This window comes from Leiobunum rupestre, chromosome 8, assembly GCF_980474605.1.
Source record: "Leiobunum rupestre chromosome 8, qqLeiRupe1.1.hap1, whole genome shotgun sequence".
Lineage (NCBI taxonomy): Eukaryota > Metazoa > Arthropoda > Arachnida > Opiliones > Sclerosomatidae > Leiobunum > Leiobunum rupestre.
In genome coordinates this window covers 1,938,661-2,010,749 of record NC_143391.1, presented here as the reverse complement: position 1 = coordinate 2,010,749, position 72,089 = coordinate 1,938,661, and the positions used below count along the sequence as shown (strand labels likewise).

Sequence of the window (72,089 nt, the reverse complement as noted above, 5' to 3'; positions counted from 1 at the left end):
CTATCTGCATTGTAACGATGCCACCCGAGTTCAATTCCTGAACACGATCAAATAAATTAAAATACTCAGATATTTAATTAAATATAATATTAATATAATTTATAAATATTTAATTAAATATAAGATTAATATAATTTATTAATATTTAATTAAATATAAGATTAATATAATTTATTAATATTTAATTAAATATAAGATTAATATAATTTATTAATATTTAATTAAATATAAGATTAATATAATTTATTAATATTTAATTAAATATAAGATTAATATAATTTATAAATATTTAAAATGATGTAGAATAAATTATAGTACCTACATGTAACGTTATAACTTTGTAAATGACATTCGCCAAAGCTGAAAAACACCGTAACTCAACAAGAGTTGGTGGCTGAGTGGTTAGAGAAAATCTCTAGCACGAGGCAGACCCGGGTTCGATTCCCAGCCGGCGCCAATAATTCGCAAATTGATACTAAGACGAATACCGTGAACAATTGGTGGAAACCCTGCCATTGGACGTTGAGAGGTAGCATTACACTCAGCACTCGGTCCGTCCCAAAGCCATTAAGAATAAGTTGGAGAGAAAACGCCCATACAAACACAATAGACTCAACATCCACAACCATCATAACACAGACACCCCACAATCTCTACACCCACAACCGACATAACACGAACTCAACATGCAAAACCATTAAAACACAAACACGACAAACTCAACACTCACAACCGTCATAACACGAACTCAACATTCACAACCTACGCATAAACATTACAAAAACCTAATACACCAAACCGCAAATGAATCCGTTAACTCGGTGGTTTTGCCAACCCTTCGAGAAGCTGCGAACGCAGAGATTTTGAGAAATTGCGTACGCAATGATTAACCTTTGCACGGAAAATGCGAACGAGTTCGCAGGACAGACCCACAGACGGACACGGAGATTGTAATACCCCTTGAAATATTTTTGCGCGCGTATTTAGTAAAAATAGTAGAAAAAACTAAAATTATGTTTAAAATAGATACTTTTAATGTTAGTAAGAGATTAAAATGCGGATAAATACAGCTCTATGGGTAGAGGGTCGTCCCAATGCTTTTTGGCTTTCCACAACTCTTGAAGGAGAATCTTTGCTCGGACTGTGAACGGAGAAAGGAATCCCACAGGGTCAAAGATTCTTCCGATCGTTTGTAAAATCCCTCTTTTCGTTGTTTTGGAAGTTTCGATGAAGTTTATCAAGTCTTGTATCTCAAATCTGAAAATGTCTTCCTGATGGTTCCAAGAAATGCCTAATACGTTCAAGGTAGAAGGAGCGATAATGGATTTGCCTTCGGTCGCTTCGCCTCCATTCCAATTTTCGTTATCCCATCGTTGTCTTAATTCGGGGGAATTTGTCTGCCATTTACGTAAGGGCATACCTCCCTCTTTAAGAATAATTTTTGCTTCATTTGCATGTTGGTATGCTGATTCCTTGTCTTTTCCTCCCGAAAGAAAGTCGTCTACGTATAACGAGTCGTCCAATTTCTTGCAAGTTTCAGGATATGTTTCTCTATACTTTTTCGTGTGAAATCTTACCGTTGCGGCGAGTAAAAAAGAACCACACGTCAGTCCAAATAATACTCTAGCCATTTGGTAACATTTGATCGTGAGGTCACCTTTAAGATTTTTTTCGTCATTTTCGTCTACCCAGAGAAAGCGTGCGTAATTTCGGTCTTCTTCAGCTAATGAAAGTTGCAAGAATGCTTGCTGTATGTCGGATGTAAAAGCAACCTTGAAATTTCTAAATTTGATCAGTATGTCCAGTAAGTCTGGATTCAAGTTGGGACCAGACTGAAGACAGTCGTTTAAGGAATTTGCTCCTTTAGTGCGCGATGAACCATCAAATACGATTCGTACTTTTGTCGTAGATCTATTTTCTCGAATCACAGGCTGATGTGGCAAGTAAAATTGTCCGTCTTTGTTCTCTTCGATAGAAGGGACCTCCTTGATTATACCGTCTCGATCATAGTCTTGGAAGATTTCTTTGTACGTTGCGAAGAGATGTGGCTCTCGTTTGAATCTTTTAAACATGGAGCGTAATCTTCCGTTGGCGTTATTGTAGTTACTTGGAAGGTTTCGTATTTCGTTCTTCCATGGTAGCTTAACTTCGTATCGGTTGTTATTGAATTTGATTTCGCTTTCGAAAAAGTTGACAATCGACTCTTCAGAATTTGATAGCGATAATCCGTCTGCGTCTTTTATGCCCACATTTTCCAATTCCCAAAAACTTCTTAACTGTTTTGAGATATCATTCATATCGTCTCTAGGCGTTTCGTTTGTTTCTTGGATGGCCACGTGTTTCACCGTTGTGAATTTCATTCCCAAATGCATTCATGAAATTGCCGATCCTGATGTGAATCCGGAAAGTACCCATCCTAGTAATGTTTCCATGAGCATCAGATCCTCGTTTATTCTCTTGGTTTTTCCAGTTGCGATCCGCCAATAAAATTCCACGCCGATGAGGATTACCACTTCGTTGTTGTCGTTGGTGGTCTCCTTCGTAATCTCGTCAGCGAGATGCAGCCCGTTGAGATTTAAATTGTCTTTAAAGTTGCGCCCAGGACTTCTCAAATTTGCGGAGCTTACGGTTTCGGTTTCCAAGGCTTCGATCGCGATTTGATTGCCGTTAATGGGATTTTTCAGGGAGAGTTTCACTCTGTCGAACGTTATTACTTCTGGTGAGTTTTTCCCAAATACGTATACTTGGTGAGTCTCCTCTCCAATCTTTTCTAGATCTACGGATCTAGCTACGTCTTGACGTATAAAGGTGACTTCGCTTCCACTGTCAAGGAAACAACGAACTGGTGTTTCTAGACCGTCTTTTCCTAGTAGAGTTGCTCGGGCTGTTTGTAGCAGTACTTCTTTATGTTCGTTGTCTCCTGAAGTCGATACAGGAGTAACGTTCTTAACGGAAGTTTCCTTGGATTTTGCAAATTTAGCGTAGTCTTCGTGCATGACTTCGTGATGCCATCTACCGCATTTCGCGCATTTCACGTCGTTTGGACAATTTCTCGATCGGTGCGTACCAACTAGACATTTAAAACATTTGTTTTTCTTACGTAAAATGTCTTTTCTCGCTTCTAATTCCTTTATTTCGGGACAGTCGATATGTTTATGGTTTTTATCACAGAATACGCAAGAATCTGATACTGCTACTGTTAAGGTTGATGATGAACTGTTGTATCGTTTCGACGGTTGTCTGTTACTCGAGTTGCTAGCGTGGTTCGGATGACTCTTCGAGTCTCGTGAATCCCGTTTATCTTTTTCTTTCCGTTTTGAATATATAAGGGCTCGTTCGCGGCTCTCTATATCCTTTCTGAGGAATCGCGAGAGTTTTAATACCTCCCAATCTTCTTCGTCGTCTTTCAAACGGCTGAATGCTAAGGTTAAATCATCCGGCAGCATGCGCAAGATAATTGGAATTAAAATGGCATCGTATCTGTCCGGTCCCCATCCTAAGTTATCGAGGAATCTGGTTTCTACTTCGCATTTATCGTAGAATTTTCGCAAAGCTACGACGTCGCTAGACGATTCCACGGGTGTCAAGGCCAAAACTAAAAGATTATTCATGTGGGCGTCGATAATGTCGTCCTTTCTTCCGAAACGTTTCTTGAGCAAACTCACGGCCGATTCGTAGTTTTCCGCGGTATTGCTAAGTCCTGCGACCACAGGCGCGGCGTTTCCTCCCAATAAAGATTTCAGATAGGCAAACTTGATTGGTGCGTCTAAGTTCGTATTTTCTATGGATGTTTCGAATTGTCCCCAAAAATCTTCCCATTTCGATTTATCACCGTTAAAATGTCCGATAGTGATTTTTGGTAAATGCATAGCCGCGGCGTTATTTCCGCTTACGTTTTCTCCGGTTGGAAAATTAAGATTTCGGTTCGGTGGTAATCTATCCAGTGGCCTTAATCTAACATTAGCTCTTTCTTTACATTCGAAAATCTTATCGAACGTTATTTCGTTATCTTCTATTTCCGCATTCATTTCGTCTTGGTTCGTTATGAATAAGTGTACGTTACGGTTATACTCTTTCAACGTCTCTGTTATCTAGTCAAGTTTTCGTAACTCGAGAGTGAGCGTCGGTATGTTTATACCTAACGGATCATTCAACATTCCGTCTATTATGTTTACGGCCCTTGTTATCACTCCTTTATAACTTGACTGCTTTCGTATTACGGAGTCTTTCGTTTCCGCTGGTAAGGCTGCTTCGCCCCCTTCTTCGTTTGGCATTTTCGTTTCGTTACGTAATTCCACTAACCTTTAAACTTGATGTTCGTAATTGAGACCGTCGATTGATCTGTTGAATTTCGTTGCGTTATCAATCTAAGGTCCCGGGTTTCGGCACCATGAAATATTTTTGCGCGCGTATTTAGTTAAAATAGTAGAAAAAACTAAAATTATGTTTAAAATAGATACTTTTAATGTTAGTAAGAGATTAAATAGCGGATAAATACAGAATTGAATTAGGGTTACGGAGAGATAAAAATATATTTCTTTTTGACGGTTGCTAGTACGTTTTTTTATTATTTTTTGCGCGTGCACACCTTTTTTTAAAACCACTGTCAGCGCGTGCTCATTATCTTCAATCTTTTTCACGTGACGCAGACAAAACAGTATGTATTTTCTAATTCTTTTTTTTTAGGTTACGTTTGCAGTATTAAAATTACGTTAAATAAGCTAAATTTACAATACGGACAGAGTCAAATTTAGTAACAACTTAAAACAACTTTAAGTCTATTTTTAATTTTTGGGGAATATATTTTTACACCCCTCCAGGGTACAAAGTCACCTCGGAGAGGTAAAAATGACGCTGGCTATGGCGACCTGCTGTTACGACGAACGTCGGTTTCGTGCCGACTTTAACTTCATTGAACAGTTTGACGCTACTCTTGGCTTCGGGCTCTGATGTCACGACATTCCATCTCTTTCTAACCAATTAGATAACGACGGGATATTAATAATTTTTCAAATTGCAAATAAAGCACCATGCGAGGAATCATGTGGAAATTCATTTATTTTGTTATATTTTATAAACCAGAAAAAAACGGTTATTAAATATAAATTAATTATAAAATTAGTAATCGAAGTTTTTTATCGATTTTAAAAGTATTATTTTTATTATTATTTTGAAAAAGTATATTTGGCTTATCCAAGTATCCCAATAATCATTTAATAATTAAAAATGATAATTGTTTAAAATGAATTTTGAGTAATAGGCAATTTAAGTCACGGCAATCAAAACAAACGAATGCGCGCGCATCCTACGTTGTCCCGGCTTCCGGTAGTAGCGAACGCATAGTGTGCAATAGCCAAAACTTAAGCTAATATCAACGTCAGCTTCTATTGGCGATGACGGTGAAAATCTAATTAAGATTAAAAATTAATAACCGTCGACAGCGTCAACTCGAAGAAATGTTTTGTAAGTGTGCGACAGGCTTAAGACATAGCTCATTAATCCACTAAAATTTGGTGTGATGTTATGTTTTTCCTTTATATCACAGAAAATTAAAATTGAATTGTTATTTGTCACACAACTTATATACAGCAAAAAATTCAAAAAAGGTAAAATATTACACGAATTATTAAAAAACTAAGATATTTGAATCAAGCACCATGTGATTTAATAAATAAGCTGTTAAATTTTCCAAACTAATTGAATTATTTTGTAACTCAGTTCATATAAATAAATTTTCAAATATGATAAATTTTTATGGGAATGGGTGCTTCCTCAAATCAACCATTTAAGCGCAATCTCACCTGGTCCGTTTAATTTCTATACATTGCGTATAGAAAACTGAATTTGTGGCCGCTGAAAAAGTGTCGAAGTAAAAGCACGCCTTCGCCCCTTATTTGCAAATTTGCGAAATCCATCTTTCCTGGAAATATCTCTCCTGTTTTGACAAGGATAGGCCCTCAAGGGGTCGGAGTGTGCAATAACTGGTGGCTTTACCGGGGAGTCGGGGTCCGGCTCTTGTAACCCGTAAGGGCGGTGGCGCACTGGGAGATGTTAGCTCCGTCCAAAGGGTCCTATCTCCGACCTCCGACTTCGGTCAGGTGTGGGCTGGATACTGGGCTTCGGCCCAGGCTAATGGAGAGGGGCCGGGCAAACTGGCCGCCTCGGCGGATTGAGTAGCCTGCTGTGGGGCTGCGGGCCTCCGTATGAGGGCACGGCGGACCCATCTCCCGGCCTTTTGGGCTCCCACCGGGATCTCCGGTGCCAGCTGTGCCGGGTTATGCGGGCTGCTGTGTGCCCGCCGTTCCCCTTTAGGAGCTCTCTCCAAAGGGCTTGGCTCCCTGCCTTTGTAGGTGGGGTGTCGGCCGGAGTTGCTAGAGCATCCGTTCTCTATCCCACTGCTGTGTGCGAAGTGGCGGGCTGGTCGTCCCATTGTTGCACCTTCTGCTGGGTTGAGCGGCTTGCGTCGAGGGTGCGACCATCAGTAGTGGGGTTCTGCTACCCATGCTGGTTTTGTCACCTGTCCGGGCTGGCGTAGGGCATTCTGATGATAGGCCTCCGGTGGTGTGGTTCTCTTTACCGGTACACCGGGCTATAAATTCTGACAACATGTTTTGACAAGGATAGCTCGCGTATCTAAAAATAATTCCTGGCTAGAAACTTTGTTTCGTCCACGCGGTTCCACGCATAGATTAAATACCCTTTTTTCCCTCGAGAGATTCCTGAGCGGATATTTCACGTGAAATTGCGAATATTTTCTGATTAATAACGTTGTTACATTATGATAGCGTTCCCAGACTAATTTGTTCTAATTTCTTTTCTAACAAAGACACCCTCTAGCTGCTTGACTAGTTGTAGTTCTATTTTAGTTCAAAAGAAAACTTACCATATTTGTGGTACAGAAATGCTTAAAGATAAATTATGAAAGAACTGAACTGTGTGCTTCGCAAAAACCACTTTTGGGAATCTAGGCAACATTCACTCCGATACGAGGACATACCAATTATCGGGATTATATCTCAATACCGCTTCCTTCAAATTTCTATTAAATGTCTCATTTTATCTATTTGTCATTTTATTGAATTCGCCTACAGTTATTATATTCTTAAAAGGATAGTGAATTCAAAAATTCGATAGGCCGATTCTTTTCAAACGTCCGACTAGGAAAGATCAACGGAGAAAACGTTTTTTTTTTGGGAATTTCCTATTTCACTTATTGTAATTAATTGGGCTCTGTTGCGATGACACATTTCCTCAACAATGGCCCGTTAATCCGTTGTAGGCAATCGAAAACTAAACCTTAATTTTGGCACCCTCCTCAAAGCGCCGGATGCCATTTTTGAAAAATATAGCTGATTCTGAGTTCAATTGAACAATTCAAACTGTATGGAAATCAAAAACTCTAAAATTGATAATAAAATGAATTATTCCTAAGCAGAAAATTAAAAAATCTTAAGGTGATAGTGGCAAAAATATTTAGGAAATAGTGATTAAAATAATTTTGGACATTGTGAAAACCGAATGGTTTAAAGTTATGCCAAACTCCAAATTTAAATCATTTAGAGTGTTTTAATTAATTCATATATTGACATCGAATTGAAAACATTTTAAAGAGATAGTGCAGGAAATATATTAAAAGGTATAGTTAACCAAAAATATGGAATAAACTAATACCTCAAATATTCTTAACGGGATAGCGTCTAAAACATTCTTAGAGGGATAGTGAACTCATAAGCTCATAAATGGAAAATAAACCCAAAATTTTAATATGAAAAACAATTTTATTTCCAAATGCATCCAAATACGCAACTTCGATTAAAGCAGTGAAGGTAGTGAAATTAAAAATTTAAAGTTAAAACATTACGAAGTAAAATCATGTGTAACATATTAGATTAGGTATGACATTCCTGATTCTTCAAACGCCATTTTTGTGGAATTTACATATATTACATTCACGTACCATGTAAAGTGATACTCAAGTTCTCACGATTTGTCTCGAACCGTTTGTGACATGTCGTTTATCAATTAATTGTGGGATTTGAATTTCGTACCAATATAAAAACGAGTAAAAATCTGGTATTGGGACAAGCTGGGAGAGCGGAGATACATGGCGCAATCGATAATTCGGCACCTCAAAACTCCGCTAGGGTTTTGAGGTAGATAGAGAGAGTAGTTCGTTTTCTGATCGTAGGATGGCGCCTTCAAGTGGCGAAAGATTTAAATCAATACTTCTCTCTAGCAAAATAGAAGCGATTCGTTAAAGACTTTGAAAGAAATAGTTTCTTTTGAAAAATTACCGTTTAATTTAGATATATCAGATCTTTCTATTGGTTTAAGGTTTTTTAATGTGTAAATAAAACGACGATGATCACTTTCGATCTAGTTTGACTTGGCAGCTCCTGGTATTACTTCTGTGAGCGCCACTTTCGGACGAGGCGATTTCTGCCTGTCTTGCAGAGAAAACCAACGCTCTATCGGTCATGGCTAGAAACCTCCAACAGGTGTCGGCTCATCATGGGTTCTTCCTGCTTAAGAACTCCTTGGCTATACCGAAGCTCTCCCACCTACTGCGTAGTTCTCCGGTGTGGCGAGGCGCCTACGATCTTCACTATTTCGATGAGACCCTCCGGGTTGCTCTTCAAGAAGTTACCAATATTTTAATGGATGAAGGTCCATGGGTACAGTCGTCACTTCCCATATCCAAAGGAGGCCTTGGCATTCGTCACGCGTACCAGCTCGCCCTGCCCGCCTTTCTTTCATCGCAGTCTAGAGCGGCGGATTTAGTCCGTCAAATCCCCCCCCCCTTCCATAGCCGCATCTGGGGACCAGGTTTATCGCGACGCTCTTCAGCAATGGGAGCTTCTCTCGGAATCCACTTTCCCCCCTCAAGATCACTGGCGGCACCAGAGCGCTTGGGAAACACCTTTTTTCGACTTGAACACCAAGCTATTGTCTGAAGGAGCCTCGTCAGATCGTGATAAAGCGCGTCTTCTCGCAGTTTCTTCGGCTGAGTCCGGTGCGTGGGTAAATGTTCTTCCGTCCCCTTCTCTTGGAACCCATCTCTCTGATGATTCCTTTCACGTAGCCGTCGGCCTTCGGTTGGGAGCTACAATTTGTGTGCCGCACTCCTGCGTTTGTGGTAGCCTGGTTGACTCCTTCGGTTCTCATGGCCTCAGCTGCAAAAAGAGTTCGGGCAGTCGCTCCCGCCACAGTGCCGTCAACGATATTTTGAAACGGGCACTCGCGTCCATGGGTGTTCCATCTATTTTGGAGCCGTCTGGCCTGTCTCGGGACGACAGAAAAAGGCCAGATTGTTTGTCTTTAATCCCGTGGACCGGAGGGAAATCCTTGGTATGGGATTTTACATGTACCGATCCTCTCGCTCCTTCGTATTTGAGTTCTTCTTCAACAGCCCCTCTCTGGGCCGCTACCCAGGCTGAAACGAAGAAGAGCTCCAAATACTCGGCGCTTGCGCACCGCTATATGTTTAAACCGGTGGCCATTGAAACCCTTGGCTCCTTCGGCCGCGAGGGTTTGGCGCTGATCCACGCCATAGGCCGTAGGATTCGTTCCGTCACTGGTGAACCGCGCTCCATCCGCCTCTAGTTTTTTTTTGTTTTTTTTTTCCTTTTTTTGTAAATATCAATTAAACAAGAAATAAATAGACACAATACATATGTAAGTACCCAAATAGTGTAACTCCCAAAATTACTAGGATGAATAAAAAGAATAAATATAAAGAGCTATAACCATGATAAGTTTGTTTTGTACAATATGCATTTACATGGTGTTTTGGATTGGCATGTCGTGAATTTCTTTGGTTCCAGACGAGTCATGAACGTGGGTCCTACAGTGCTTTGTTTTCGAGATATGGGCCCCCAAAAAAGTACCATCTAAAAAATAAAATCATTCAAATGAACAAACGATATTCTGCCTTTAACCAAATGGTCCTAATAAAGTTTTTCGCCTTGAAGGCCTATCGGCCGAATTACCGCATATTTTTCCCCAATAAAGCTTAGTTTTCTCCCCCACTTCTTGGTCTCTTTACTTGTTCGCGTTTTTACTCTTCTCTCTAGACCATTGGTGGTTCTCGTGTTTTTGCTCTTGCATTAAATAAGCTTTGGTTTTTTATTGATGAAACGATCATTTTTTTAACCAAAAGTTGATTAGTGAACTGTTAGAAGTATTTTTTGTTTAATAATGCTTTTAGTAATGCCAACATCATTTAAATGACTCGATACCATTCAAAAATCAAGTTTTTAATTTTATTTTTCCAAACCTTCATATTGTGCTAATTTCATTAAATGGATTTTAAGATACAATTAACAGTAATTACAGAAATTGTTCAAAATGACCACCGCCGGCTCGAATGCATGCATAGGCCCGTTGAATGCTTCACCAAATCTGGAAAACATTTCTGACGTGTTTCGAATAGTCTCGAAAGATGTGAGCCGGCAAATTTACTGGTAATGATCAAACTACGGTTAATGAACCGAGTGGTTTTTCTGGCTAATTTACCAAATCTTTTATAAAGCAAGAACCACCCAAAAATATTTTGTAAAACTTCAAATAACAGAAGAAACAATTATATTATGCATTCGACCAGAAAACCAAATCATTTTCCTGTTAAATACTCCGAATATCCAGCACCGTTATAAACATTTACAAGTATTACTAAGGGGTTATCTAGGAGGGTTTTCAAAGTTTTATGTAACCTTGGGCTAGGGTAAAATAAAAACACCATTTTAATAATTATTGTGACATCAAACCATTATTTTTTTAAATAAAAATATCAATGTTAAATTTACCGTTTTTATGTTTACCGGGAAATTCCGCTAATAGCCTCACACCAAGAACTTTATATAAAATATAAAAAATATAAAAAACAACAACAGAGAACGACCAGAAATTTCTGCGAACAAAGGTTGAAGTGCTGGTGGTATATAATGTCGTGTAGTTCAATTTGTAAAGTTAGTCTCTGAGGATGAAATGCAGCAAGAGGAGCCGGGTTCGATCCCAACTTGTGGCACTGGGTGAAAACTCGGAACAACTCCTTTTGCGTTGAGTTTGCAAGTTCTCTCCCCACTGGTTTAAGGGGTTTTCCCCCGAGTTCTTCGGTTTCCCCTTCCATAAAACCTTGTTGAGGTTAACGGTAATAGTTAGTGTAGGGAGCTGTTGGCTCGATCGCGTGGCATGCAGGGCTTGCCACCACCCTAATACGCATTGTAACCCGGCCACCTGAATTAAAGGCTTCAAAAGTCGCTTGACGACTTAGGCCTAAGGTGGTGCCTTGGGTATTAGCCTAGCTGATTATTAAAAAAAAGCGTTTCGAAACCGGTTAGACACATCATTGTAAATAAACATTGATCTTTTTAAATATGCAAATTTAACGAAGTTAATCATAATTTTTACTTATATTATAAACCTCGATGACAACGATCTTTCCTTTCATAATCCCGCTTAACTTTTTAACGTTAACAGATATGCCCAAGACATTTATTTATATTTTCTCGTATAAAATACGGTGACCGCGATTATAATATATCGTAAACCTATATGAACGAAATGTAATAAATCGTAAACTATGATAACCACGATGTTTTCTGTCGAAAATCGATGTTTTACTCAGAAAAATCTTAGGTCAACAATGGTGTTACGAAAATCTCAAAGTACGCGATGTTTTATCTTGGAAAACAGGATCGCATTGACATTTTCAAAGGTAAGTTGAGTCAAATACCATCTGAAGAGCAAACAGGGACGCATCTCAAACGTAAAAAGAATGAATTGATATAAACTCCGCTCCCAAGACCCTTCGAATTCATCAATTAGAATTTGGATCAGCGAAGTATTTTCTTCCACCGCCATTATCGCCATGCCAAAACACCCCTTGTCTGCCTTCAATTATAGCGTAATCTAACGTCCAGGACTAAAGCAGAGTATCGTAGATTCTATGTCACTGATACGTGGATCATAGACTTTACGCAAAGGAACAAATTCAGTCAACGTTCCGGCTAATTAATCAAATCCGTTCAAGCTCAGTTTCATATACAATAATCCCATTCGTAAAACGAGTAAGAAATCAAAATCCGTAACTATCCCAACAATCAATTTATTCGGATATAAAAGTCCACATTCCTACAAATTCAGTTGTCTTTATCTTCGGAATGGATAGTTCGAATTGTATTTATTACATCTTAAACCCTTACGGATTGCATCCGAAGTGAATGGAAAACCGAATACGTCCAGAGCCGGAATTATCCAATCAATATCCAATCCGTATATGCTTAAGAGGTTTAAATCTGTAACCGTCCAATTATTCGGATACATTCATCAGATATCCTACGGATTGGATGATATCCGAAACGCGGTCTGGCACTTCCTCAACACGTGGAAAAGTTCTTAAAATAGCTTTCCCATTTTTGGCGGTCTCCCTCGCATACTCGCTGTCAGAGGATCTGCCGATATCACGCCGATGTTTTCTCCTCCTTAAGCTTGCTGATTCTCTCCGGTTGAAGCTTGCTCCCCTGTATTACTCTACGTGGTGAAATGACTCCCTCCGCTTTTACTATATGGGGAGTGCTCCCCATAGATTTAACATGGGGAGCAAAGCTCCCCTGCGAGTGTTTGTTAACTCTTATTTTTATACTATTTTGAAAACAAATAATTAATTCGTCAGAATAAGCTCTAATAAATGTGAGACACTTTAGGTAAATAAATAAAGAAATTAAATGTTTTTTTCTTAAATAAAAGTGGAAAGTGACATAGAATCTCATCAATGTCAAATGTATGTCTCAGTGAGACCTATACAATGGTTTTATTTGAATTAAGCAATGCTGTCCTTATCGTTTGTAAAGATAAGTCTCACTTTCTAATTTAGTTAAAAAAATTAAATTTTAATTCAAGAAATAATTATGAGCCTATACATTACCTATACATGTATACACTACAAGAGGAACAAAGCAAGATGTTTTAAAATCGGTTTTTTAAAGACGGTTTTAAGTCACATATAAAAACACCACTTGTTCCGAGCACTGACGATGAAGAAAATACTCTATTCAGACACTGCAGTTTTGCATTAAAATTTTATGAGGAATGTAATTCTACTATTAAACCATATTATTTATTTGCTCTTTGGGTTCATTTAATTATTCAGAGGTATAATTTGGGCACATATGGTTATGTTAAACGTTTCGCTAATCAAATTTCTTTATTTTTTTCAGGAAATTTTCATTTTTTCCCCAATTTAAAGTAAACTGTTTATTTTTACCCTCGACTCCTGCCTTCTTCAATCCCTCACTTCTTCAATTCCTCCCTTCCACAACGCAAACTGTTCCGAATTGCATGGCTGTGGTCTAGGCTGGAACCGTAAGCCCGAAATTTCGAACAGAAAATCAGAATATTATAACATTTTCTTGTTACATTTATATCTCTATCTTATTTGTCCTTGGCGAAATATGACCCCACCACTGAATTGCTGAGGTCGCAGACAAGTGCCTTTAAATTTAATTAGGTTTAATTTTAAGTGCACAATCATTGATTTAAACTAATTCGAATATTTTTCAGGGCTATCATAAAATTCGACGTTTCGGCGTATGGCTTAGAAGGGGAAAGAAAACAGGGTTGGGGAGCCGTTAATAGAGAGGAAAGAGAAGGGCTTTGACTGGCCCTAAACTGGTCAGTGTGTAATAACTGCTGGATTTACCGGGGAGTCGGGGTCCGGCTCTTGTAACCCATAAGGGCGGTGGTGCACTGGGATATGTTAGTTCTGATCAAATGGTCCTATCTCCACCTCCGACTTCGGTCAGATATGAGTTGGATGATGAGCTTCAGCTCAGACTAAAGGAGAAGCTTCAGGAATACTTGCTGCTTCTGGGGATTTAGTTTACTACTGTGGGGGAGAGGTCCCATTTCCAAACCTTTTGGAGTCCACCGGGATCTCCGGTGCCAGCTGTGCCGGGTTATGCAGACCGCTGTGTGCCAGTTGTTCCCCTTAATACCCTCTTTCTGAAGGGTATGACTCTCTACCTACGTAGGGAGGGTGTCCGCTGGAGTTGCTAGAGCCTCCGCTCTTATTCCCACTGCTGTGTGCGAAGTGAGGGGTTGGTCTTCCCATTGTTATATACATGTTATATGCGGTATACATGTAATTAAAATTTAATAAAACATTTGTTTTTTTAATGTTTGATTACATTTTAATTTTTGTTTACATTTTTGAAAGTTTGATTACCTTTTTTATGTTTGATTACATTTTATTGCATGTCTTTATTGACACATATTAGGCACCCATAATAAATTGATGCTATTTATAGTTATTATATTTACGAGCTATGATATATAAAATTTCGTTAACGCCCAAGGTTAAGAAACATTAAAATGCTAAGTTAGTTAATATACTTTATTAATTTCAATGCCTCTGTTTAACCTTTAGTGTTAGAGAAAGTGCTTTAAAATGAATATATTTTATTCGCAACTAAATAAAAATAACTTCATTTAAATGAATTATGATATCGATTTCTGAAAAACGAACGAAAATTATACAAAAACCAGTTTTGTGAACTGAAAAAACCGTGGTTATTCTTGTTATTGTTACATTCTCGTAGAACAACCTCTAAGTGGAAGCGATTGTGAGTGAACTGAAAACGGAAACGTGATTTTCGACTCGGGATCTCCTCTTGTCTACGTCACTCTCAGCCGAAGTCGGACCAGGAAAAAATAAATTATTTCGGCCCATTCTTTTAGTTCTTCTTCGGCTGAGAGTGACTTTTTCTACGGTCAGTTTTTGGAGAGACAGACTTCTGAAGCCGTTGGTTGAAACTAGTCAGCCATGAGCAGCGTTACGTCAAACCGGAAATTCTAAACGCATTCAATACGAATCCGGTGTCAGCGATTAGAACTTTTGAACCTTCTGCTAGTTTCTAATATAGCTATAACAGCGATACCCGTCGTTAGTTTTGTAGATAATTTTTTATTCTTTTTTTTAAATAATTCCGTTTAATTACACAAAATCAGCGGAATTATCATCAAATTGTCACTAAGCTCATCCGTGTTTTCTTAAATACCGGATTCTAACCAATGACTGTTACTGAAAGTAGCCCTCACCCGCTTATCTCCGTCCAAGTCACCTTCCTTCTACCTGCTCCCTTCGTCGAACTGTGCCTTTTTCGCAGGATCGTGAAACCGCGTAAATAAACAATTTAAAACTAAATGTAAAATATGATGAAACATCAGTTGTAAAAATATTAGTTTTAGTAAATGTTTTTCTAGAAAATAAGTGAGAGTGGCATGTAGGAATTAAACTACAAGTTAATTCTCAAATTTTCAAAAATATTGTAAATAGATTTGGTTAATTAAAAGTGAACAGCCTAATTTAATAATTTAACCATTTTGCGCTATTCCTCTATGTTTGCATATTGCAAACAAAAGAAACTAAACCTGGTTAACACTTTATATTTTTTAGTAAATCTTTTAGAAGTAATATTTACATTAATAGTTAGTTATTTTATAATTTTTCATTAGAAACAATATCTACGCGCATTGATTTACTTTTGATTCAAATCTTTCGCTACTCTGTCTCTCTATCTACCTCAAAACTCTAGCGGGGTTTCGAATCAGCGAATGATCAACTGCACCATGTCTCTTCGCTCTCGCAGCTTGTCCCAATATCAGCTTTTCCCTCGTTATTTTACTGGTACAAAATTCAACTACCACAATAGCGTTGTTGTGGTAACTACCAACTGGCTTTAAATCTTAAAAACTATTTCTTTATGTAAACATAGGGAGAAATCACCCGAAAACACTAAATTGGTCAATTTATCATTTTCTTAGGCTTGGATTTGAAAATTTAAATTGGAGCAGCGATACAAATGACTAGTGATGGAAACAAGACTTGCCACAAACGGTTCGAGCCAAATCGTGAGAACTTGAGTATCGCCTACATCGTACGCGAATGTAAATACCACATAAATTGCTTTTGAAGAATCAGAAATGTTATACTTAATCTAATATGTTACATTAGATTTTAATTTGTAATGTTTGAAATATAAATTTTTAATTTCACTCCCATTAATGGTGTTTCTGTATGCTTTTTGAGTTTATTTTCCATTTAAGAACTTATGAGTACACTTTTCCTTAAAGAATGTTTAGAGACTATCCCGTTAAGAATATTTGAGATATTATTTCATTCATATTTTATAAAAACACTCAATGGTTGAAATTTGGAGTTTACCATAGTTAAATATTTTGGTCACTATTACTTTAATATTTTTTTAAATCATCTTTTTAGGAATGATTGATTTTAATATCAATTTAAGAGTTTCTGATTTCCATTATACAGATTTATATGTTCAATTGAACTCAGAATATATAGACCTATTAAAAAACTTTATTTTTCCAAAATGACATCTGACCCTTTGAGGGGGGTGCCAAAATTTAGGTCTGATTTTCTATTGCCTACAAAGGATTAACGGGCCACCGTTGAGGAAAAGTGTCACCGCAACCGAGCCCAATATTTCACAATAATTGAAAGAGGAAATTACCAAAAGAAAAGAAAGTTGACTCCGTTGAGCTTTTCTAGTCGGACGTTTGAATCAGCCCATCGAATTTTTGAACTCACTATCCCTTTAAGAATAGAAAACTTCTAGGTGAATTCGAAAAAATGGCCAATACAGAATAAATTAAAATTATAATAGAAATTTAAAGGAAGCGGTATTGAGATATAATAGCGATAATTGGTAGGTTGCCTAGATTCTAACAAGTGGTTTTTGCGAGGCACGCAGTTCATTTATTTCATAATTTATCTTCAAGCGGTTATTTATCACAAATATGGTTAAGTATTCTTTGGAACTAAAATAGATTTTCAACTAGCCTAACATTTTGAGAGTGTCTTTGTTAGAACAAGAAATTCGGAAAAAAGAGCCTGGGAACGCTATCATATTGTAAAAAAAATATTCGCAATTTCGCGTCAAATATTCGCTAATTAGGAATCTCTCGAGGTAAAAGGTTATTTAATCTTCGCGTGGAAGCGCACGGACGAAACAAAGTCTCTAGCGCGAAAGCTTTTTTAGATACGCGAGCTATTCTCGTCAAAACCGTATCGGTTGTTCTAGGAAAGGTGGATTTAATGGCTGCCAGAGGCGATTGATTAAAATATCCTAGGTTGTTGATAATTCGTGTAATACTCAAAATTCCAACAACGTTACTTGGTGGTTTCCAGGAATTTGGAAATAATATCCATTCACTAATTGCTGTCTCTGATTTCGTTAAAAACATCATGTTAACAAAAGTATATTTGTTCATTCTTAGCTTCAATTGTCCTATTTTGTATTTGCGTCCTTCTCGAATTTATTTAAATTTATGTTTGGGTTATGTTTCCAGTAACGGTCAAATATCGTAAATATTGATTAAATCTTGATCGATACGCGAAGGATAGATGCTCCAATAAAGGGGGCCTGCGATTGTTCTAGGAAATGAGTTCAGCCCTTCGACTTGTCTATTCGGTTCAGCTTCTACCTCTCAACAAGTTTTTCATACAAAATTGTGTTTGGATGTCATCTGGGTTAAGTGGGTGGTATCACTGACCCTTATGAAATTAGACAAATAGGCGATCAGACTTTTCTGATTGGCTTGGGTCCTCCGAAAAATATAAATATGCTAGAGCTTTTAACTAAAAACAAATCTTTGTCAGTATAAAGAAAATATTAGAAAAAATTGCACCATGTGTGTGAGATCTCGGAACAAATCCTTTGAAAATTTTTCCATACTAGTAAATTGTTTTTCCGCGAGTTCTTCGCCTTCCCCTTACCGTAAACGGAAGGAGAAAGTGTTGGGAGCTGTTTCCGTACGTGGCTGGAAGGGCCCGCAATCAACCTCCTGCGCATTGTAACCCAGCGCATTAGAATAATGGCATTAAACGTCGCTCGATGACTTGGGTCTAAGGTGCGTGCCTTGGGTATTAGCCAAACTGGTGTACAGTTTTAGTGGCACACACTCATTGTGGGAGAGCTTAAATACTGGACCCCGTCCGATTACCGACTGAAAAATAACCGAGGGGTTTGAGGGAACCTGAATTACTTGGAAGAATGAATTAATTTAAAATTAGTAATCTTTACGCTAAGACTAAATTCTTCACCAGTCTGTTTCAAACGGATTTATTTTAAAAAACTAACTGTTTTATTTTTACACGCGCCACGCTAGCGCGTTTCTCGCATTTTTAAAGAATTGGGAATTTATTCGAAAATACTGCTATATGGATTTCACGTTAAAGGGCAGCAGTTAACTTCGCGTTTTTTAATGAAAATAGAGGGACCGTTTCGGTCGGAGTAATTCATAATCTAAGGAATGTTATAGGAACTACTAAAAGACTAAATGTCTACCATTGAAAAAACACATCTACGTCATGAAATTGGATCAAATATTGCAACCTGTGGTCAGGAGATAGGTTCCCCCTTCACACGTACATCTAAAGGGACGCGGGAATTGGCGTCAGGAATACGCTTGTCCCATACTGGACAAAAGGTTCCCCTTAAAAAGAGGGGTGACTCGAGGAGAGGGTGTGAAGGGAGACCACTGAACACAGGCGCGGGCAAAGGAATACATTCTTTCCAGGAACAACACAACAAATAAAAGAAATGTGGTCTACAAATATTTACAATATTTCACACTCCCCCCCTTGAGCTATGCTCAAGACAGGGTTAATCGGTAATTTCTCAATTGTACAATAATTTAATGGCCCTTTTGATTTTGGTCCCATTGGCTAATCTGATCATGCACGATCTTACAATTCTATCACTTGGATTCCTAAATAGTTCGTCAACGACAGCTATCTTCCAACATAAACGGGGCATTCTGGGCTCCTCTACTAAAACTACATCTCCAACCTTAAGTTCAGGGGTTGGATTTGATTTACTTAAATGATGAGCAGTTTTCAGTTCTAACAAGTACTCTTTCTTCCATCTCGTCCAAAGTCTTTCTAACAGAGCTTGTTGATGCTTATATCTTATTCTTATATCTCGTCTAGAATCATGTGGAATGTCCTTTTCATTGAATTTTCTGGATGGCAATACGGTTAATCTACCACCCACAAGAAAATGAGCTGGAGTCAAAGGGGTGGGATCCCCTACTTCTTGCGAAACGAAGGTTATCGGCCTTGAATTTATTGTGGCTTCAACTTCGGTTAAAATTGTAGCTAATTCTACATTTGTCAAACTTGCGGGTCCCAAAGTTTGTCTCAAAGCGTTTTTGACGGAGCGCACTAATCTTTCGTAAAAACCGCCGACCCAAGGTGCGCGGTCAACAATAAAACGCCAAGTAATTTTCAGATCAGAAAAGTAATTAACAATTTCGGGACTGCGTTGGTTATCGAAAATTTCTTTCAAATCTACATAAGCTCGTTTAAAAGTCCTTGCATTATCGGAATATATTATGGATGGAATTCCACGACGGGCGGCGAAACGACGAAACGCGAGTAAAAAACATTCGGTGGACATATCTTTCGCGAATTCGAGATGGATGGCGCGGGTGACTGCGCATGTAAATAAAACGATGTAACACTTCTGTCCCTTTTGGTTGTACAGAGGTCCGGCGTAATCCAAACCAGTAACGCTGAATGGAGGCGCGGGAGTGGTTCGGGCTTCGGGAAGAGGAGCCATCTTCGCGGCACACGGCTTGGCGCGGAAACGCCTACACACGATGCAACTGGAAACGACCTTTTTGACAAGTTGGCGTGCGCGTGTAATCCAATAGTTTTCACGTAATTCAACGAGCACGTTATTTACCCCGGCGTGATACAAACGCGTGTGACATTGTTGAACGAGTAGTTCGGAAAATCGGTGATTATTCGGTAGAATCCAGGGATGGGTCTCTTTGTACGTCAGGGAATTGGTTCTTAATCTCCCGCCGACTACAACTAGGCCATTTTCGTCTAATTGAGGGTCTAGAGATAGAATTGATGACTCTCTGTCAATTTCCTTTTTGGCCTGTAGTCTAGTAACTTCGGACGGAAACGCTTCTCTTTGGACCATTTTCACCCAGATTTGCTCGGCGCATTGGATTTCTTCGGCAGTTAAGGGCCCAATATGTTTTCCCTTTTTACAAATTCTGGAAAATCGGATTATGTGAGCCGTTATACGGATGACCTTGGATAGGGAGCTGAATTTTTTGAGATCGAGCAACGGTTCTAGTTTGACATTAGTCACTGTAATGGCTCCTTGTACGGCGAAGCGAACTTCGGCTTTCATCTCCTCTAGGACTTCAGGGGAATACGGCTCGTGATTCGGCTTTATTCCCAACGGAATTTCATTAGTTGGTCCAGATAAATATGGAGGTCCTCGCCACCACTTGGAATTAGTTAGGAGGTCTTCCGCGCTTTTTCCTCTGGTTGGCAAATCTGCCGGATTGTCCTTGGTTGAGCAATAATTCCAACTTTTCGGATCTGACAAGGTTTGGATTTCTCGTATCCGATTTGACACGAAAGGTCGCCAGGTAGATGAATTGTCCTTAATCCAGGCTAGGACGATTGTCGAATCCGTCCACATATAAGTGGTTTCAGGTTTGTTTGATAGGGCGCTTAGTAGGTTCTTCGCTAGACGGGCACCCAAGACTGCCCCCATCAGTTCTAGGCGAGGGATTGACATCTTTTTGATAGGTGAAACTCTCGTTTTAGCGGCGATGAGAGTAGCTCCTATTTCTCCGCGGTCAGTTACGTAACGAATATACGCGACCGCTGCAAAACCCTTTTCACTGGCGTCAACGTAACAATGTAATTCTGTGGTAATTTGACTGTTTTCTTGGATTGTGGATAAATAAAATCGCGGAATTTTCAATTTTCGGAGGCTCGAGATTTCGGAGCACCAGCTGTTGAACGCGGTTGCCAGTTCTCCGGGGAGAGGATCATCCCAGTTGAGTTTATTTTTCTTCCGAGAATCCTCCCACTCCCAGAGTTTCTGATAAAGGAATTTGGCTCGGACTGTGAAGGGAGAAAGGAGGCCCAGTGGATCGTAAATTCTCGCTAGGGATTTCAACACCCATCTCTTCGTCTCCTGTTTTTGTACCAGAAATTCTAACAGGCTGCTAATTTCAAAACCCAGGGTATCTTCTTCGTTATTCCAAATTAACCCCAGAACTTTGAGTTTCTCTGGATTTAATAAATTGCTAGATGAATTATCGGACTGAATTTCACGGCTCCACAGATTCCGGAGCTCCGATGAATTAGTATTCCATTTACGGAGATTCATACCAGCCTGACTGATGATCATTTTGCTCTCTTCGGAAATTTTGTACGCTTTCTCTACGCTCTCCACTCCGGATAATAGATCGTCGACGTACAGTCCTGACGTTAGGGTTCTGCACGTCTCTTCAAACTCGTGTTCGTACTTCTGGATATGATGCTTCAGGGTTGCGTTTAAGAGAAACGGGCTGCAAGTCGCTCCAAACGGGACTCTCGCGATTCGAAATGTTTTTAGTGGAGCCTTCCTCGGGTTGTTGATGTCGGTTGTCCAGAGAAATCGAAGGGCGTCCCTGTCGCTGGGCTCAACGGATATCTGTAGGAATGCTTTCTCAATATCACTGGAGAACGCAACTCGATGTTCTCGGAAGTTGATTAATACGTGGATTATTTCTCGGTTTAAACTCGGACCGGACTCTAGGACATCGTTCAGGGATAAAGCTTTTCCTCTAGGCGACGACCCGTCGAATACGATGCGAACTTTGGTAGTAGCGCTACTCTCTTTCACGACGGCTCGATGAGGAAAATAGTATACGACCTTTGGAGTAGCGGAGAGTTCAACTTCTTCAATTATACCTTCTCGAAGTTGGCTCTTTAGAATGTCATCGTATTCTAAAAGTAGAACTGGATTTGTGGCTAGCTTGTTTAATAAATGGAGGGTTCTTTTCGTAGCCGCGGCTAAATTATCTCCAAGGGCTTCCTTGTTCGGTTTCCATGGCAACGGTACTTCGTACCGTTCTCCGGTGAACCGAACGGTTTGTTTGAAGGCTTCTAAAACGTCGGTGTCGTTGGTGGATTCTAATTCTTCGGGTTTAACACCCATGGTTTCGAGATCCCAAAAGGCGCGTAGTTGACGAGAGACGAGTTCTTCTTCCGAAAGTGTTTCTGCGGAGACGCGCATGACAGTCACGGAATTTACACCAACCACAGGAGGTCCGACGCTTATTTTCGCGGGACCTTGGATGGTCCATCCGAGGACCGTTTCGATCGCAACCGTTGATTTACCGAGACGCTCGTTTTTATCCATTGCAACCGTCCAATAAAAATCGGAACCTATTAAAATATCAATAGCGGCTCCATCTTTAAATTGAGCTTCGGTACCGGAGTAATCGGCCATGACTAGACCTTTACTTCGCATTTTCCGCACTATATCACCACTCGGAACGGAGGTAACTGAGCCGCATATTTGCGGCGTTTCGAAAGCGTTAATGGAGACTGACTTAGTAGGATCGTGGACATTACGTAATACGACGCGTACCCTTCTTCTTTTCGCGTAGACGGGGGTATCACTACCGAAATGATTAATCAAAAGTAGTTCGTTTTCCGAAATCACTTCTAGATTTAGACGTCGTGATTCTTCTTGTTTTATGAAGGATAATTGACTTCCACTGTCGAGTAGGCAGCGAAGCTGCTGGGAATTTTTGCCATCTTGATCTTGGACGAGCGCTAATGCGGTTTGGAGAAGGACAACGTCCGCTCCACTCGATATTGACGAGAGAACGTTGGTGGCTGGCTGCTGTTTAGGAGGTTGAATCCTTGCCTGTTCTCTAGCATCTGAGCTTTTGTCACTCTCTTTGGAATCGCAAAGGGTGAAATGATGCTTTCGCTTACACCATTTACACCGCGTTACTCTGGCGCGACATTCGCTAACTCTGTGGTACTCTCTAAGACAATTAAAACATCGACGTTGGCGCTGGATTATGGCTCGTCTTTCTTCCGGCGTATGCTTGGTACAGTCGGTGGTGAAATGGTTAGTTAGGTTGCAAAACAGACAAAACTTCGGACTCGCGATGACGCTTAAGGCGGAGGCGGACGACGGAAAAGCGTCCTTTTTCTTGTCATCAGGACGTGAATATATACCTTTAGCGTCAAACTGCTGTTTTTTGACCTTGCTGTCCGTTTTTCTAGATCTAGATAGCGCCGCTACTCTTTCTCGACTCGTAACTTCACGTAAAAGGAATTTACATAGATCGTCTACTTTCCATCCCGAGTCTATTTCATGCTCTCTGTTAAACGCTATAGCTATATCTTCCGGTACTAGCTGAATTAGGACTGGTGAGAGCAGCGCGCTATACGCTTCTGTCGCAAGACCTAAATTTTCCAGACTTCGCATTTGAATTTCACAGTGATCATAAAGGTTTCTCAACGCGACGACATCGCTAGATTGTTCAACCGCTTTCATTTTTAATAAATTTTCCATATGAGCGCTAATTATAGATTCTTTACTGCCAAACTGATTTTTAAGAATGTTGATAGCGGTACAGTAATTCAAACTGGTGGTCTGTAAACCAGCGATTGCTCTAGCTGCTTTGCCATCGAGGTAGGAACGCAAATACGTGAACTTAACTGAAGAATCAATTTCCGTTTTATGGATGGCCGTTTCGAAATGATCCCAGAATTCTAGCCATTTTGTGGAATATCCGTTAAACTTTTTGATTTCTAGTTGAGACAGTTTCACCATGGGAGCCTGGGAGGGGTGCGATGAACGGTCGTCTTCGGTCTCGTCTTTGTCTGACGAGTTGGCCGATGGCTTGCCTCTGTTCTGAAGAGCTTTCAAAGCATTGAATTTACAGGTGATAATTTTCTCGTGGCACTCCTCAGTTCCCATGACCTCCTCCTCTAATTTGGCGTCGTCAATGGCAGCTTGGATGGGATCGTTCATTAGTAGTAACTTTCTTTCTTTCTCTTTCAGCTGCATTATCCTCTCATCTATGGTATCCAAATTCGGAGTTCTTTTCTTTAATTCATCCTGGATAGTTTTGATGATGTGTGTGGTACCAGTCCGTAGAGTACGACGAATTCTGATTAATTTATCAACGTCCACTGTCTCTGACATGGTGGAATTTCACGTACAGTTCGCAAATTAAATTATCTTAAAATCCGTTCCCGGGTTTCGGCACCAAAATTGTGGGAGAGCTTAAATACTGGACCCCGTCCGATTACCGACTGAAAAATAACCGAGGGGTTTGAGGGAACCTGAATTACTTGGAAGAATGAATTAATTTAAAATTAGTAATCTTTACGCTAAGACTAAATTCTTCACCAGTCTGTTTCAAACGGATTTATTTTAAAAAACTAACTGTTTTATTTTTACACGCGCCACGCTAGCGCGTTTCTCGCATTTTTAAAGAATTGGGAATTTATTCGAAAATACTGCTATATGGATTTCACGTTAAAGGGCAGCAGTTAACTTCGCGTTTTTTAATGAAAATAGAGGGACCGTTTCGGTCGGAGTAATTCATAATCTAAGGAATGTTATAGGAACTACTAAAAGACTAAATGTCTACCATTGAAAAAACACATCTACGTCATGAAATTGGATCAAATATTGCAACCTGTGGTCAGGAGATAGGTTCCCCCTTCACACGTACATCTAAAGGGACGCGGGAATTGGCGTCAGGAATACGCTTGTCCCATACTGGACAAAAGGTTCCCCTTAAAAAGAGGGGTGACTCGAGGAGAGGGTGTGAAGGGAGACCACTGAACACAGGCGCGGGCAAAGGAATACATTCTTTCCAGGAACAACACAACAAATAAAAGAAATGTGGTCTACAAATATTTACAATATTTCACACTCATTATTATGGATTTTGACATATCCCTTAGGTTTTCATATATTTTTATGAATTTGGCGAAGATATAAACTTTTTTCCATTGTGCAATTTGTGTTCTCTGTCGTAACCTTAAGGCACGGGCACCAGCCGATGGACGGGCACCCATTTTGGAATAACCTTAATTAGATATATAAGGGCTTCTTTTTGAAATAACGTATAGATAATGTGTTACAAATTGGGAAATCATTGAAGGCTTCACTTCATTATACTCAAAAAATGATAAAATAACAGTTATTTAAGTAATTTATTTAAAATTATAATTACTGAAATAATAAATATAAAATATGTCTTAAATACAAATTTAATTAGTTGTTAAAAAGTATAATATTTAAAAATTGAATATATAATTATTTATAAGTTGATGTTAAGTTTTTTACGACGACTTAAGAAATGCAGCGGGCTAATTAAAAAAAATAAAAGTTGTAAATTTGGTTCTAATTGGCTAAACTTCACCAACAAAATTCAACTTCAGTTGAATATCACTATCAGCGCTGGTTTATGGTTTGTTCGCTATCGATTTTGTCTCTTAATACCGTAGCTCAAAAGAGTGTAGCACTTGATATTATATTAAACAATGGTCCGCTCGAATTTCAACGAGACTCGAAAAGTAAATGTTGTCTGATAAACTACAAATTACTTTAACTATATCGCGCTCAGTTTAACCTATTTCACGCTTTAAACAGATAAAAATAAAAGAGCATCTTTTTTCATTAAATGAATTTCTAACCGGTTTCTTACGCGATATATAACGACCGAAAGTAACGGTTCTTAACGTCTGGTTATGCTTTTTCCAAAAGTAACTTAATTCTAAATAAAAATTTTATTAAAGTCTGTAGCGGATTTAGAGGCTTGCACCGCCTTTAAGCGCCGCCGCCACCGTAAATTTTCAACGCATCGATCGCGCCGCCGCCGATTGTTCGAAAATCGGCACACGCCGCTGCCGCCGCCGCAAATACAAAGAACGGCGCGCCACCGTTTCTTTTTTTCTTTATACACTTTTTTTTTGGTATTTTAAGGTTGGATTTCATTTACGCGAAATAACTACATCTGAACACGACGTCGAACGTCAAATTTTGGTTTTCGGATTACGGTCGACGCAGAGTTATAGCATTTTCACTTAGTGTCAATAGATACCAGCATTGCTATCTTGGCTATAGAGAGTCACTAATATAGCCAAGGCTTATCCACATTTTAATTATCTTTGAATTTAAATATTGCTTGGTTTATCGATATGTTTTCTAAAATTGAATTAAATTAATCAGTGGCGGACTGGGTCTAATATTCTTTGGTTGCTAGGAGACTAAGGGTCCCAGCTTTAACAACAATAACGCTATCATGTCTACGAAGACCCACTTCATGAATGGTCCATGGGATCCACGCCATCGGGCAGGTTACCTCTATGGCCAATGCGAGACTGATAATAATTTTTTACTTTAAATTCAATAAATGAAGCACTAGACGTCCAATACGTTTTTAAAATCACATCATAATACCGTAAGTTATGTTTAAAAATAAAATATCATATCAAAATAGCAATATGTATGTTCACCATGCGATGATAACCTTCGGCAGCAAAAATGATATGATTCGTTACTCGGATTTATTTCTGATTGGAAGACTCAGAGCGTCAGTGGCGTAGCCAGAAATTCGTCAAAGGGGGTCCAAGAATGTTTATATACAAGGGGTGTCAATTTAGTAAAGCCAAGGTAGGCCCAGGGGGTTGACATTGAATCCTCCTTGTCTACGCCACTGCAGAGCGTTATCGTGGAGCACGACCAAAAAAATTAAAAGCCAATATCGAGCCTTCAACCAAATTTCGACCCGCCATAACTGCTAATAATTATGGTTGTCGTTTGACGTCAGGCCAGTGGCCAACCTCGGAAAGACCATGGACTAATTATTGTACTTCGCACATTAAAACATTAAAACAAACGATTTACAAATTGAGCCAGTCCCACGTGTTTTCCAGCTGCTGAGCTTCATTTGTATTTTCACCTCATTTTCCTTCTTCCCCGGTTATTATTAGTTAGTTAGTTCCTAACTCCGCCGCCAGAGCACACATTAAACAAACGCCCGAAGCTAATATTCGGAAACGGGGCGTCCCTGTGCGAAGTACATTAATTAGTCCATGGAAGGACTAGTACGAGTTGGTATTTGCCCTTGCCCTTCTGGTCGCGTGTTTTTTAAACTGTCGCTACAAGAAAAAGCTCTAAAATTTATACAAACGCCGGCGTCCGCCGCCGCCTGTCATTTTGGACACGCCGAAGACGCCGCCGCCGTTATATTTTGGGTCAAACGCCGCCGCCGACCCATATCAGATCGGCGCAGGCCTCTAAGCGGATTGCTGTTTTAATTATGGTAATTTTTTATTTATTTGAAAAGCAGAACAGTTGCTTTGTTCATCTGTTCTGAATATCTAATCTGTATAACCCGAGAGATTTAGAAGCATTTATAAATATTCCTAAACAGAAATAAATTAATAGTAAATTCTACGGATCAGAAAGTGCTCCTTAAATTTTAATTTAATGAATTCCATTAAACACTTAGAGGGCGTCGCGGTGCAACCAGAGGCACAGAAAAATAAAATTTCCAACGAGGAGGAAAATATTTGTTTCCTTCGCCACCCAGCCGAAGAAAAGCTGCGCCGAACGTCTCTCGGGGAATTTCAATTTGGGTGATACGAGTAACGCCGCGTTGCTATGGCTACCAAGCTTAAATTGCCCGGAACTCATTTCTCGCTTTGTGAAACTGGGGATAATCTAAGATTGGAAACAACCGCTGACGGCCAGTTTGATCAGGCAAGTGACTGGAGTGAATGAATCCAAAGCAAAGATATAGTTCCACCACTTCTTTGTGCGCGAATCTTTCGCTATAAAGGCGTTTCAATGATATGCCCTCTCTTTTTATTTGGCCTAATTTTTGTCGAAAACGGGATTCCCGAATTAATTATTCGGTTAGCTTCGAGATTCACCAGACTTGACAAACCAAGTCTACTCACACTTGTAAGTTTAATTTTCTGTTAATAAGAAACAGAATGATAGCGAACGTTACCGCAAAAACTCTCGCTTAGGTCTTCAATTTGGTTTTCAATAGCCCGTGTCATTAGTAGTTTATTTATTACGCGCGTAGTAACGACTGTACGCTGAATTAGGCCCTCTAGTGGAAACCAAGGCTGACCAAATATTTTAGCGTCGACGTAAAGAATCTTAGTCAAAGGCCTAGGATATTTTGTCTATCTAGCTCGATTTGCTATGGGGATGTCTTTAAAAATGTTTTTGGAGAAAGTCGAGTGCCCTGTTTTCTCTGCGAACTGGACAATTTCTGCAACTGTTGGCACCCCGCTGATTCTCGAATGAGGATGGTCGCTGTCCTATTCTTCGACCTAGCCCCTCATCGCCGGACAGTTGACCATTGTAATTATCCCGGCGTTAGGTCTGGTCTAAATGACTTCAGTATTGATTTTATATTTTCTACCTCATTGTCGTGACGAGGTGACAATCTTCACTTGAAAAGTTTATTCGGAGCAGTTATCAACGTTTTCATGGTTTATGGCTCAAGTCAAACCAAAATGTCAATGATTTTTGTAATTAAATGGAATAAAATCTGAATTTATCTAAATTAAAAATGTTTTTCTTTTAAATTTCAAAATCGAAGGTGTCGATGTACTTCTTGAATGAAATCGTCTACGTTTATTACAAATTTAATGCAACATGATTTTTTTTAATAAAAACATTACAATTACTATAAATTAATAAATATAAAACATAATTCAAAATAATAATTTAAATATTTTCATTTTTAAGGGAAACTGCATTTCTTGAACATACTCTACGGGTAAGACATAGATTGGGAAAGGTTCTTAAGTATCACAATAAAACCACGGAATTAGGCTTAGCTGTGGTTGCCATGGAAATTCTTTACAAAAAATATCAAATCAGAAAAAAACGGGGGAAATTTAATAAAAATTGAAATACAGTGTATCTCGATGTAGTTCCAAATAAAATTATAACTTTTCCACCCGAGCTACAAGTGATTTACCATTTTTCCTTGTAGAGTGAAGAATACTTAGGGACTTTTCTTTATTTCCGCGCCCTAAATATTAATTTAACTTGCAGGGAGAGCTATGGATAATTAAACCCCCAAACCGACTGAAAAATTTGTTGGGTTTAGTCTCTTATTTATCCGAATTGTAGATAACTCCTAATTGAAATTTGAAATAACGATACGATGTTATAATAAAAATTGATTTATTGCGGGTTGAAAATAGTGACCCTTCTCGTCGGGCTACTGGAGAATTCTGCCCGAAAGGAGGCAAACAAAAAACGTGGAAAACTTCGCTTTCCACAATACAACACAATACACAGTAGAAACAGAATAACAAGTCGGCCCAGGCCGTAATATTAGTTCCACATCAGTGTATTCGAGTGGGCAAAGCCATACACCCTTAGTAGACACAGATAGGCAAACTAATACAAAGCTTTTGAGGCTTTGTGATTTCTTATCGTTGGATATATAAATTTCCACCCTAAGTGAAAGGGTGGATGCCGGCCACCATCAGGAGACCCGGGTGGGCAAACTAATATAAAAACTGTTGAGCCCATGTGATTTCCTATAGTTAGATATACTATTTACCATCCTATGTTAAAGAGTGGCCACCGCCCACCCTCAGGATACACGGGTGGGCAAACCAATTCATAAGCTGTTGAGGTCATTTGATTTCCTATCGTTAGATAGACGTAAAGTATCAAAGGTGAAATAGGTAAGCAAAACACGACAAACATAATTTTTTTTAAATTATTGAAATTAGTGGAAAAATGATTTAAAGAAATTCTTAAACTGGGATGGTTATTTTAGGAAATTTATATCAAACATTTGGGTATGGTTCAAACACCAAAATTCCTATTATTGCACAAATTCAAAAAAAAGATACCCTTGAATGTAATCCGACTGCTTTGGATTTTTTGGGCTCCCATATTCTAAGTACATAAATTCATTCTTGATTAATGCATACTGGTTTTGACTTAACTTGCAAGGTAATTTGACAAAAAGCTATATTTTAAATTTCGATCTATTTGTGGTAGAGCTATAAACGGGTAGTCTTTACGTGAACTTGTAAGTTAATATACCTAAGTTTTGCGAATGGTATACGGCAAAGATTATCGTAATAAAAATTTACATTCATAGATATAAAAATACATATGCCCGAATGCCCCTAGTTTTTGGATGAGTATGGGAGTCCAATAATTAATAATGACGGTACGTAAGTGTGTGAAGGGAAATAGAGTCTTCAATGCTTTAACTTTTTAAGCGTACGCGTGTTCTTAATAATATAATACCTTCTCCCGATAGTGACTTCAATTTATTATTGTTTCTTAATGGTTCCATTATTGCTTTTATTACCCAAAAGGAAGTTCGTCAGGTGTGGATTGAACTCGTAGTTTGTCTTTGAACCTTTTGTGTGGTGTAACGAGTGATGAAGTTTTTCAATGTCTCTTGTTGATTTATTTGAATATGAAATAAGTATCTCATTGTGGGGCTTTTAGAGCATTTATAAGTACATATGGGGAAGAGGGCATTTAAAATTTTCAAGCTCGTTTATTCGAGTACTCACTTTCGAGCGAGGCATCTTAAGCGAGTGTGCCCACCTACCACTGCTCACCACCCAAACATTTAAAATTTTCGAGCTCGTTTCTTCGAGTACTCACTTTCGAGCGAGGCATGTTAAAATCTTTATTTCCACCTTTTGAGTATGGGGGGGTCCCAATACAAAGTCTCAAGAAAACGATTGACCCGACAAGAGAAAATATGCGGAAACAAACGCGATAAATGTCAAAAACACCATCACGCACATGACACCGAGCAACACCAACCAGAACAAGGTCCCTCCACCAGCAGGCATCGATGGGTGTTCCGGCATGGGGAAGGCGTCATGCCCTCTCCCTCGACGTCCAACCATGACTTGAGGACTTTTAACGCAGCGGGGCTCCGCTGCTATTATAGCTCCACGTTGGCTTTGGCACTGACACCTGGACCAAAAATATTTTGTTACGACAGTTAACGGGTGAGCGTAAATTACAGCTGCCCCTTTTACAGGACAGCAGTGGGTTGGGGAAACCGACTATTGCTTAACCCCCACTGGACATCGGCTCCCACTTAAGCTTAAAAATTCATCCAGTGGGAGAGGCCTGCACCACTTAGCCAGCATCTAAAAGATACTGTTACCGACTCTCACCTGTCTTACGACGGAGGCGGGATTACACACCATTTGACTGCCCTACTACTAAGTTCCCATGTAAACCCCCTAAGACTAGTTTACAGGCGCTCGTTAGACACCCAGGGAAAGGTTTACTAGTTAGTCCATCGGTACAGCCCATAGATTAAAGGAATTACCTCAGCAGTCCAAGCAACACCCCTTTTTAGTCGAACGCAAGCGACCGATCAAGGGTTTATTCGTTACAGGAGGTACCCTAGTTTCCCGGGTATTGCCACTTGGTACTCTGGGCCGATTCCCTTAAGCGAGTGTGCCCACCTACCACTGCTCACCACCCGAACATTTAAAATTTTCGAGCTCGTTTATTCGAGTACTCACTTTCAAGTGAGGCATCTTAAGCGAGTGTGCCCACCTACCACTGCTCACCACCCAAACATTTAAAATTTTCAAGCTCGTTTATTCGAGTACTAACTTTCGAGCGAGGCATCTTAAGCGAGTGTGCCCACCTACCACTGCTCACCACCCGAACATTTAAAATTTTCGAGCTCGTTTATTCGAGTACTCACTTTCGAGCGAGGCATCTTAAGCGAGTGTGCCCATCACCCACCACCCGACGCGAAGTTTGAGGTTCACTTGACCTTAAACTCCGAAAATATACGCATAATTAGGCGGAAAAAGGGACAAGAATTTCGACAACTTAAGTAGCCAACTCCCCCCCCCCCCCCCCCCCGTCGCTAAAACTGACAAGAATACAGTAGATGTTCCGAACAAATAATGAAAAGCTTCCAGTGGCCGAGAGCGTAAAGGCGTCAATATCTGAAGTTTTGGACTGACCGTTTGTGAGTTCGAATCCCGGTTTCGCCGAAACTGCAAATTATTTTCGCAGCGCCATCTGCCGTGTCGTTGCTTTCCACACCAAACAAACAAACAAACAAACACACAACACTTAACGACAATCCATCCATAGCAATAGTCCCACTTCGATATATATATATCTCGATGTGGAACTAAAAAGGGATTTTATTTTACGCTAGGTCGTGGTGAAGCGGGTATATAGTGGGGAGCTAGGGGGAAGTACCAGTTAAGAGGGGATCAAGAAAGGGGCTTCAGAATTCGGCCCAAGAACGGTTTCTCTCTTGGATTTAAGGCTATTTTTGAAGAAAAAAGGCGTCAAACACATTCCTTATAAAGTTACAAATTACACAAATATAAAGAAAAGAAGTACACAAATTACACTAATAAATGAAATATCAAAAATTATACACTGAACTTAAATGCAAATCTCCTTCAATTCCCAATGATTTCACATAGAGAAAATGGTAAAAAACGTGAAGAAAACAATTCATCTCGATGTTGTACCATATTAGGTTTTAAGTAGTACTATGACACCTTTCCCCATGAAATCATAACTTTCCACCTTTTCCACCCGAGCTACATGCGATTTACCATTATTTACTATAGAGATAAAGGTAAAATCGTAAAAAACATCAAGTAAAAAACATATCTTGATGTAGTTCCTTATAAAGTTTTAAGTAGATCGATGACAAAATTCACAAAATATAGGGAAATATATGTAAACATAGGGAAAATGGGTTATTGTGAATAAATTTGGGTAAATGCGAATGATGACGGAAAAAGAGAGAAAATAATGGTACATTTAGGGAAAATTGGGTAAATGTGAATAAATTTGGAAACTGCGTGTTAATTTGGCGTTCACATTTTTAATTATAATTAGCGGAGTGCATAAAAATGTTAAGTATTTAAGCTTTTGTTCTTGAAAAAATCCAAAGTTGTTCGAGAAATAAAATAATTTAAAAATGTTTTCATGATTTTTTGTGCGCTGCGCTTATGACTACATTGTACGCTTATGGGCCCGCTGGGCCTATGAGCTTGCTGCGCCTATGGGCCGGACCCAATTTGATTATTAATATTCCTTTTTATTACTATTAATTGAATCAGGTTTTAATTTTATCTAATTCTCTTTTGTTAAATCTTGTTTACTTATTATTAATCTTATTTTAAATAAAAGTAACGTTTTGATGTTTATCTAATTTTATATTTTAAATATTATTTCCTTTCGTCAATTAACTTCTTTTTATCAATTTAATTCCCTAGTATAAATAATCTTATTTACAGTTACCAATATTATAACTCCATTTTTAAGCATACTTAATTGAAAGATAAAACCGAGAATTATGATGTATTGTTAGAGGATTTCAGCGCTCTCTACTCGATTTCCAAACGATGGTCGTCTTCGCAACTATCCAGCAGCTCCGAGGCGCCTCAAAGCCCAGCTCCAGCCCTCAGGACGTCAAAGTAAAAATGAACATTGTCTCGCAGAACTCTGTCCCGCTCATGGTATCCTGCCGCTGAGGTTTCTTTCCTTGCAACAACAGCGAGTCCTGCTAAAGCCGGAGGACATCTGCAACCGCAAGAAGGTTAGTATAAATTCGCTCTGCTCCTTCTCTCAACCTCTATCTAACCCTTTTCGAATTGAAAGCGAATGATAAAGGTAATAATAATTAAACAGAATGGATTGATCAATGACACGAGGATGGTTATATTGGAAGCCCCACCGACTGAACCTTTAATTTATTTTCATATTTTCTCGAAATGGTTTCACTCAGACAACGATGTGAAACGATCTCTTTGATTGTATCAAAATAATGGTTCCGTCGTCATGTTTTACACTCTTCCAAGCTTGAAGGCTGCGGAGGAGTCGGGCACTGGGTGGAGTCCCGGAACAACTCGCTATGCGTTGATTTTACAAATTATCTCCTCATTGGTTGTAGGGGTATCTCCCCGAGCTCTTCGGTTTCATTTTTCACACAAACTTGTTGAGATTAACGGTAATAGTTAGTGTAGGGAGCTTTTCGCTCGCGTGGCATGCAGGGCTGGCCACCACCCTCCACCCGGCCACCTTGAATGGATTTAAAAGTCGCTTGATGACTTGGGTATTAGCCTAACTGATTATTATAATGATTTTCGTTAGAGTGAAGACGCCACTACGTTTTTCATTTCCACCAAGAGCCGCAGTGGGTAACAAAGATCCTTAAAAGCATTTACTCGCCACTTTTGGTCTGCACGCAGTTCGATATTCGTGGCAGAAATGAATACATTGATGGTTGGTCCTTCCCTTTTTGAATTAGTATGTTAGAGCGGTGCTCTTTGTGTTATTATTGAAGAAACCAAAGACAAGCTACTAGTGTATCCCTCTTTGTTGGCAGATTGACTATCAGGTTACTTTAATGTTTAAAAATATCCGTTAATTTTCAAATGTCACAATAATTAACTTCAGAAACGAAACGAGGGCTGAAATGCAAGTTAATTTAATAGCATTATTCATGCAAATTAAGAGTCAAATTAAATTATGAAAGCGTTTTAATTTCCAATAAGCCCTGTGTAAAAAAGTTACGCGACCAATTTGTTTCCCCATTTTTTTATTTTTGAATATCGATTAATGTACGGTTTAAAAATTAAATAAATATGAACTATTTTGTAATGTAAAAAAGGTCATTCAATATTTAGCTCTAAATGTATAAAAAAGTTAAAAACATAATAGACCAGATAAATGTGAACTTTAAATTTGCTCCCCATTACGTCTGATAAGAAAATTTAATTTGGAAACACTTGTTTTCGGTCGCTTCATGGAACGGGTCACCACTCTCACTACTAATGATTTATATGTATTTTATTCACGCGCGCTTGTAATGATGTTTTTAAATTTATGTCATTAAACTTGTAAATATTCAATCAAACATTCGCCTAGTTCTTTAAACCACTTGTGTAATAATTTAGGTAGTTTTTCAGTCGGCTGCCTAGAATTCTTAGCTCTCCCACTGCGCAATTACCAGCGCACGAAACAATTACCACATAAATTTGGTGCCGAAACCCGGGATTATCGGACTCACGGTTCCTTTAATCAACGAACTTGTACGAGATATTGAACTTTGCGAATTGAAGATTGAAGATCGGGTAAGACCAGAACAAAAGCGAATTCATACCACGATGTCGGACACACCAGAATTGACCAAATATAAAGGAATGCGAACCACAGTAAGAACCAAAACCACTAAGATGATCAACGCCATCAAAGCTCTGGTAGAAAACCCGTACTCAGACATCGAAGACATTGAGGACCACTTAGCGTTACTTAAATTGAAGGAAGCAAGCCTCTCAGACGTAGACCAAAGGATTGCGACCTTACTAAACTGCACAGCGGAAGACGATCCCAACCTTATCAAAGAATCAATCGCGGTTCAGGACTACCAGGAGCGAATTGTTCTGATTCGAAATAGAGCTAGAAGGGAGCTCAACAAAAGAGAAGTAACCATTACCAACGAGGACTCTGACAGCAAGGACGATCGATTAGCCAGTTCACGAGATCAGTCGAAATTGCCAACTCTTCACCTACAACGTTTCAGTGGAGAATTCACGGAGTGGCCCGCCTTCTGGTGTCAATTTCAAGCTACAATCCACCAGCGACAAGGACTATCCAGAGTAGAAAAAATGAACTACTTAATATCGTATTTGGACGGTGACGCGAAAGGTGCCTTGTCGGGACTTAAAGTGACCAACGAAAACTATGAAGTTGCAACAAAACTATTAGAAGAACGTTACGATAATAGAAAGTTGGTAATCAACGACCTCATGAAAGGTCTAATGAAATCAAATCCCGTGGACGATTCCTCCGATATAAGAGCTTTACGTAAGTTATATGATTTATGTGAAACTAATTTAAGGAGTCTTAAAGCAATTGGGGTAGATATTTCTGCTAATAGTGAAGCATTATGTCCAGCTTTAGTTAGTCGTTTACCAGAAGATATTCGTCTTAAATTTAGTATGGAGCAGGGTAGAAATGATGATTGGTGTATAGATACTTTAGTAGAATTCCTTAAGAAAGAGGTGGAGGGACGCGAAACCTGTGCAATGTTAAGTAATTCCGGTTCAACCAACCGAGCTTATACCAGAGATAAATACAAGCCTACCAGGGTAGATGTAAGCCGACAACCGCACGAAAGGACTCCTTCGTGGTCCAGCGCTTCATCCTTTGCCACCAATGAACACGCAGAAGGGTCTACTGCATTTTTTGTAAATCAGATATTCACGCCACGGTTGATTGCTCCAACTATACACTTGAAGAAAAACGACACCTGGTGAAAACGTCGGGAAGGTGTTACCTTTGTACGTCTACCAGACATAAAAGCGAAACCTGCAATTCCGATTTCAAGTCCTGCAGAATTTGTAAAGGAAAACACAACGCTTCTATCTGTCACAATAATCCGTCTCATAAGGCATCCACAACGAAAAACGATACATCAAAGTCTCCTGACGAAACCTGCGTCAAGGCCATTGGAGTTGGTAGTATTTCTGGAGTACAGAAGACCGTATTTCTACAGACCGCCAAGGCTCTAATCAGAAGTCCAGAGAGTTCCGAGCCAAGTGAAATTGTCCGGTGCCTACTGGATAATGGTAGCCAAGCGTCATTCATTCAAGAATCGTATTCACGCAAACTTAACCTTCCTATTGTCGGGGAACAAGTCGTCCAAATTGGTAACTTTGGAAATGACAAACCCACTACCGCCAAAAGAAGACTTGTACGTCTTACCATCCAGAACGTCAAGATCCCAAAAAAATCAGTTACCATAACTGCAGTCGAAGTACCATTCCTATGCAATACCATTACCCTAGTCAACTGCGATGAAGTCGAAACATTCGTTCGATCCAGAGATATACAACTAGCAGACGAACCCAGCTATCAACCTCCATGTATGACTAGCATTGGCGTGCTAATTGGAGCCGATTTTTACTACGAAATAGCTAGCGGAAACATCGAACGAATCGCCAGGTCACTTGTCGCCGTCGAAACTAAGCTTGGATGGGCCATTCAAGGTCCAACAGGTTCCGGTCCAGTCACTGCACACAGCATTTCCATCACGTCAGTTTCCATTGTCGAAACCGAAGTTTCAAACGCCTTGAGATCTTTCTGGGACCTGGAATCCTTAGGAATCCGAGATGAAGTCGAGGAGGATAGTTCAGAGCAGGCAGTAATTGAGAACTTCAAGAAGGAGACAACGTTCGTTGGGGGCAGATATATAGTCAAGCTTCCATGGAAAGTTTCAAGATCACAACTACCGAATAACTTACCAACGGCCACCATGCGCATGAAGAAACTGGTTCAGACATTCAAGCGTGATCCCATATTGTACCAAGATTACAAGGCCGTCATAGAAGAGCAGTTACGAATGGGTATATCCGAAAGAGTTGAAAATCCCAATGAAGAACCCAGCGGTACATATTACGTTCCTCATCAGCCAGTTCGCAGAGACACTAGCCAAACGACTAAACTCAGGGTCGTTTTCGAAGCGTCAGCTCATAAAAAGGGTTGTCCAAGCCTCAATGACCTTCTATTTAGCGGTCCTAATCAGAATCCAAATCTTCTTAACCTGGTATTGCGATTTCGGAAATATCGCGTGGCTGTCGTTGCAGATATCGAGAAGGCGTTCCTTCAAATCGGAATAGCAGATGAAGATAAGAATTGTTTAAGGTATTTGTGGGTAACAGAAAATAATGGACGTGTTCAGGAGGATCAGTTTGAGGTTCTCTGCATGTCCAGGGTTGCATTTGGAGTGACTTCTAGTCCGTTTCTTCTTTCCGCGACCATCAAGTTACACATCGAGAAATATCGTGAAACCGACGAAGAAACCGTCAAGTCATTGGACAACGATCTTTATGTCGACGACTACTGTAGCGGAGGAGATGACGTCGATCAAGCCTATCACAAGGCAAAATCAGCGTCCAGAATTCTTAAAGCCGCGAACATGAATCTTAGGAAATGGAATTCCAACTCAACTCAGTTCAGACAGAAATGGGAAGCGGAAATGGGTACGGACGAAGTCAATACTACAAGTAGTCAAAAAATTCTTGGAATGTTATGGAATCCCCAAGACGACACATTTTCTTTCGACGTAGCTGAACTTGTTAAAGGTCTTCAAGACATTCGAGCCACGAAGAGACATGTCCTCAGCACTGTTGCCAAGATTTATGACCCTATTGGACTATTTTCACCGTACGTAATAAGAGGTAAAATGTTGTTCCAGAAACTTTGGCAACCGCAGTTTAACTGGGAGAAAGAACTCACCGAAGACCTCAAGGCCGAATACTTACAATGGCTCAAAGAACTTCCGTCGATTCAAAACGTCACTGTAGAACGTTGCTACTTCAACACAAGGGACGAAATCAAATCTATAGAACTTCACGCGTTCTGCGATGCCAGTATCAAAGCCTTTGCCGCCGTCATCTATATACGCTACGTTACCAACAAACAACAGATTCTTGTAACTTTCATAACAGCAAAGGCTCGAGTTGCACCCTTGAAAACAGATAAAACCAAGACCAAACCACTGGAAACAGCGACGACGGCAGTTGGACATCAGACATCGTTAACTCTTCCCAGATTAGAGTTAATGGGATGTCTCCTTGCAGCTCGCCTAATTACCAAAGTCAAAAACGTCTTCGAACCACAAGAACTTCCAGTTTTCCTTTGGAGTGACTCCACTATTGCACTTCATTGGATAAAGGAACCAAAGGAACAATCTAAACCATTTGTGCATAATCGTAAAGAAGAAATTCTACGATTAACCAGACCACAAGATTGGCGACACTGTCCAGGTCATCAGAACCCTGCAGATATCCCAACGAGGGGAGCGAGGGCAACTGAATTACCACAGAATATCCGTTGGTGGAAGGGGCCAACCTGGTTACTAGAAGACAAGTCGACATGGCCAAATCAGATCTACCAGTCGCCCAGAACCGAAGATCTAGACGTAGAGAGAAAGAAAACTGTCCTTGCAACGCAATGTAAATTACCTGAAGCGAAAGGACTATCTAATATCATAGATCCTCAGAGATATCATTGTGTCAATAAAATTTTCCGAATAACGTCCTACGTATATCGATTTGTTAATCATTCAAGGAATATCAATAGAGACAAGGCAGATAACTTGGCCGTAAATGCTGAAGAAATGGCTTTAGCCGAAATACAGTGGATTAAAGACTCTCAGCAAACGGATTTCAGCAACGAACTCGCTTCCATAAAGAAAGGCGTCCAGGTCAAGCAGAATTCACCGATCGCCACCTTAACTCCCAGATTGAACCAAGATGATTTACTAATAGTCGGAGGTAGACTGGACCAGTCACGACTTACGGATGACGAAAAACATCCACTTATTCTCTCTAAGAAAAACCAGCTGTCTAAGTTGTTGATGGAAAGAAGCCATAATCAAGTGTACCATTCTGGTGTTCAAAATACACTGACGCAGTCTAGGGGGCGATACTGGATTGTATCAGGAAGACAGCTGGCGAAGACAATAATTAAAGGATGTATGATTTGTAGAAGATCTATGGCCAAGCCAGGTGAAGTACCAGTGGCACCACTACCAGCAGAAAGAATTGATCAAGCCGAACCGTTCTCAGTAGTAGGTATAGACTTCGCCGGACCCTTGTACGTTAAAGTTGGAGAGCAGGTCCAGAAGTCGTATATATGCCTATATACTTGCGCCGTCACCAGAGCAGTCTGGTTAGAACTGGTACCATCACTAACCACCCACGATTTCTTATTAGCACTACGTCGTATCATTGCCCGAAGAGGAATTCCTTGCATTATTTGGTCTGACAACGCGCGTACCTTTAAACCTGCCGATGAAGATTTGAAACTGATTTGGTCAAGTATTAATAGTCAAAAGGTGCGAGAATTTTTCGGAAACCAAGGCATTAGTTGGCGATTTATAGCCGACAGAGCCGCCTGGTGGGGTGGATATTGGGAAATCATGGTAAAGGCGGTAAAAACTCTTTTAAGAAAGGTGCTCGGACAAGCCAAGCTAACTTATTTCGAGATGCAGACCGTCTTGACGGAAAGTGAAGCTGCAATTAATTCTCGCCCGCTTACTTACGTGTTCAGCGAGTCAAACGAGCCTACACCTTTAACACCAGCTCATTTTTTGATCGGCAAGCGAATCACAACATTACCCCCACAGAAACCCAAACTGCAAAATGTTCCTGCCAATCAAAGATAATTATACAATCGACTTCGTCACCGAGAAGCCCTGCAGGAGAGATTTTGGCGTAGGTGGCAAAAAGAATATCTTTTGGAGTTGCGTAACGCTCATCACTCGAAGGTCGTAAATAAACCAAGAGAAATGAAGCCTGGAGATGTAGTAATAATATTCGAAGACCATCTACCAAAACACATGTGGCGACTTGGAGTAATAACCGAAGGTATTAAGAGTCGAAAGGACAAATATATTAGATCGTACTGGGTTAGACTTTCCAATGGCAGTGTAATTAAGCGCCCCACCTCTCTTCTTTATGCTATGGAAATTGGTTAAGATCGCGAAACTAGGTTGAAATAATATTGCATATTATTGGGGGCAGTGTAAAAAAGTTACGCGACCAATTTGTTTCCCCATTTTTTTATTTTTGAATATCGATTAATGTACGGTTTAAAAATTAAATAAATATGAACTATTTTGTAATGTAAAAAAGGTCATTCAATATTTAGCTCTAAATGTATAAAAAAGTTAAAAACATAATAGACCAGATAAATGTGAACTTTAAATTTGCTCCCCATTACGTCTGATAATAAAATTTAATTTGGAAACACTTGTTTTCGGTCGCTTCATGGAACGGGTCACCACTCTCACTACTAATGATTTATATGTATTTTATTCACGCGCGCTTGTAATGATGTTTTTAAATTTATGTCATTAAACTTGTAAATATTCAATCAAACATTCGCCTAGTTCTTTAAACCACTTGTGTAATAATTTAGGTAGTTTTTCAGTCGGCTGCCTAGAATTCTTAGCTCTCCCACTGCGCAATTACCAGCGCACGAACAATTACCACACCCTGGCCCTTAAGCCAAAGCTATCTGGTGAAGGATAATTTTATCGTAGTCGTTTAATGGAAGTTGCGTGCAGCGTCAAATTCATTTTCGGACTAGAGAGAGCTATTTTAATTGGGTATCAACTGGGTAATTGGGCTTTAATGTCAACTTCTGTATTTGGATTAAACGTTACCAAGCATTAAAGAAACAAGCAAATTCCCATAATAAACATTAGAGATTTTCGTGATTTTTAAAATATATGATTATGTTAATATGGCTATACCAAAAGTTTGATTTCTACTGCCTCGCACGCTATTTCAACTCTAACTTAATACGGTTGCACCTGATTCATATTTCATCATATTCCCACATCACTTAATTCAGCTTACATTTAGGCGTTTTTAGGCCAAACTTTAACGCTCTCTAGCGCTTTTCCTATTCGTCGCAGAGGATCGCGACAAAAACAGTCAAACATCTTTACTCAACCCCTATAACACCTCAAATTTATTGCACTGACCTCTGAAACACCCTGTATACAAAAGCATCCAAGTCTTACCGATGAATTGAGAACAAAATAGGCAGAAATAACAAAATTAAAATTACTTACAGGTCAAATCGCTAATTTATTTATTGCACAAACTCAATTTGCAACTAGATTTTGTATTATTTATGAATTATCTTTAAATTTGACTAGAAATTAAACCCGTTTAGCCTGAATGATCGTATTTTCTCGACTTCGTTCGGCCATATTTTTATATTTCATTTCTAGCCGGGAAGCCGAAAAACGCATGCGAGCAGTCGTGACACAAATATACTTCAACCTGTATTGCCACGTCAATTGGCCGTTGTATAGCGCTCTTGATGATCTACACAACGCAGACGAAGAGGAATTTCCCAAGCTTGGCTACGTTTTTTCGAGTTCCGACTCATACCTGATCACACCCACCCAGCCACCCACCCACACATGGAAGACGCCAGCCTATAATAAGAGAAAAAGTTTTCAAGAAAAACGTTCTGGAACTCGTTGGAGTTTTTTTAAATCGTGTAGTGAAGAAAACACTCGGCAGAACATGTTTGATAAATGTTTTTTACTCTCAGTAATTATCTATTTTAATCCAAAACGATATAAATTTAACTAGTACATGAAGAATCTTCACTAGTTTGCTTAAAGAAACTAGCAAAAGTTCCACATTGTGTTTGGCCACTGCTATGATGTAATGCCTTTAGATTTTTTACTTCTTAAGTTTTGAAATTAACTGATAATATTTTAATTATTATACACATCATTTTGAATCATCAGAATCTACCGGGATTTAGTGGCAAAGAAACTACCTCGAATAGAAACGAAAGGATTTTATAGTCTGTATTTTTTTTTTTTCGATTAATTTTTTAAATTAATAAATTTAATCGGAATTTACACGTTTAAATATTTATAATTTAAAAAAATATAAGGCTCTCGAAAGAAGTCTCCCTGCTGAAGATGTTAATTTATGTGATGTCGATGAAAATAATTTAAATATTGAGATTAGGCCCCAGCTAGGAATCAGATAAGGATAAGGTCTAGTAGTTTATACATAGCCTTATTGTTCTCACACTTAACGCGGTACGCATTCTTTCTGCTAGTTGAACACCATGATTTGCAGTAATATCAGGTGTCGCATAAATTGAAAAGCCAAGACTAATCAATTAAACGTTTTGGCCTATTATATTTAACGTTTTTACAACGCACACATAAGACTAAATAAAGTTAATCAATCTTTTACCGAAACTGTGTATTATTTATCTATTTACTAATAAAACTTTATTTGAATTATAAAATAATAATTAAGTTATTTGAAAATGTTTTTATTGTTTGTATATTAATTTTAATCGGCCGTTTAACATTTAAAATATAAGTATCTAAAACTAAAATGATTTTTAAATTCGAATTATTTTGCCGCGAAAGGATTCGATTATTGTAGAGAATAGTATTGATTTTCCTCCTCGGTCTCTCTGGCACGCCATTCAACGGGATGCGAAGGAACTACCAGTGCTTCCACTCCGGGAAATTTGAAATTCCCTTTTTAGTTCCACATCGATATAGATATATATCGAAGTGGGACTATTGCTATGGATGGAATGTCGTTAAGTGTTGTAGTTTGTTTGGCGTAGAAAAGCGACGACACGGTAGATGGAGCTGCGAAAAATATTTTTTATAAATTTTATTATTGGTGACACCGGAATTCGAACCCACTCTTTAACATAGGATGGTAAATTATATATCAAACGATAGGAAATCACATGACCTCAGCAGCTTTTGTATTGGTTTGCCCACCCGGGTATCCTGAGGGTGGGCGGTGGCCACTCCTTAACATAGGATGGTAAATTATATATCAAACAATAGGAAATACCATGGGCTCAACAGATTTTATAATAGTTTGCCCACCTGGGCTCCCGATGGTGGGCGGCATCCACTCTTTAACTTAGAATGGAAATTAATATATCCAACTACAAAAAATTACGTAGCCTCAACAGCTTTTGTATTAGTTTGCCTACCTGTGTCTACTAAGGGTGTATTGGTTTGCCCACTCGAATACACTGATGTGGAACTAATATTACGGCCTATATATATATATATATATATATATATATATATATATATATATATATATATATATATATATATATATACATATCTCGAAGTCCAGTAACGTTAAAAAAAAAATATTATTGGATGGGGTAGGAATCAGTGGAACTACAACTTCGGTTATATCAGTAAATATTAAATTAAAGTATAGTTTTCATGGTAATTTACGGGACCCCAATTTTCGTGGTTTTATTTTTTCACCTAAAAATCTTCATATAGTTCCTTAATTTAAGTCCGATTTTCATGAAAGTTATATTTTTGAAAGCTGTGGTTTACATTTAACCTAGAATTGCAAATACGTTCCTTAAATTTAATTCTAAGTAAGGTTTTTTGGGCACCGTATACGGACCCCCGCAACTTCCAACATTGTAAATCCGCGTGTTTATAGAGGTCTACGCGCCCGTTTTCTTCTGGCGTTTATCAAAGCCGTTCAGAGTGGGCCGCGCTTTCAACGTATGACCAGAAGTAACAATTAAGTATGACACTGATCGGCCTAGTCTTCGGCGTAGGACCACAAGTAATAAGTGTGACACTCAACGTAAAAAATAATTTTGATCAGAAGCAACAAATAAGTGTGATCAGAAGCAACAACTAAGTGTGATTAGAAGTAACAAATAAGTGTGATCAGAAGTAACAAATAAGTGTGATCAGAAGTTACAAATAAGTGTGATCAGAAGTTAAAAATAAGTGTGAAACTGATCGAACTAGTCTTTGTCGTATAACCAAAAGAAATAAGTGTGACACTCAACGGCTGACTAGTAGTAAAAAATGAGTGTGATCAGAAGTAACAAATAATTGTGATCAGAAGTTACAAATAAGTATGAAATTGATCGAACTAGTCTTTGTCGTATAAGCAGAAGAAATAAGTGTGACACTCAACGGCTGACTAGTAGTAACAAATAAGTGTGATCAGAAGTAAAAAATAAAGAGTGATACTGATCGAAGGAATCTTCGATGCTTTCAAAGTATGACTAGAAGTTACAAATAATAGTAAATAGGTATATATGTGTGACCGTGGATATATTTTGGTTGTGATACCGGCATTGCAGGTTGCTGTGAATAGCTCAAACAAACTTAACACATTAGAAGGATTCCGTGTATTCTGACCGTCGTACGTCTTGTTCTTTATTAGGTGACCAAAAAAATTCACTTTTTTTCCCTTTTTAATGATAGAAATTCCCTCAAAATTTCCCTATTGATTTCTAACATAATATGAGTTAAATATAATATTTTCACCTAATATTTAAGTCAAGGAATATTATAAAATAAATTTATTTTATTAATATAGACCACGTGGCTTAAAAAGGGGCTACGGCCCGAAAGTTCGCCGAAACAATTTTACATTTATTTTAATAAAAGGAAAACAAATTTTAGTCATGAAATATCGTGTCTCTTTGAGTTATTTTTAACGTTATACAAAACCATGACTTTTAAAACTATAAATGTTAAAGATATTAAGCAACAAGAGTCGAAAAAGTATTCCTGAAATTTATTCTATAGTCAATGTGACGGACATGATATTCAGGTTTAGGGTAATTAATCACCACGTGTTTAGTAACTATTGGAACTGTGCAGCTGTTTCCCTTACTAGTCAAAAAGCATTCAAGTTGGAGAAAAGACCAGACTATATTTATTTTCAATGAACTATATTCTACTCATAACAGTGGTAACTTACATTGTTTTCCAAAAAAATTGGAAATTCCCTTTTTTCCCTTTTTTGCAAATAAAAATCCCTTTTCTAATTTTTAAAGTTGAAAATTCCCTACAAAGGGAGAAATTCCCTACAAGTGGAAGTGCGCGGGTCGGGGGGAACCTTTCCGAGTCCAACTCGGTGCGATCGATTTTTGCCGGGTCCCTTTCTCGGAATGGCACCCAGCAAAAATCGATCACGCCGAGTTGGACTGGGAAAGGTTCCCCCCGAAACGCGCACCCCACCGGGTCCTGTGCCGAGCCGAGTGCCGAGACCCGTTCGATTCTGTTCGTAGTATGATATGGCACTCCAATCCAGTTTTTAGTTATGAAAATTAACTTGAAAACATTTATATGTTAATCACTTCATTGCAATCTGGACTATTGCGGACGTCCATCAGTCATAAATTGCTGTAGTAAGAAAGAAATTCCTACCGTTCTAGATTTTGTTAGGGTTAAATACGTACAAAAAACTACCTTAAAAGGAACCACCAATGGACTGCATTGCAAAGGATGATAAAATTAGCGAATATGTTGATTAGTCCATTATGAAAAGGGATAAAAAAGATAAACCCTAAACAAATTTGTAGAAATTTAAAAACTTACTTATAGCTCGTACCGATAAGTCTTAGAGCAAACAACAAGACGTTAAACTCGGACCCAATAGATCTTTGTAAAAATATATTCCCCAAAAAGCAAAAATAGACTTTAATGAGCACGCGCTGACAGTGGTTTTAAAAAAGTGTGCACGCGCAAAAAATAAAAAAAACGTACTAGCAACCGTCAAAAAGAAATATATTTTTTTCTCTCCGTAACCCTAATTCAATTCTGTATTTATCCGCAATTTTAATCTCTTACTAACATTAAAAGTATCTATTTTAAACATAATTTTAGTTTTTTCTACTATTTTAACTAAATACGCGCGCAAAAATATTTCATGGTGCCGAAACCCGGGACCTTAGATTGATAACGTAACGAAATTCAACAGATCCATCGACGGTCTCAATTACGAACATCAAGTTTAAAGGTTAGTGGAATTACGTAACGAAACGAAAATGCCAAACGAAGAAGGGGGCGAAGCAGCCTTACCAGCGGAAACGAAAGACTCCGTAATACGAAAGCAGTCAAGTTATAAAGGAGTGATAACAAGGGCCGTAAACATAATAGACGGAATGTTGAATGATCCGTTAGGTATAAACATACCGACGCTCACTCTCGAGTTACGAAAACTTGACTAGATAACAGAGACGTTGAAAGAGTATAACCGTAACGTACACTTATTCATAACGAACCAAGACGAAATGAATGCGGAAATAGAAGATAACGAAATAACGTTCGATAAGATTTTCGAATGTAAAGAAAGAGCTAATGTTAGATTAAGGCCACTGGATAGATTACCACCGAACCGAAATCTTAATTTTCCAACCGGAGAAAACGTAAGCGGAAATAACGCCGCGGCTATGCATTTACCAAAAATCACTATCGGACATTTTAACGGTGATAAATCGAAATGGGAAGATTTTTGGGGACAATTCGAAACATCCATAGAAAATACGAACTTAGACGCACCAATCAAGTTTGCCTATCTGAAATCTTTATTGGGAGGAAACGCCGCGCCTGTGGTCGCAGGACTTAGCAATACCGCGGAAAACTACGAATCGGCCGTGAGTTTGCTCAAGAAACGTTTCGGAAGAAAGGACGACATTATCGACGCCCACATGAATAATCTTTTAGTTTTGGCCTTGACACCCGTGGAATCGTCTAGCGACGTCGTAGCTTTGCGAAAATTCTACGATAAATGCGAAGTAGAAACCAGATGCCTCGATAACTTAGGATGGGGACCGGACAGATACGATGCCATTTTAATTCCAATTATCTTGCGCATGCTGCCGGATGATTAAACCTTAGCATTCAGCCGTTTGAAAGACGACGAAGAAGATTGGGAGGTATTAAAACTCTCGCGATTCCTCAGAAAGGATATAGAGAGCCGCGAACGAGCCCTTATATATTCAAAACGGAAAGAAAAAGATAAACGGGATTCACGAGACTCGAAGAGTCATCCGAACCACGCTAGCAACTCGAGTAACAGACAACCGTCGAAACGATACAATAGTTCATCATCAACCTTAACAGTAGCACTATCAGATTCTTGCGTATTCTGTGATAAAAACCATAAACATATCGACTGTCCCGAAGTAAAGGAATTAGAAGCGAGAAAAGACATTTTACGTAAGAAAAACAAATGTTTTAAATGTCTAGTTGGTACGCACCGATCGAGAAATTGTCCAAACGACGTGAAATGCGCGAAATGCGGCAGATGGCATCACGAAGTCATGCACGAAGACTACGCTAAGTTTGCAAAATCCAAGGAAACTTCCGTTAAGAACGTTACTCCTGTATCGACTTCAGGAGACAACGAACATAAAGAAGTACTGCTACAAACAGCCCGAGCAACTCTACTAGGAAAAGACGGTCTAGAAACACCAGTTCGTTGTTTCCTTGACAGTGGAAGCGAAGTCACCTTTATACGTCAAGACGTAGCTAGATCCGTAGATCTAGAAAAGATTGGAGAGGAGACTCACCAAGTATACGTATTTGGGAAAAACTCACCAGAAGTAATAACGTTCGACAGAGTGAAACTCTCCCTGAAAAATCCCATTAACGGCAATCAAATCGCGATCGAAGCCTTGGAAACCGAAACCGTAAGCTCCGCAAATTTGAGAAGTCCTGGGCGCAACTTTAAAGACAATTTAAATCTCAACGGGCTGCATCTCGCTGACGAGATTACGAAGGAGACCACCAACGACAACAACGAAGTGGTAATCCTCATCGGCGTGGAATTTTATTGGCGGATCGCAACTGGAAAAACCAAGAGAATAAACGAGGATCTGATGCTCATGGAAACATTACTAGGATGGGTACTTTCCGGATTCACATCAGGATCGGCAATTTCATGAATGCATTTGGAAATGAAATTCACAACGGTGAAACACGTGGCCATCCAAGAAACAAACGAAACGCCTAGAGACGATATGAATGATATCTCAAAACAGTTAAGAAGTTTTTGGGAATTGGAAAATCTGGGCATAAAAGACGCAGACGGATTATCGCTATCAAATTCTGAAGAGTCGATTGTCAACTTTTTCGAAAGCGAAATCAAATTCAATAACAACCGTTACGAAGTTAAGCTACCATGGAAGAACGAAATACGAAACCTTCCAAGTAACTACAATAACGCCAATGGAAGATTACGCTCCATGTTCAAAAGATTCAAACGAGAGCCACATCTCTTCGCAACGTACAAAGAAATCTTCCAAGACTATGATCGAGACGGTATAATCAAGGAGGTCCCTTCTATCGAAGAGAACAAAGACGGACAATTTTACTTGCCACATCAGCCTGTGATTCGAGAAAATAGATCTACGACAAAAGTACGAATCGTATTTGATGGTTCATCGCGCACTAAAGGAGCAAATTCCTTAAACGACTGTCTTCAGTCTGGTCCCAACTTGAATCCAGACTTACTGGACATACTGATCAAATTTAGAAATTTCAAGGTTGCTTTTACATCCGACATACAACAAGCATTGTTGCAACTTTCATTAGCTGAAGAAGACCGAAATTACGCACGCTTTCTCTGGGTAGACGAAAATGACGAAAAAAATCTTAAAGGTGACCTCACGATCAAATGTTACCAAATGGCTAGAGTATTATTTGGACTGACGTGTAGTTCTTTTTTACTCGCCGCAACGGTAAGATTTCACACGAAAAAGTATAGAGAAACATATCCTGAAACTTGCAAGAAATTGGACGACTCGTTATACGTAGACGACTTTCTTTCGGGAGGAAAAGACAAGGAATCAGCATACCAACATGCAAATGAAGCAAAAATTATTCTTAAAGAGGGAGGTATGCCCTTACGTAAATGGCAGACAAATTCCCCCGAATTAAGACAACGATGGGATAACGAAAATTGGAATGGAGGCGAAGCGACCGAAGGCAAATCCATTATCGCTCCTTCTACCTTGAAGGTATTAGGCATTTCTTGGAACCATCAGGAAGACATTTTCAGATTTGAGATACAAGACTTGATAAACTTCATCGAAACTTCCAAAACAACGAAAAGAGGGATTTTACAAACGATCGGAAGAATCTTTGACCCTGTGGGATTCCTTTCTCCGTTCACAGTCCGAGCAAAGATTCTCCTTCAAGAGTTGTGGAAAGCCAAAAAGCATTGGGACGACCCTCTACCCATAGAGCTGAGCGAAAAGTGGAGTAAATGGTGTTCTGAAATACCAAAAATTCAGAAAATAACAGTTCCAAGATTTTACGAGGCGACATGTAACAACGAAAGGGTCATAGAATATCAGTTACATTGCTTTTGCGACGCGAGCCAAAGCGCATATGCAGCGATAATCTATTTAAGAATGAGAACGGAAAAGGGCGAAATAAGAACAAGTATGATAACGTCCAAAACACGTGTCGCGCCGACTAGCAAGATAAATCTAACTTTACCAAGGCTGGAGCTTATGGCTGCTCTAATAGGATCCAGATTAACTTCTCGTATGAAAAAACTTTTTGAAGTTGAAGATTCGAAGGTCTACTACTGGACAGATTCTTTAATAACCATAAATTGGATCACAATGGAAAAGAAAAGAAAACCATTTGTTGCGAACCGCGTTAGAGAAATCCTACTACTTACCAACCCTGAAAATTGGAATCACTGCAAAGGGGAAAGTAATCCGGCTGATCACCCCAGCAGAGGATTATCGGCTGATCAACTTGTCAAAGGTAGATCATGGTGGTTCGGACCGGAATGGCTTCAACGACCGATAAATGAATGGCCAATCAATTCCAGAGAAGAGTACGAATCCGACGTAAACGAAGATGACGAGAAGATCGAAGCCAACGTATCGACCGTCTCTATCAAGAAATCAATCAAACCTCTTCTAGAATTACACAATTTCAGCGATTTAAACCGAGATATTAGAACAACGGCGATTTTTGCGCGATTCACAAAATACATCAAAGAGCCCGATAAGAACATCTCTGGCCGTTTGACCGTAGAAGAACTTAACGACGCTGAAAATTATTGGGTAATTCAAACGCAGAAAGAAAAATACGCACGTGAACTACAATTCCTCAAGCAAAATAAAGATATCCCTAAGGATTCCAACATAAAACAATTTAACGTATTCCTCGATGGCAAGGGGATAATACGAATTGGAGGGCGATTACAAGAATCAGGAGCGAGCTACGACCAGAAGCATCCGATCTTAATACCGCCAAATACGAAATTTACCGAACTCCTGATAATTGAAGCTCATTTGAATTTACTACACCAAGGAACGGCTGAAACGCTCACTGAGTTAAGAGATAAACTCTGGGTGATAAAAGGGAGACAACAAATAAAATCAGTCTTAAACAAATGCGTGGTTTGTAAAAAATTCAAAGCAAGACCGTCAACAATTATGGAAGCGCCACTTCCTAAAGAAAGAGTCAAAGAAGCCCCGCCCTTTCAGGTGACAGGAGTCGACTTCGCTGGCCCAATTCTCTACGTCAATGACACCAAAGAACGAAAGAAGCGCAACACACCCGAAGAAAAGGAAAATAGGAAATGCTACATCGCGTTATTTTCATGCGCTGTAACAAGAGCATTACACCTCGAACTTGTTACAGACTTAACGACAGAGCGTTTTTTATTAGCCTTTAAACGTTTTATAGCGACGAGAGGGATTTGTAAAGTCGTTATATCCGATAACGGAAAAACCTTTATCAGAGGCAATAAGGAATTGGAGATTTTGTGGAAAAATCTTCAATCAGATGAAGTCCTGAAGTTCTTCGGAACAAAAGGCATAAAATGGGAATTTATCGTGGAACGAGCTCCCTGGTGGGGGGGTTTTTATGAACGTATGGTTCGCTCTACAAAAACCATACTCAAAAAGGTTCTTGGAAAAGCGCTACTAACCTTTGAAGAGATAATGACCATACTCAAAGAGGCTGAGGCGGTGATTAATTCCCGCCCAATGTCGTACGTCAACGACGACGTCCAAGACCCAAGTCCCCTAACTCCAGGACATTTCCTAATCGGCGGACGTCTAACATGCTTGCCGGATCAAAATTTCCAAAACCTTCCACACGAACCGACTCGAAGCGATATCAAAATGAGATGGAGACATCGTCAAAGTCTCATAACACAATTCTGGAGAAGGTGGCGAAAAGAGTACCTTTTGGACCTAAGAACAGCACACCGAATAAAAAACTCAAATGATCCAGATATTAAACCATGAGATGTCGTTATTCTATCAGACGCTAACCAACCGAAACATCTATGGAAGCTGGCCGTAATTCGCGAGACATTTCCAGGACGAGATGGACACGTACGGTCTTGCAATCTGCGTGTAGCGGGTGGAGCAGTCGTCAAGAGAGCAATCAATTTGTTATGCCCAATCGAACAAAACTGAAATATTAAGAACTTCTACAAGTTCATCGCGGGGGAATGTAAAAATATATTCCCCAAAAAGCAAAAATAGACTTAGAAAATACATAATGTTTTGTCTGCGTCACGTAAAAAAGACTGAAGATAATGAGCACGCGCTGACAGTGGTTTTAAAAAAGTGTGCACGCGCAAAAAATAAAAAAAAACGTACTAGCAACCGTCAAAAAAGAAATATATATTTTTTCTCTCCGTAACCCTAATTCAATTCTGTATTTATCCGCATTTTTAATCTCTTACTAACATTAAAAGTATCTATTTTAAACATAATTTTAGTTTTTTTCTACTATTTTAACTAAATACGCGCGCAAAAATATTTCAAATGTATAATCAATTTAAAATTATTGTAATCGATTTTCATTATTTTTTATTGTATTGCATTGAGTGTGTAAAAAATTGTTTGTAAACGAAACCAACGTAAAAACCCCTGGTTTCAAAATAGTAGTAAATAAATAAAATGTTTTTTTTTGTTAAATTGACGAATCCAGTTTATTTTAGTTATAGAAATAGATTGCGACCTATAATTAAGAATTCCCAATCAGTCTAATAGCGAGCAAAACAAACCGCTCTCCCAGTTTTGTCGACCCTGGAAAACGCAAAAATGCTACAAGTACCAAGCCTAACGCATAAAGTTTATACATTTAATTTCAACCAGAAAAAAGCGTTTGTGGCCCAAAAATACAAAACACCTAGAAAATGAACAAAACCTGTAATTTATTTTATAAAGTACGGGAATATCACTTTGGGGCCCAAAAACACAAAACACCTAGAAAATGATCAAAAACTGTAATTGATTTTATAAAGTACGGGAATATCACGTGGAAATTATTACGACACCGAATGTGTGGTGTTGGCGAACACACGACGGAAATAAGTACAACGAAACACGTGAAAATGCCCAAAAATGAGAATTTTTTAAAATTACATTAACAAATTAAATAATCATTTGCGGCCAAAATAAAAAATACCCTCGGCATCTACATGACAAGGTCTATCAGGCGCAACCAAAATTTATATAAAATTCAATGAAAATTATAAATTTTTAAAATTAAAAAAATTAAATAAAAAAATTAAATAATCATTTGCGGATAAAATTAAAAATACCATCGGCAACTACGTGACAAGGTCTATCAGGTGCAACCAAAATTAATATTAAATTCAATGAGGCCGCTGTAGTTCACTTCACCCATATTGATTTACCTTGTTGATTCCTGTAGAATTTTCTTGTTTTTATTAATGTCTTCGGTTGCCATATTAAATAGCCCATAAGACAAACATTTATTGGTTATCTTTCATAATGGTAATTTAAAAAAAAATGGACTCATCGTGTACCTTATTGGTCCCTTATTTTGTCATCGGCTCTTGGACTAATTGCATTTCTTCTTGAATCAATCCAAATTATATAAATATTTCTTCAGTTAGTTTGGTATACATATGGAAATAATCGGCCAGCCACTGGTTTCATCGAAGAGAGATTACGGAATGTGAGAAAGCGACTGAAAGCACATTGTGAAAAATTGACCAAAAAGCCTGCATAGCAACTATACCAAAGCTCTTTGGCTTTTGCTTCAGATATTTCTGGTATAGTCAGTAGTGAACTAAAAAATATTGGTTGCCAGCAGAGCAAAAAGGGGTTACCATTTGATCACTTTCCCCATCAAACGCTACATATTAAAAGAGTGACTAATTGAAAAATATACAATATGGCTCAATGGAAGATTTACTGCCAAATTCATAAACCAGCTGTTTAACTCAACTTCACATTGGCAAGGCTGTTATGCACTTTACTGCATGCGTCTTCTACCTTGGCAATGTAAAGTTGTGTGGGGATTACATTAATTTTGTGTAATGAAATATTTTATCATTGCATATTAAAGGCCAAAGATAAGTTAATCATTTTGCTTGCGCAGCTTCAAGGGTGGATTTCACTTTTGGCCTCCTGGCAACCAATATATTTCTACCCAGTGGCCACTGTAAATGGATTGCAATTTGTTATATATTTTTAGTATAGGCACTTCAAAAAAATATTAAAAATTGTAATTTGGTTAATAACAGTGGCTGAAGCCAGTTCTAGTGCAAATGAGCAATCAGCTGAAGATATGACTGAGTGGTTAAAGGATAATCCCACACAATTTCCACAAGTCAAAGAATACATGGAACTAACTGCTCATAGTCGACGACCTTGGATCAATACACACAGCGATTTTTCTGTATCTCGCCTTTTTGAGGAATATCCACGACTGAAGGATGTTCCTGGGATGGTATAATTCTGAAATTTTGTTATTCAAAACCCATTGTTGATTTTTTTATAGATAGAACAAGATTTCTCTTTATTGTATCCAAACAATTGTGACAATCTTAAAACAAACTGGCGCACCAATTTTGTTAAAAGTTGAAGTAAAAATGCTATTATCAATTTGAAGAAAGAGATGCTAAAAGCGTATCAACTGGAGAGTAGTGATAATCCAGATAATGGTATAATTTTAACTTTAACCTCCTTTTAATTTTTTTTCTTAACGTTTAATTTTTTTGGTATCATTTGAAAATTCCTGCTTTCTTATTTTGCCTTATCTTGTGCCAACAATTTCATATCGAATTAGCAAAAAAAATGTCAGACCATCAATTAATGATGCAAAGAAGTGCTTCATCGCAAACATTACTGTAAGTACTTCTGATATTTCGGTAATAGTTTTTTATAGATTTTGGATACTTATTTTAATACCATTTTTAAGGATAAAGAAGGATTATCTGATTACATTGAAAATTGTGGTGTACCAGAGCCACACATTGTAACTTGTGGTGACATATTTGAGCCTACAATCTGTTATGTGATTGTGGAAAAAGATTACTTTCCGAGGAAATCTCTTCTCAGGGCAGTTGATGCTTGGTTTAAACTATTTTACATTTTGGATCTGAACTATCCATCAAAGTGTCGAAGTATTTGGGAATTAATCCAGGATTCCTTTTACGAGATAGGAGACGGTAAAGGTTCTGGCATATGCAATGCAGTGAAAGGCATGAAACATTGGTTTCATAGTGACAAATGATTATTTTTAGATCTTTTGCATCTATGTTACATGCTTGAAATTTAAAAATTTGAGTGCTAATAATTATTTCCATCTTCTTTCATAAGTAATGTAAGCTATTTTGATTTCTATTCCAAATATTTTCTGTTCTGCACTAAATAACTTTAAAAGTACTAAATATTTAATAACTAACTTTTTCGAAAGTCCATAATTTGTTAAACAAAATTAGCAATTTTGATTTCGAAAATTTCATTTAAAGTTAACTAAACTGGATTAGTAGAATTTAAACTTTCCTATTTTAGATAACAATATCATAATATGCAATGTTCTAGTTTGATATGTAGGTCTCTAATAGGTCTCTAGTCAAATATTTTTGAAAGAAACAAGGTTTTAACCTTGCCAGGTTTTCGAAATCTGTGATAGCTTTATATGACTTCCTAATAATTTTTTTAAGTTTAAGGCCATAGCAATATTGAAATGTCTGCAATATGGAAATTTAAGTTATCTCTTCAAACATTGAACATTTCATTTGGTGACGAAAACTTAGTGTAAAACTAGTGGAATAATTTAAAGAATTTTGTTTTTCACACTTGGTTTTATACTTCTACTTAGATCCAATTCAATATGTATAAATTTATAAAGTAGGTAATTATGTACTTATGGTATTGCAGTTGCTGAAGAGTTAAAGGCCTAGGATTTTTTCTGCCTGTTTTCCCTTAGGTTTACTTCCCGCCACGCAAATATCCTGGTGGTAGGCCAACGTGTTCTGCGGTTGGCCTACCACCAGGATATTTGCGCGGCGGGAAGTAAACTTAAGGGAAAACAGGCAGATTAATTACTAGGCCTTTAAAGGAAAGGTTCAGATAGAATTTTTACTGCTCTTTATAACACTCAAGAAGCTATTTAATAAGGAAATCAGAAATTAAAAATATTTAATTAATTACGTAATTAAAATTATCAGCTGTTTTAAAATTTTTATGGATGCATCTATGAGCCTATTCAAGGCTCAGCTTTCTGATTGGCTCTGGCTTCTAGTGGTATGAAATCTACTATGTAGTAGGATCTCCCATTTGGTTTTTTTTCTATAACCAATGGAAAGTTAGGCATTCATCACATGATAGAAATAGTAGTAATTTTATTCGTTTCGAGTTTTCGACTTTGTTTTGGTTTCAAGTCATGCAAGGCGATTAAATTCGTATGATTTGGACCCATTTTATACAGATTCTGAATTAGAAAGGTTAGAAAACGAACGTAATCAGGTGAATAATGTACAAAATAATTTATACGTTGAAAATATTTTGAACATAAATGAGGTAAAAAGGAACTGTATGTGAAAACTGTGTGCCGGTTTGGTTGGGCCTTGGCTCCAATGAAATTATTATGGGAAATATCAAGCTCTACATAACTTCACAAGACCTAAGAGAAGGTGTCATCTGTTGTAAAAATATAAACAGAATACAAATGTTTCTACAAGATAAAGTACCAGAGGACCCTCCAGCATGTATTACTCTATTTCATGGCTTCCGGAATTTGGTTTTAGACCCCTTTCACTTGAAACTAGCTATCGAAGTTATTTGCACGGAAGAAGGCCACCACCACCAAGAATTTTATCAAACCAATAAGTAAAATGTTTTCAAAAACACTTGGTTAGTTCTACAACTTGTATTTGAAAATAGCACAATATTTACAAATATTAGTTATTACCAGGGGCTGACTGAAAGGCCTGATAATCAATGGCCGTGAACTTTTAAGAGGGGGCTCCGAATATTGAATCTGGGTGTTTTCAAGATTAAATCCAGCTTATCTGAAACTCTAAAGGGGCCACCTATGACTGGGGCCAATTTAGCCTGATGGCCAGGCAACCCCTGGGTATTTGTGGGTAATAAGAATTTTAAACTTAACATTTTTTAGAACGTATAGGTATGCTGCATATCGTACATTCAGCCACATGATATACCACAACTTAGGAAGGAAAAACAGACGAGTCATTCCTTTATGTGCTATTAATTCGGAAGGAATATGCCGAAGAGGGTGCAATTAACTACATGGGCTACAAGCCCGTTCCAGAAGTGCTAGCTGCGTGGGAATAAAAAGTAGAACCCTCAATGAAAGCCAAATATTTTTTGATATAAAAGTGTTCATTCTAAGTCATGAGTTATTGCTGTGATTAAAAACACTCCAAAGGCAGCCTCTTTAATTTTAAAAATAAAATTTCTCATTCAACTCGGTTAAATTTTAGTTTTATTATTTTCAAATTAATACTGTATTTTTGTGAATACAGTAAATATTAAACTAGAATAATACTCAAACTAAATATTGAATCCTATTGACTGATGTCTATCAGTTATAATTTAGTCAATTAGTAAATTATACCTAAATTATTTACGTCTATTTGTGCATAGATAATTTAAATAAAACTTTCATATCAATGGTATTCATTCTCCGCAATATTAAACAAAAATTTTGCTTTTAAAGTTGTGCAAAATAAATATTGTTGATTTTAAACTTATATTTAGTAAATTCCAAATTTAACCAAAACAAATCCTTATTTAGCATTCTATAAATTGAGCTGCTAAAAAAATTATCATTTAGAAATAATACCAGAAGTGTTATATAGTATAAAATTATCAATGTTCGGTTTATTCGGTTTTTGACTGGGAGTAGGCAGATTGCATGGCGGCTGTGTTATGCAAGCGGCCAACTTCATGTTAAAAACAGAGTACGCAGAAAATCATAAGGCTTACGGTGAAATGGTTTAGTCCAATATTTGATTATTTGATGATAAAAAAACTGCGTTATATTTGCATATTTATTTTTATTAGAAGATGAATAATTTATTATGACCTGACCGGTTTCAATAGGCTTGGCCTTTCATCATCAGAGGTTTACAAAAAAATTTCTAGCGAGGTCGGCGACATTTTATACTACAAGTAGTAATATTAAATGTCGCCGAACTCGCTAGGAAAAATTTTGTAAACCTCTGATGATGATAGGCCAAGCCTATTGAAACCGGTCATATTGTTTCGAACAATATTTGTTCATTAAACCGTGGAAACACTTAAGAGCAGACGTATTTGTTTAAAATTTAAAAAAAAGTAGTTTGTTGTTATTAACGTTGTTATGGGCTACGCTGTTCGGTTTTAACCACTACCTCTTTCTCTCATCACTTTGCGTTATTTTAGTGTGACCATATTTACGGAATTTTTTTAGCTCATGGAAAGAGTGCTTATTACCTATGTGATACGAAAATGATTTCCACATATCAATTAATACATCTGGATCATTTTGACAATTTTCAGCGCAATACCACAAATGCCTGGAAAGTGATTTTACCCAAGGCTGAAGATCTTCATTGCATTTCAACTTAGCAAGAGCCCTAATTTTTCCCCCACTCCTTTCGCTAAGTGCCAAACATCAAACTAATGGTATATTTTGGGATATTCATTTCGTAAAAACGTTCTAATTTGAATATGACGATCTGTGGTCAGCTGGTCAATTTTGAATACTACTTCCAGCCTCTTCAAACATTTTTTGAGTCCTAATAGCTCCATGTTCGTCGATTTGTATTCCACTTCTGTCTTTTGTGTAAGTTCAACATGTTGATCCATAAGTGTAACAACAGTATCGGGCAGAATGACCCGGGCTATCGCAACGACCATCTGCTGATAATTTAACTTCTAGATTCATTTTCATTTCTTCCAAAATTTTATATAATTGCTCCTTTTTCCAAGTCTGTTTAATTTCTGGTACTAACGTTTTTTTCTGGATATCATAGAACGTAGTTTTTCCAATACCCTTTAGTCCGAGAAATTTAAAAAAAGAGTCGAACCTATGGAATGTACACTCTGTTAAATAAGTTTTAGCATGTCGAAATTTTGGCACTTATCTTGAAATTGCTCAAAACGCGTAAAAGATACAAATATGAAACCAATTATGACTATAATTATTTTTTGTCGCTCTGTCGAATGGACTGGGTCACTATCTCGAAATGGTCATATTTTGGCGGGAAATCGCAAATACCGTTTTCGACAACTTTTAAAATATTGGTGTTACGCCCCTGAAACTTGCATTGTCGGATTCAGAATTTTCGATTCATATTGGAGAAGTGTCATTGTCACGTCGCTACGACCAACGGTTGAAGAGATATAGCATCTGAAAGTTTTCCATCAACTTCGGGTTTTCGTGGAACGCTTATCTAGCGGATATTATACAATCTCTTGTCTTGCACAGTGTTCCGACAACTGAAATTAATTAGACTGGGGAGACGTGCTTCGCGTGATTAGAAATAATAACAAATAAAAATTAATAAAACAATTTAGTTCACATTTAAATAATAACTACAAAAAATAATTATTAACTTCTATTAATTATGGACGTGTTTTGCAGTTTATTTTTTCGATAAGTATTCGAATAAAGTTTGGTCACAAATGGGCCTCGCACATTTGTCAAAAGATATATACGGTCGAAATTCCTACATTTTAAAGAAATATCTATAATTTGTATAAATTTCTACCTAATGTTAAAAGTTCTTACCAGGTTAGAAATACAACCGTGTAAGCGTGGACATGATCGATTTTCTTCAAAATGTAAAAAAAAAAAAAAAATCCCCTTTACCCGACTTTTATCTCTGGGTCCGTTTTAACGACTTGTTACAACACAAGATTGAAGTCCCCAACATGGCCTAAATCGAAATATTATTGGACACCGTGAAACTATTCGTAACACGCCCGAAGTTTTAGAATTGGCTCAAGGATAACTTTCACGTGTCCAAGGTCATCAATATAATTTAATGTAAAAATTAATTAAATGAAAAAACGAAATTAAATTTTTATACCTTTGTTATAATCGGCACAGTCATTTAGAAACACCTGGTTGTTAAAACGTATTTTTTACACGTAACTAACAATTCAATAACGCATTTTTGATACTAGTTTTGTTTTATCGAAAATGAAATGAAAACACTTTGCTTCTTAATGGAAACTGCACATTTACGCTTTTCGACGTTTTGAAGTCCAATACTTGACAGCGACTTACTCGGAAACGGTTCGATTTAGGACTCGGTTACTTCTTACTTTTATTCACTCCTTAATTTAACCCGAAGAACACACCTGTAAATTTGTGCCAGGCTTTTTTGAAACACCCTGTATTGAAATCAACACAATGAGATGTTTATAAAAAATTATATTTAATATTAATTGATCCAACAATGTTACAATAAAACATTCGGGGGAAAAATTGAAAAGCTTAAAAGGGAATAACGACGCCTTTTCATCTAACGCATTCGCGCAGTCGACGACGAAAAGAGTTTGTTAACGCGCTAATATATCGCGGCGGCAAAGGATTAAAAGCGTCCAAGACCATATTTCAATACAGGGTGTTTAAAATAATCCTGGAACAAATTTACAGGCGTGTTCTTCGGGTTAAATTAAGGAGTGAATAAAAGTAAGAAGTAACCGAGTCCTAAATCGAACCGTTTCCGAGTAAGTCGCTGTCAAGTATCGGACTTCAAAACGTCGAAAAGCGTAAATGTGCAGTTTCCATTAAGAAGCAAAATGTTTTCGTTTCATGACAAAACTTTATTCGAATACTTATCGAAAAATAAACTGCAAAACACGTCCAAAAATAATAGTTAATATTTAAATGTGAACTGAAATTTTTTATTAATTTTTATTTGTTATTATTTCTAATCACGCGAAACACGTCTCCCCAGTCTAATTAATTTCAGTTGTCGGAACGCCGTGGAAGACAAGAGATTGTATTATATCCGCTAGTTAAGCGTTCCACGAAAACCCGAAGTTGAGGGAAAACTTTCAGATGCTATATCTCTTCAACTGTTGGTCGTAGCGACGTGACAATGACACTTCTCCAATATGAATCGATTATTCTGAATCCGACAATGCAAGTTTCAGGGCCGTAACACCAATATTTTAAAAGTTGACGAAAACGGTATTTGCGATTTCCCGCCCAAAATTTGACCATTTCGAGACAGTGACCCAGTCCATTCGACAGAGCGACAAAAATTAATTATAGTCATACTTGGTTTCATATTTGTATCTTTTTCGCGTTTTGAGCAATTTCAAAATAAGTGCCAAAATTTCGACATGCTAAAACTTATTTAACAGAGTGTACCACCACTCAATAAAATTGAAGCTGCAATAAGTAAGTTCCCAGCGGGCATCCGTTTGATGAGTGGTTGTGATTCCCAGGAATTTAAATGGCCATTTAGACAATAAAACTTTGCAGTTAAAAGGCTTCCTTCAGCTTCCAATTTTTGAGCATCAGAAATGTCACCTGGTGATGAACATCCAATATGTTCACAAAAAACTCTTGATAAAAGATTATTCAACTGGCTTTCAAAAACTATATATTTTCGTTCGTGCACTAACATGTGTGGTTATGAATTGGTTTTCATTTCATCTGAAGTCACGTTAGGAGAAAAAATTGTGGTATTCGTCATATTCTTCACAACTAGGCTCGTACAATGATAACCTAGCTGCAGAATTCACTTCCATATCACAATGCATCATTGGAGAATGTGAAATATTACTAAGGGGGGTTGCAAAATTTCCATTTGATGTCAGTGGTTTTGGTGTTGATTGACTAGTCGGTGTAAGTGGATGTATTTGTTTTTTGACAGGGCTATATTGTTCATTTCTTTTATGAGATTTAAAATTGTTATTGGAATATGAATGGTCACGAAGCACATGGATGTTTAAGCTTTCTGTTAATTCTTCAATTTCTTTACAAATCTTCAAAGAAGAACAAGTTTCTGTACTAAGACTTACAGTTTGAGGAAAAATGTCATCACACTGCACACCTATAGATCGACTATGCACTTTGGTATTTGCCTCTGTCCTAGAGGTATCGCTAATATTTTGACTACTAAACGCGAAAAGTATGCTTGTGATCGGTATACCGCGCTCTATTGGTTAGTTTTAGAACGAATCAGGAGTCTGAGCCTTAAAAGTTTGAAATATAAGAAACATGGCTCTTATCAGTAGCAATAATTAAAAAAATTATAACTTTAATTTGAATTAATTAATTTTAGATATTATTAATTTTCAGTAGTTTCTAAGCCTAAGGAATGTTATAAAAAACAAATTATTACAATCTGAACCTTTCCTTTAAACTTTGTTCATTAAAGTGGTTAATATAATTGTTTTACCGAAGAAGTTGGTACTGAAATCGCCCACTGTTTAGAGTGAAAATTTTGTTTGAGCCCCTTTATTTGGGTATTTTTTCAATTGACCCAATTAATTTAATAAAAAGGATGACCTAATAAAATGGGTCAAATTAGTAGCACAACCCTTTATTTGGGCTGGTTTTTACCAAAGCCCGAAATTTTTGGTTATTTATTTTTACCCAACCATTTGGGCTGTTGTTATTTTACCCAACTTTGGGTAGTTATTTTTACCCAAATTAGGTTGTTTTAATGTTGCCCAGTTTTATTGGTAGGTGAAATACCGACAAAAATTATGGTCAACAATTGACCCAAAATTGGTAGAATTTGGGCCAAACCTTTTTTAGCGAGTGGATAAGAACGCTACCCTGTGACTACTTGAGTGTGGCTTCGGTTCGTAATTAGTTCCGTTAGGCGCAGTTGATTATTTAATATTCCGGGTGTTTTTCTTCTTCCGTTAAATCCGCTTGATCTAACCGACCCCCTACTCTCAAAATCCCTTCATGGAAATCTTGTCTAAGCGTCGCAATTTTCGAATCCATTGTAACCTCTTCAACATTTTTCAACGCTTGTATTTCGAGGTGATTATCCTCATTTTGGACGCTTTTTATCCAGTCTACTTCCGCTTTGCAAAGTTCGTCCGCAGTTATCGCTACCGTTTCTACTTGACTCTTTATACGGAGATTGACAAATCTTCTTACATATAGCGTGATTCAGAGTTTCTGAATTATGCCGCTTCCAATCTCTTATATGGTCTACACCTTCTTCGGCAGTATCGCTCTGGACAGCTAATACAGTTTTTCTGGTCTCCAGCTTTAATTCGGCCTCGTTATTTTCGCTTCGATTGCGATTTTTTTGTGGCCTTTTCAATATCTCTTCTTTAAGCCAACTCGGACCTCCCCAATAAAGGCAATTGTGTACTAAATCTTCCTCTGCTTGGAATATCTGCGGGATTTCAGTCCCTGCGCAGTGCAGCCAGCTTCCTGTATCTACTTACTTCTGAATCTCTTTAGCGCGGTTTTGCGTTGCTACCCAGTGAAGGGAAATCATATCGAGGCTGTTCGCATAAAGATAAGGATTTCAATGTTCTTGAGCGCATCTTTTATGGTTTTAATTAATCAAACTCCTAGCAAGGAAGCAAGCCGTAAGTTCATATCGAGGTAACGATAGATATTTTAGATGGGCTACCCTTACTTTTGACGTAATAAATGAAACCCCCCATTTTATTCGAGCCCGTGATATATTGCCAATAAATAACGGTAGGGTAGGCTTTACGACTGCTATCGCCAAATGCGTGTAATTCTTGATAAACTATAGTACCTCTTTCTAGAAAATAGCATCTATTCAAATTATTTTTCTAATTTCGGGCATTTTTCAAACAAGGTTTTTACTTCTGTTGACAGTTCTTGATCCCACGTTTGCTTGTATTTTCTTGGTACATATTCGCTTTCTCTCCATAACAACTGGAATATCAATTTCGCTCTTATGACGTTAGGCGTTAGCTTGTCGATTGGTTCATAAATTCTTGATAGAGCGCTTAATAAAGGATGCTTGGCCGGCTTGGTCTCTCTTACTAGCATTACATCCAGTTTTGACAGATCAAATGTAAAAGTGTCGCAATTTGGATTTCACAATAATCCTAATATTTTCTTGTTATTTTGCCATTCAGATTTTCCAGTTAGCCTGACAAAGTCTCCCTTTGGAGCGTTCTTATTTTTTTAGAAGTAACTAATTGAAAAGACTACAGATCTGCTTTAAAAATTTACAAATTCTTCGACGATGCCATCATTTATTTTTTCGTTTATTAGATCCTTAAACATTTGAAAAAAAAACCAGGTTTTCGCATAAAATCTTCCACTAATTTGTGCGTGCGTTTTCTCGCTACTGATAAGTAATCAGTCAATTTTTCTTTGAGAATCACACAGGGGAGTTTGGCCGCGTAACTCCCCTATTTGAATCTAGTCCCTTGATTAAATATTGCTTAAATGTAGTCTCCAGATAAATCAATTTTAAGCTAGAATTTCTTAGTTATTCTATCACCAGTAGGCTACTACTTGTTCCCTCAACGAAAAGGTCGTGACACACGATTGTTCAGTTCAGCGAGTCTCATTTTATGGCTACACCTGAGCAATGCACTTTAACGGAGAACGAAAAATCATTCCAGGCGTTTCTAACTCGTTGAGTGAAAAATAATTTCCGGCTGTTGATAAGTACTGATCTTTGAAAATTTTAGGAGAGTTTCTTCCATTCCAAGTGACTTTGCAAAACTGAGACCCAAATAACCATGGACACCATGAAACATCTTGAAAACTTCAGCCAATTCGTTGACTAATCTTCTGTCTCGCAATTTCTGCAAGCCAAGATTATCGAGGCGGGACTCCTAAGACAAACCTCACAGTCCATTGTCCATCTTTGTGGCTTTACGTTGCACTCTTTCAAAGTGTTCAAAGTCTTTCACTTATGTCTGATTCCAAAAGCTGGAACAATATTAAAAGTAAGAACGTTCCTATTTATACCTGTTTAATAAGATTTGAAATTATTTTTAAGGTGTAGAGTAAGTTTTAATACACATTTTAAAAAAGGTTGGGTTAAAAACGAGGGGCTAACCACTCTTAGAAAGTCTGTACACCAATTACGCCGGATTACGCTTAGATTAGCACTGCCAAAGGCAGGGACTTCAAAGATTACGCGTAATCCCATTAGTACAGTCAAAGGTACGGCTATGTACACCGATTACGCGGAGTGATCAGCCCCTCGGTTAAAAATTACCCAAATTGGGTAAATTTTTACCCAAAATGGGGTAAAACAATTACACATGCTTGGGTCAATTAAAAAACCCAAGCGGTTGGGTAGAATTTTAATAACCCAAAAATGAATCACGTATTTAATGACCCAAAATTAAGAGTTAATTTGTTTTATTTAACTCAAAAGTATGGGTTAGTTAATTTAACCAAAAATTTTAGTCAAATGAGACTTTTGCCCAATTTTATGGTTTATTATTTCATTTTACCCAAAGACTTGGGTAGTTGAAACCACCCTATTATATGGTTAAAATTGAACATTTGACCAAATTAATTGGGCAAAATCTACAAATAAGCCTACTACCTGGGTATTTATAATATATGTATAGCACCCTGCAACATTTATGGCCTTGTCAAATAACGTTTTTAAGAATATATATTGCATCGTGCATCTAAAAAGTAGCCATTAACTTTCAAAAATAAACCGTAAAAAACCCTTTATTTTAGTACTTTAAATATACAATCAAAATTCACAAACTTATCGAATTTGATTTTAAACTTGAAATTTTGATTGTTTTACATCAGTCCGAAATTTTGGTCTTAAGCTTAATTAACAAAAACATTTATCCAGAAAGAATAATTTCAAAATTAGGAAATTTATCACAGTGGAAATATAGTATACGTGGTATGATACTATTCTAACCAACATGAAGGTGGACATGTTGTCGTGAACAGCGAAATAAAAGACGCGAACTTTTCCGACATAAAAACCGGTAAACCTTTTTCCTCTTATTTCAAAACAGAACTGGCCGTTAATTTATTTTTACACGCGCAAAATAACACCTTTTTTAACAGCAACCAAAAACTCACTTTCACGCGCGCGTGCGCTATATAAACATTTGAAAACGAATATAGGTACATGTACTATACAAAATTACGATGTGTACAACCGAACACATGTCTTAGACGAAAAAGGGTAATTTAAATATGAGAGTTTACGAAAAATATTCTTTTAATGTTATATAGTGATGTCAACGGCTTTATTTATCCCTTTCCCAATAGGTGGTTCATCAGCAATAGAGTAAACCTCAATGTTGTACGAGCTATTTAACATGCTACTAAATTAACCAAAATGATCTTAAGTTAGAAAAACATAATAAAATGAAGTGTGTTCTTTGTCACAATTAATTAAGGACCTAGAATTCAATATTTCAATATTGAAATAGATATTTTCTGAAAAATATTCTAGACCAGATAAGTCATAAAATATAAAATAATTGTAATACTAAATTTTTACAACTAAAGAACCACTAAAAATTATTTATAGTGCTCATACATTTTTAAGTTCAGAAGGACCTTAAATTCTAATGATTGTCATTATTTCAATATTAAAACAAGATATTTTTTTTAAATGTTCAAGACCAAAAGAGTCATAATATAAGATTTTATGTATAATGAGACTTCAAAGAGATTTTACAAACACATTACCAAAATATATAAGCACTTACATTTTTAAAAATAAGGTACAATTCTCTGATTCGCTAAAATAAGTTGAAATTTTTCCAAAAATCGGTTATAGATTAACTCGTACAGGACAAAATTCCACCAATTCCACTCATCCTATCCAAAATTTCACCAATTCCACTCATCCTATCCAAAATTTCCCCAATTCCACTCATCCTATCCAAAATTTCAAGAAAAAATCCAAAAGTGGTTTGAAAATTAGCTATATTTCCCAGTTTCACTAAAATAAGTTTTAATTTTTTCCAGAAATCTTTTATATATTAACTTGTATGGGTCAAAATTTCACCAATTCCTCTCATCCTATCCATAACTTCATGAAAAAAAATCAAAAATGGCTTAAAAATTATGAACATTTCTTTGATTCGCTGAAATAATTTTAAATTTTTTCCAGAAATATGTTATATATTGACTCGTAAAGGTCAAAATTCCACCAATTCCACTCATCCTAACCAAAATTTCAAGAAAATAACCAAATATGTTTGGAAAATAGCTAAATTTATGTTTCGCTAAAATACGTTGAACTTTTTCCTCAGAAACCTGATATATATTAACTTGTAAAGGTCAAAATTCCACCAATTCCTCTCATCTTATCCATTATTTCATGAAAAAAAACAAAAATGGCTTAAAAATTAGGTACATTTCTCCGATTCGCTAAAATAAGTTGAATTTTTTTTATAGAAATCTGTTATACATTAACTTTGAAAAGGTCAAAATTCCACCAATTGCACTCACCCTATCCAAAACTTGAAGAAAACAACCAAATATGTATTGAAAATTAGAAGAGGTTGTGCAAATACCATTTTTTGGGGATCGAATCGAATATCAAATGTTATTTTATTTTATTTATAAAATTTGAACTATAATAATAAACTTTTTCAAAGAAAACTTTTACAAAAACAATTTAAAATACACATTTTTAAAGTTTAACTATCCCAGGTCCAAGTCAGCTAGCGACTTTTATTTTTTAGTAACTACTAACTACAATTAAAATCAAAGGATCTGCTATATTTTTCATGCTTTGCAAACACTTTATTAAAATCTCAAGTTTTAAATATATGTAAACACGAAGGAGCAGATCTTTTATTACAAATAAAAAATAAAAGTTAATTTAGTTTGTAATAATTTTAAACAAATAATTTAGTGAACTCAAAAATCCAAAACCGAAAAATCCAAAAAGTTACTTACTTCAACCTTTCTCCCAGTTATTAGTTTTGTTTTGAACTTGGTTTACGTTTTAGTTTTACTTTGCTATTCTAGAAAATTCCATAACAAAGAACACACGAATAATCTAGCCAATACTCCAATAGGCGCTAGAATAAACAGCTTCTGCCTTTCGCTTAGAAGTTTTAATACACACGGTATGAATAATGGACGCGGAAGTTACTCTTTATATGGTCCTTGCCGCTGTGGCCTAAACAGAGGTGCCAGAGATAAGCACTAGTTCGGAAATTTCAGAGCGTTCTCCATTGATGGCCTTGAAACTCAACAAATAAGAAAAAGACCCGCGGTTATTCGACCAGTTTGTAAACTATTTGGAAATACCAAATATTTTTTTCCTATTTTTTCGAATATTCGACCATTTGATCAAGAAAAAAGAATATTCGTGAACTTTCCCATCGAATATTTGATTTGGTATTCGATCGAATTATTTGGTCTAACCTAATATTTTGCACACCCCTTAAAATTAGCTATATTTCTGTTTCGCTAAAATAAGTTGAACATTTTCCTCAGATACCTGTTATATATTAACTTGTAAAGGTCAAAATTCCATCAATTCCTCTCATCCTATCCATAACTTCAAGAAAAAACCCAAAAATTTGCTATGTTTCTCTGCTTCACAAAAATTAGTTTTAATTTTTTCCAGAAGTCTGTTATATATTAACTTGTAAAGTTCAAAATTCTGCCAATTCCTCTCATCCTATCATATAACTTCACAAAAAAAACGAAAATGGCTTAAAAATTAGGTATACTCTGATTCGCTAAAATAAGTAAAAATATTTTCAGGAAATCTGTTATATATTAACGCGTAAAGGTCAAAATTCCACCAATTCCACTCATATTATCCAAAATACAGAACCACGGTCCAGATAAAATATCAGATTTGACTTTCCCTCAAATTTTTATCTTGCCAAATGCACGAAATGTGAAAAAATCAAATGTTACTCTCCGTTGACAAGAACTTGGTTTGTCAATTCCGAGTTTCAAGGGCATTTTTCGAGTAAATGCTTACAGCACGAAACTTGTTGAGTAATTTATTGCCTGTAAACTGAACACATTAATGACATTGGAGATATTACAACATAGTAATTAACTTGTATTAAGAGAAATTCCTGTCACTAATTTCAAATACTTCCACCCAGTTCACATTTTGTATTCATATAAGCTTATATTTTTAAACAAATAGACCTAAGTAAAACTTTACCGATGTTTGGAAGCAAAAAATATGTTCACAAAATAAACAAACAAGGCCTAAACAGTAAACACTTAAAAAGATAACTTTAAGCCATGAACTAATTAACGTAATTACGTTAATTAGTTCTTGTTTAAGTCTTATTACGTATAGGAAATGCATAAAATTTAGCTTAGAACATAATGCAATGTTTTAAAATATCTAATTTCATACTGCTTATAACTAAATTAAGAATAATATAAAATTACCATTTAATTCAATTGTTGTTTTGTGGAATTTAAAACTAAAACAATAACGTTCCTGGAACATTCCAGAATTTAAAAAAAGTTTCTGACATTGGCCAGAAAAGTTTTTTTTCTAAACCCCTGAAAAGATAACTTTAAAATTATTTGAAGGGACAAAATGGGCATCGTGTAATGTTTCCATTATTTTGATACAATCAAAGAGATCATTTCACATCGGTGTCTGAGGGAAACCATTTCGAGAAAATAAGAAAAAAAAGGTTCAGTCGGTGGGGCTTCCAATATAACCATCCATTCTGTTTAATTATTATTCCCTTTATCATTCGCTTTCAATTTGAAAAGGGATAGATAGAGGTTGAGAGAAGGAGCAGAGGGAATTTATACTAACCACATGACCTTTTGTCAGAGCCGTCGTCGCAGTCCTTCTCGCGGTTACAGATGTCCTCCGGCTTTAGCAGGACTCGCTATTGTTGCAAGGACAGAAACCTCAGCGGCAGGATACCATGAGCGGGACAGAGTTCTGCGAGACAATGTTCATTTTTACTTTGACGTCCTGAGGGCTGGAGCTGGGCTTTGAGGCGCCTCGGAGCTGCTGGATAGTTGCGAAGACGACCATCGTTTGGAAATCGAGTAGAGAGCGCTGAAATCATCTAATAATACATCATAATTCTCAGTTTGATCTTTTAATTATGTATGCTTAAAAATGAGAATTATAATATTCGTAACTGTAAATTAGATTATTTATACCGGGGAATTATATTGATAAAAGGAAGTTAATTGGTGAATGGAAATAATATTTAAAAAATAAAATTATATAAACATCAAAACGTTACTTTTATTAAAAATAAGAAAATAAGATTAATAATAAGTAAACAAGATTGGTTTAACAACAGAGAATTAGATAAAATTAAAATATTATTAATAAATAGTAAGAAAAAGGTTTAATAATAAGCAAATTGGTCCGGCCCATAGGTGCAGCGGGCCCATAAGCGTACAATGTAGTCATAAGCGCAGCGCACAAAAAATCACGAAAAATTTAAAAATTCTTTTATTTCTCTAACAACTTTTGATTTTTTTTCAAGAACAAAAGCGTAAATACTTAACATTTTTATGAACTCCGCTCCTTCTAATTAAAAAATGAACGCCATATTAACACGCAGTTTCCAAATTTATTCACATTTACAAAATTTTCCCTAAATTTACCGTTATTTTCTATCTTTTTCCGACATCGTTCGCATTTACCCAAATTTATTTGCAATAACCCACTTTTCCCTATGTTTACATTTATTTAACTATATTTGGTGAATTTTGTCATCGATCTACTTAAAACTTTATATGGAACTACATCAAGATATGTTTTTTACTGGATGTTTTTTACGATTTTACCATTTTATCTACAGGGAAAAATGGTTAATCACTTGTAGCTCAGGTGGTAAAGTTATAATTTTATTTGGAACTACATCGAGATATTTCAATTTTTTTAAATTTCTCCCGTTTTTTTCTGATTTGATATTTTTTATATCGAATTTCTATGGCAACCACAGGTAAGCCTAATTCCGTGGTTTTATTGTGATACTTAAGAACCTTTCCCAATCTATGTCTTACCCGTAGAATATGTTCAAGAAATGCAGTTTCCCTTAAAAATGAAAATATTGAAATAATTATTTTGCAATTATGTTTTATATTTATTAATTTATAATAATTGAAATGTTTTTACTTAAAAAATCATTTTGCATTAAGTTTGTAATAAACGTAGACAATTTCATTCAAGAAGTACATCGACACCTTCGATTTTGAAATTTAAAAAAAAAACAATTTTTTTTTTAATTTAGTTAAATTAATATTTTATTCCATTTTATTACAAATATCACTGACATTTTGGTTTGATTTGAGCCATAAACCACGAAAACATTGATAACTGCACCGAATAAACTTTTCAAGAGACGATTGTCACCTCGTCACGACACGACAGTCAGCAGCGTTGTGTCAGTGGACAAAGAGGTAGAAAATATAAAATTATTCAGAATTCATTTAGACCTGACCTTAACGCCAGGGTCATTAGAATGGTCAACTATCCGGCGATGAGGAACTAGGTCGAAGAATAGGACAGCGGCCATCCTTATTCGAAAATCAGCGGGGTGCCAACAGTTGCAGAAATTGTCCATTTTGCAGAGAAAACAGGGCACTCGACTTTCTCCAAAAACATTTTTAAAGACATCCCCATAGCCAATCGAGCTAGATAGACAGAAAATATCCTAGGCCTTTGACTAAGATTCTTTACGTCGACGCTAAAATATTTGGTAAGCCATGGTTTTCACTAGAGGGCCTAATTCAACGTACAATCGTTACTAGGCGCGTAATGAAAAATTACTAATGACACGGGCTATTGAAAACCAAATTGAAGACCTAAGCGAGAGTGTTTGCGATAGCGTTCGCTTTCATTCTGTTTCTAATTAATAGAAAATTAAACTTACAAGTGTGAGTAGACTTGGGTTGTCAAGCCTGGTGAATCTCGAAGCTAACCGAATATTTAATTCGGGAATCCCGTTTTCGACCAAAATTAGGCAAAATAAAAAGAGAGGGCATATCATTGAAACGCCTTTATAGCGAAAGATTCCCGCACAAAGAAGTGGTGGAACTAATTAATAACTTTGCTTTGGATTCATTCACTCCAGTCACTTGCCTGATCGAACTGGCCGTCAACGGTTGTTCCCAATCTTAGATTATCCCCAGTTTAACAAAGCGAGAAATGAGTGCCGGGCAATTTAAGCTAATGGTTCTAGATTTAAGCTTGGTAGCCATAGCAACGCGGCGTTACTCGTATCACCCAAATTGAAATTCCCCAAGAGACTTTCTTCGGCTGGGTGGCGAAGGAAACAAATATTTTCCTCCTCGTTGAAATTTTATTTTTCTGTGCCTCTGGTTGCACCGCGACGCCCTCTAAGTGTTTAATGGAATTCATTAAATTCAAATTTAAGGAGCACTTACTGATCCGTAGAATTAACTATAAATTTATCTCTGTTTAGGAATATTTATAAATGCTTCTCATTCTCTTGGTTTATACAGATTAGATATTCAGAACAGATGAACAAAGCAACTGCTCTGCTTTTTAAATAAATACAAAAATTACGATAATTAAAACGGCAATCCGCTACAGACTTGAGATATAAATAAATTTTATATTTAGAATTAAGTTACTTTTGGAAAAAGCATAACCAGATGTTAAGAAA

The 72,089-nt window shown here is 37.5% G+C and overlaps 6 protein-coding genes across 6 annotated transcripts; 3 read left to right on the top strand and 3 right to left on the bottom strand.

Moving 5' to 3' along the window:
• Window positions 1–1,049: 1,049 nt before the first annotated feature.
• Window positions 1,050–2,372, bottom strand: LOC149931654 (uncharacterized). The gene has a single exon (XM_090156565.1). The coding sequence runs from the start codon at window positions 2,370–2,372 to the stop codon at window positions 1,050–1,052; it is 1,323 nt and encodes a 440-aa protein (XP_090012691.1).
• LOC149931653 (uncharacterized) lies at window positions 2,373–4,028 on the bottom strand. Its single transcript, XM_090156564.1, has one exon. The coding sequence runs from the start codon at window positions 4,026–4,028 to the stop codon at window positions 2,373–2,375; it is 1,656 nt and encodes a 551-aa protein (XP_090012690.1).
• Window positions 4,029–18,701: 14,673 nt separating this feature from the next.
• LOC149931652 (uncharacterized) lies at window positions 18,702–24,053 on the bottom strand. Its single transcript, XM_090156563.1, has one exon. It carries the CDS (start codon window positions 24,051–24,053, stop codon window positions 18,702–18,704), a length of 5,352 nt encoding a protein of 1,783 aa, XP_090012689.1.
• Window positions 24,054–27,530: 3,477 nt separating this feature from the next.
• Window positions 27,531–40,116, top strand: LOC149931651 (uncharacterized). Its single transcript, XM_090156562.1, has 4 exons — window positions 27,531–27,629; window positions 33,253–33,480; window positions 35,006–36,133; window positions 36,337–40,116. The coding sequence occupies exons 1-4, from the start codon at window positions 27,531–27,533 to the stop codon at window positions 40,114–40,116; spliced, it is 5,235 nt and encodes a 1,744-aa protein (XP_090012688.1).
• Window positions 40,117–46,541: 6,425 nt separating this feature from the next.
• On the top strand, window positions 46,542–47,141 carry LOC149931650 (uncharacterized). Its single transcript, XM_090156561.1, has one exon. It carries the CDS (start codon window positions 46,542–46,544, stop codon window positions 47,139–47,141), a length of 600 nt encoding a protein of 199 aa, XP_090012687.1.
• A 1,056-nt stretch (window positions 47,142–48,197) lies between these two features.
• On the top strand, window positions 48,198–54,783 carry LOC149931649 (uncharacterized). Its single transcript, XM_090156559.1, has 3 exons — window positions 48,198–51,093; window positions 53,792–53,997; window positions 54,469–54,783. Exons 1-3 carry the CDS (start codon window positions 48,198–48,200, stop codon window positions 54,781–54,783), a joined length of 3,417 nt encoding a protein of 1,138 aa, XP_090012685.1.
• The last annotated feature ends 17,306 nt before the right edge of the window (window positions 54,784–72,089 follow it).

Bases quoted from the DNA above. Each gene is read 5' to 3' on its own strand.
- LOC149931654 (XM_090156565.1), bottom strand. From the start codon at position 2,372: ATGCATTTGGGAATGAAATTCACAACGGTGAAACACGTGGCCATCCAA.
- LOC149931653 (XM_090156564.1), bottom strand. From the start codon at position 4,028: ATGAATGCGGAAATAGAAGATAACGAAATAACGTTCGATAAGATTTTC.
- LOC149931652 (XM_090156563.1), bottom strand. From the start codon at position 24,053: ATGTCAGAGACAGTGGACGTTGATAAATTAATCAGAATTCGTCGTACT.
- LOC149931651 (XM_090156562.1), top strand. From the start codon at position 27,531: ATGGCTACCAAGCTTAAATTGCCCGGAACTCATTTCTCGCTTTGTGAA. The intron at 27,630-33,252 runs GCAAGTGACTGG...ATGTATTGTTAG, and splicing joins CTGACGGCCAGTTTGATCAG to AGGATTTCAGCGCTCTCTAC. The intron at 36,134-36,336 runs GTAAATCAGATA...CCGTCTCATAAG, and splicing joins AAGGGTCTACTGCATTTTTT to GCATCCACAACGAAAAACGA.
- LOC149931650 (XM_090156561.1), top strand. From the start codon at position 46,542: ATGAATGCGGAAATAGAAGATAACGAAATAACGTTCGATAAGATTTTC.
- LOC149931649 (XM_090156559.1), top strand. From the start codon at position 48,198: ATGCATTTGGAAATGAAATTCACAACGGTGAAACACGTGGCCATCCAA. The intron at 51,094-53,791 runs GCATAAAATGGG...GGTTAATAACAG, and splicing joins GAAGTTCTTCGGAACAAAAG to TGGCTGAAGCCAGTTCTAGT. The intron at 53,998-54,468 runs GTATAATTCTGA...ACCATTTTTAAG, and splicing joins TGAAGGATGTTCCTGGGATG to GATAAAGAAGGATTATCTGA.